Here is a 52,796-nt window from a genome sequence, read left to right as displayed (position 1 = left end):
AGATTAAATTTTTGGCATCAGTGTGCAGTGTTCCACAAGTTCATGATCCACAAATTACTGGCAGCTTGGAGATTCTTTGGGGCACATATGGCCACACGCTCCCTCGGTTTTACACTTTTCCTCCTGTCGGTAACAGCCAGAGCCAGTATACAAGTCTGAGCAAGTTGTTTGACACAGCCTTTCTATGCTTTTCTTGTGGGGCTTGGGGGTTTTTAAATGACATTAATTTGGTGTGCCTGTATTGAGAGTTCTGTCTAAATCAAGATCAGACTTGTTGGCAACTTATGCAAACATTTCTTTTCTTTTAGTCTTATCAGCAGACCAGCTCAAACCTGAGACAATACCCTGAGTGTCTGAGCAGAGAGAGCTGTTCTCTACCTGGACTTCTGACACATGTAACCATTATGCAGCTGGTAGGCTCCAGCTCAAGAAAACATGTAGGATAACCACTCCTCCCAGGACAGTGCTCTAGGGCATTTTTCACTTAAAAAATTAAGGAGTGTCCTGAAAGGAAGAAAGTTTCCATGAGTTGGGGCCAAATAAAAACAACCAGGTTTTGAAACAGAACAGCCAGGTCCAAACAGATGAGAGTGTTGATGATGGGTGTAGACGACGGGTGTTAAAATAGCCTTAGGACATTCGTCCAATATATTTAATTTCCAAGTAATTAAAGCAATATGCTGATACTCAAATTTGTGCAAAGCAGTATTACAAATGCTCATGAAATTTCCTCAAAACCTAGCAAGTTGGCAGAGGAGTCTCTTTTGAGGATTAGAATATGAAATCCTAGTCAAGCTCATATATGGAAAAGACTGGGTTTATTGTTTAATGTAGCTCTCCTAATTAATGAGGGAAAGGAGTGGCATTCCTAGTACTGGCTCAAGGTTTGTTGTCTACACATAAATGTTCTTTAGTTCTGAATAATAAAGGACTTCTAGTGCAAGTGGGCGGCTGGGCCCCTAATTCCACAGTTACACAATCCCTTTAAGGTAATGTAAATACAGACTGCTGCTGGAGGGGATAATCTACTCTTTTTAGCACCCTAGATATGTACTTCCAGCCAGCATGGCAACCAGACCAGGGAGCTGTTCTATATATAATTAAATGGGATCATATAAAAAGTGGAGATAGACTTGTCCTTTGTGCTGGCAACCCACACACCTTGACTTAGACTTAGAAAGGAATTACACATTTTAAAAGGAGGCTAATATGAAATAAAATCCAGTTTAGAACAGTCAGTTTTCCTATATAAAAATATTTGGTGTGAAATAAGTAGAATCTCACCAGAACACGCTAACAACTATATGTAGTGCAGACATAACACTACTGAAGTGGCTTCCCAAACGAAATGCCCTCTGAACACAAGCAGAAGGTAGACTGATGCACAAGCAAATAAGTTCATAGGTTGTTACCCATAAACTTCGGGAAGAGGGGCACAGGTACTGAACAGGTATCATTTTCTCATCTACATATTACTGAAACTGTTTCTAGAGGCCCACAAAAAACCACTGATAACATTACAGTGCTGGAAGAATGCTCCAAAGAGCCTGTTCATATATTAGTGATGATCAAAAAATTGCTTCCTTACAGAATTACTCTCAACCACAAGCTATTTAAGTCAAGAAAGGAAACTGCTTACCCTCCAAATCCAGCTGCTAACAGGGACTGTTTTCCTCCTTCATTGAGACCACTTGCATCTGAGATAGCCTTTACAGACACCATGAACAACCTGAATAAAAGAACATGATCTCCTCCAAAAACTGGGAAACTTAACAACAGGATGTTGTGATGAAAACACAAGCTGCTAGGAGCAGCTCTGACCCAAGCCTTTTGTGCTCAGTGGGTAAGAAAAGCAATGCTGGAAACTATGTATGAATAAAAGAGGTAGGAAGGTAACGCAGAGCTGACTGCAGATTTCTGCCTTTCTAAAATCACTGTCTGAAAATGATTACTATAAAATCAAGATTATCTTGGCAGGAAGTTTTTCAAAGAACTGTTGTATCCATGTAAAGTCACAGAAGACATCCGTATTGCAGTCATTAAAGCAACCTTACTGACTCTTTTGAGATTTATTCTGTTACCTTAATTTACGTGATCATCAAAATAATGCTGTACCTTCACCTTCTGAACCTGTGATTGGCACATTCATTACCCTGGACTCAGTTACTGTGGTTTTTTTATAGTAAAACTAGTTTGGTGCCAGAACTGCATAGACAGAAAATGCCACTGTGTTGATCGCCAGTGTGAAGAGTGATCCTGCAGAAACATGCAAATGAAACCTACTAAAAATGGAGCCTTGGAGGAAAAGGAAGTCTCTTTGAAAAGCCCATAGCCCAGGAATCTGACCACAGAACATTTTAAAAGAATCTTGAAATTTACCTTCTTCAGGATAAAAGAGCACAGCTTACTTATATTGATGCTGGGAGAAATCACTTTATGATACATCTTCATTTTACGTGAAAGACATATTAAAGTAATAAATATGGGATAACATTTTTAAGCAAGTATGGATTAATCAATCCCCATAGCTCTCTGCCACTGGTTCTGTTCATTCTACTTTAGAAATTAGAAACCTGATATAGGATTGAAAAAAATTACTTTGCAAAAGTCTTTTTCTCTTGCTGCTGATAACATTATCTCTCACATGCTTTGATCAATAGAGCATTTAGCTAAAGAAGGAGTTTAGAAGTCCTTTCCATACTATCAGAAATAGGAATAATATCACAATATAAAAATTAGCGGGTAGAGAACATGAATGACACCCAATGGAGGTGTCAGATATAAGCTGTCTCTGTGCCAATTTTTAGCATAATCCTGCCTGTAGCACTGAGATTTTGCTTTTGTGCCATATTCAGAAGCTCAATGCTTTATTCTTCCAATTGCATTAAACTGTAACAATGAGAGATATACAGATTTATTTTTTAATAGGATCCAGCCTGCCTAGCAGTCACTTAGCTGGGAACGACATTGCTTTAAGGTAGAGCTTCCTGACTTAGTTTGTACAGGCCCTGTCACCATGGCAGTATCAGCGGTGGCAGTAGCAGCTGCTGGCTGTGTGCAAGGCAGCACATGCACTGTAGATGTGATTCTACCCCTAGTAAGACCTCTGCTGGCCTTTGTACACAAGGTGGGTGAGGAAGTGGTATTTCAGGTAGTACCCATCTCCTGTGGAATTGTTTTGAAATTGCTTCTACCCCGTGCACCTTACCTGCAGAGTACCTGCTTCAGGATTGAAATCACACACAGATTTTTAATGCTTGCCATCCATAGCTTTCCAAGCAAAAGCCAGTGAAAGCACCATTGCATACTTAACGTCTGTTTTTCTGCAGATCAGGAAGAAGAGAGACACAGAAAAGTGAAGGCCAGTGTCTTCAAAAGCATGAGTGCCTAAGTCTCAGTGATATCAATCTGAGCCTGCAGTCTAACAAGCTATGGACATCTGTGCTCTTGTGACTTAAATGGAAATTCTCCCACTCAGTCTGAGCTCTGTCCTGCTTTGTGAAACCATACCTGTCCCTCCAGCACACAGTGACTGTTGTTCATACAAACAATGTATAGGAATGCATGACATACTTCTTTGAACTTTCACCACACTGAAAACATTTTTAATGTTCAGAAATGTTTCAATTTCCTAGAGGGAACCACTAGATGATTGTCAATGACAGAGTCTCATAAGGTTTTGAAAAGCAGACTTTATTTAATAGGCACATCATTGCTTTAATAGCACTGGGCTGCACAGCTCACTTCACCATTTGTAAATGGTTTTGTTTGATTACATTGCATTTCCTCAGTGTCAGTAGGATTCAAGTAAAAAAGTTACTGCTTTTACTTCTCTGTCATTTCTCAAGTTGGACAAAAAACAGTGAACAACTAGCACACAGGAGCAGAATACAGACAGAACTGCCTGTGATCCCAGAGAAGTCAAGACAAACTGAATTTTGAGCACTGAACAGTTAAAGCTGCAAGACAAGCACATGACATTTGCTCAGATGAGAGTTTGCATTATGCAGGATAGAGATGAATGTTGCCCACTAATACATATAATAATGCATTCTTATACTGAGGAACAAAGACTGTCCAACAAAGACAAGAAAGGTTTCAAAACAAAATAACTTACATGAAATTAGCTTCCTTATTGTTTCTGATTATAAAAGTTGCACTCCCTTTGCTGTAAAAGTTAAAGGCCTAAAAGTACTGCTTACAGAACTCTAAACAGGCAATTTAATCAGCTTTTTCCTCCTATATTACAACTCTTTCTGATAACAGAAAACCATCTTTAAGAGACAAAAGCGCAGCATGCTGGATTATTTTTGTAATTAAGTAGTTTACCTGGTTGTTATATTTATTCCCTGAAAAACTGCATTTTAATATTTTACTAAGTTCCACCAGTAGAAGCATACAAAATCAGAAATCATGAGAGGAAAATAATATTGCTCTATGAAAGAAAAAAGCATGACTTCTAACTTAGTATTATGAACATTGTAAAAGAAACGCACGTGGCATTGAAACATTTTGAAAATGGAGAAATATTTGGTGAGTTTCGATGTTCTCATGTTTTATATTCTATTTTCTGATTGGATATTTTCAAAGTTATTATTTTAGGATTTATTTTAAAATATATTTTCTAGCATTGTATAGGACAGACAACCTAAAAGCAACGAGGCAGATATCTAGCGTGCTGCACACTCGAATATACACCATTTACTTTAGTTACTAGCGCTTTACACTGACAGTACCTACTGCATTTGTAAAACTTATTTTTAAATCAGCTTGTCAAAGCTTTTGAGAAGCAATCTGGGCAATAAGGTGGGTATTTTTAGTGTCTACCATGAATACGGCCAGTTAAAGACTCAGAGGTCGCTCTCTCCATACAGTGCTGATGAGAAGGAGGTGTAATCCAGAGCCCCAGGAACAGAACCTGGGCCGGTGTACGGAGGCATTCTCTTGATGCAGTACTGAGCCTGCTCAGGAGGCAGCTCGCGGCGCAACTCATCTGCCAGGATGTAAGGCTGGGAGGGGGAAAAGGATTGACAGGTTCAGTATGCATTCTCTATTTCTGTAGCTGTGACTAATAAATTCAGACATCCTGCCTATTTTCCTGAGACCAAGTATTTTCCTTGGTGAATTCCATCCCTCATTATGAATTGAATGGGACAATTCCAGCAACACACTGATTAGGTCGAAATGCAGTCTCAGGATATGTGACTGTGTACATTAGCTACCAAACACTGTGCAGCACTGTGCAAAGGTAGACTGCTATTGATACAGCTCAGCCCTGGATACTCAGTACCTCTGAAGTGCACCACTGCCTCTTCTGCAGTGACAGGACAGACACAGGTGGTTCCTGTTCATTTCAAGGTCCTAATATATGTGTAATGAAAGATGCATTATTGTTCTTAATGGTTTGCATTTATGATGTGAGGGGTGACCTTTGTTAACAGACTTGGCATTGCGTAAAATAGCAATGTAATGAAAACCATTTTCTCCTGAGACCATCTTCCACATGAATTGCTCCTGAGAACATGTCTGGAATTCAAAATGTGGTCCACATTAAGTGAGATCACAAAATCAATACAAACAGCCAGAATGAGAAAATCAATAGAGCAACTTTGAGCAAATAGACCTGTACTTCTGTGATCTACCCTTTCTCCACAGCACAGGATTGGTTTCCTGTTCACACTGTTTATGGCCTGACTCCTCCAGAAGCTCTTGTGTTGCCATTATACTCTCCTTCATCATCATACACAACTCACTCACCAGTTTATCTGGAAGCTGGGAGGAAAATATGCCAAATTCAGGAGCTTTCTCCACAAACCCAGTAACTAGAGGAGGCCCCTTGCTAGGACAGGGGTACAAGCACATTGCATCACCCTGTTGAATGAGCTGTCCAGTCACAACATGGCTCACAATTAGGTGTCATCTTTAGGCAACTGACTCAAGCTATGTCCCAGAGGGTCAAACTCTACATTGAAACATTGGGACAACAGCATGAAAGGCAGAACAAGTTCCCCTGTAATCAAGGCTGTTGTGCGGAAATAACCTGACGTACAATATATCCATCATACAGACCAACTGTTGAAGTCTTGTCTAAGATGTCTAATTTTATGTTGGCTCTCTGTGATATGAGGGTATATGAAATAAACCTTGAATTCTTCACCCATTTCAGCTAGGAGTCTTGGTTCCAAACAGAAGAGGCAAGTGCTTTCTCTGAAGTCTTAAAAACTGAAAACAGATCTTCACTATTACTAAAAGGCTTGTATAAGAAGGGCTAAATGGGAGAGCTATTGAATCCTTACAGCCAGCAGCATGATGACTGACCTTATCTGAAGCCAGGATTCTGAAGGAAGCTATCACTTGCTCAGCCGTGTCTGTGTCTGCTGTTTCTCTGGTCATGAAGTCAATGAAGGACTGGAAAGTGACGGTTCCTTGCCCATTGGGGTCAACCAGAGACATGATTCGGGCAAACTCAGCTTCACCCTTTCACAGAATCCAAAATAAAAAAATGGTCACCGTAATATCAATCTCCAACAGCCTGAGCCTCTCATGAACCAGTCAGACCACTGGTTACAGAGCCTTTAAAGCGTCTTTCTGACTTAGGGACATCAACCTCAGAGCCGATGAAATCTGGGATCTTAAATGCCCACCCCTCTTTTGCACAAAGGACTGTGCTTCTGAAAAATCTATCCTTTGCCCTAAATATGTATGTACCTTATAATTAGCCTTCTCCAGCTTCTCCCCCTTCCACCCACCCTCAGTGCCTATTCAACTTGTTTTAACTTAACACTTCATTTTCCACCCCATCCTAAAACCATTGTAATTTAGGTACCACATAGGGAGGTGAAACAATAGCCCAAGAAACAGTCTATTTGCAGACCCACTGGACTAAGAAGGGAAACAATTCTGAAAATTTCATGCCAAATACAAGACAGTTCAATTAAGGTTAATAACTTTTTTCCTTTGAAAAGGGTGAATTGGAGGGGGGGGGAGATTTTTAAAGTAATTGAAGGAAAGAAAATGCAAGCCCTGAAAGACAGTTTATGAGAATTAACCAGTAGCAAACACATTCTTTCTCATGCAGATAGAAAAGGTGAAATTAAAAAAAAATAATTAATTTAATAACTGCTAATCTTAACTTTTAAAGTTTCATTAATTCAAAGAGCAATGCAGTGGACCATAAATAAGGATTTCACATGTCTAGTTTTAGTTTTAACTTCCTTTTTAAGCATTTGAAAATAGAGAAAAAGCAAAGAAATAAGAAGCTAGTATCTACTGTAAATTATATTATTAGTATCCTCTCAATTTAAATAAGCTATAGTGTTGCTGTGGTTAATGTTATAGGTTGTAAGCAGAATCAGCTGACATTATTTCTTAAAACTCATACCAAATCATAACCCATTGAAATTAAGCAAGCTCTGAAATCATCATGGTCCATCAATCCATTCTTCCTCTATTGACCAAAACAACGTAAGGAATATAGAAGGGGAGGTTTGAAGATTCCAAGGTCATTTCCAGAGAGATGACAAGTTTAGACCATTGGCATATTGGATCCGGTGCATGAACAGTATTCATTGATGGTGCCCAATCAGGTGACCAGAATCATCATCAGTTTTAAAGAAGGAAGAAGTAACTAACATATTACACACAAGAAACAAACATTTTCAGCACAAAAATCAACATCAGGAAAGGTCAGGGAAGAGATAAGGGAGAAGAGGAGATGATTGAGACAAGAATACAGAGGACACAACCAGAGAAGACAAAGAGAAAGGCAAGGAGACAAGTTTGTTACTAAACTAGTCGAACTCAGGATATGCTCAAGCTGCCTCCCTGATATGAAATGTCTTTGAAAGGATTTGCATGGAACCTGTAGTGGCTAAAAGTATAGTTAAAAACAGACAAATACTTCACTCCAAGGCCGAAGTAAGGTACACTATGAGAGGTGTCTGCTGACATATGGGAAATAAGTACAAGGATTTTCCTTCTGACTGCAGGCTGTCAAGACCTGGACTACAGCAAAGATGTGCATACTGTCTTAAAGGATGAGACTTGCAAGATTTATAAGGAGGTCAGTTGAAGATCTTTTAAATAGTGAGGTTGCTCATTTTCCAGGCAATAACAGATCTGTGACATTCCAGTCTCAAAACTGAGTAAACATTAAAAGTCATGATAGAATGTAAATAAACGTTTCCTCTGTGCTGTGATATAATGCAATGGTTTGGAGATAATTGTGTCATCCTAAATCAGGCGAGCTGTGATATAATGCAATGGTTTGGAGAGAATTGTGTCATCCTAAATCAGGTGCGAGCAGAAGAGAATTTGTACTGAGTCTGAGGAAAGGAAAATTAGCAAAAATCTGAGTGAAGGAGCATAGAACTCTCCTAGGTATCTAGTAGTGTCCAAATAAAACATCTCAAACCAAGTAAAAGAAACAATCTGAAAAATCTTTGAAAAATGCTTAGAAAAATATGGCTCAAAGTGATGCTGACAATCCATCTAAATCAGTTGTCTTCTCACAGGCAGGATCTTTTCAAAGCATTATGACCAATAGACTGGAGTTTAAACACCCAATCTCTTTGGCTATTATTATATTGGCCCATCTGAAAACAGAACAATACCAGTTTCCTCTACCTGCAAGTCATTTCCAACCTGACCTAGACTGATGAGGCAGGCTTTAAATTCATCAGACTGCAGATTGTCAGATTCGTCCTAGCATCCCATCACAGGCCATGCATTTGGGAAGGTGAAAGGAAAGAAAGAAAAATCACAGAACAGGTTAGTTGGTTAGTAAACATTCTACTGTTGTATTAATAATCATATTTTTACAAAATTTCATGGAAATGTAATGTCAACATGTTGAAATGAATTGGCAAAAAAAAAAAAAAAAGGAGAGTTTTTGCAGTTTCATGCTGTAGTTATTTTTTTCTTAGTGGAAGAATGTCCTTACTTCAACTACAGAGTTAAATCTGCTTCCTCCATAGGTTTTTTTTTGAAACATTTTAGCTGAGAAGGCAGTTTTCATTCTATTGAACTGCCATTTGCTTCTTCATTTTCTATTGTCATGCAGCATATGTGAGGTGAAGTAAAAAGATCACTGAACCTGGGCAAAATGTATTTTCCCCACTCGGTTACTTCACTCTTGATCTGATAACATTACTTAACATAATATGCATATCTCAAAAGAGGGAAGTATAAAATAAGTGTATATCTGACAACTTCTTTTCAGTTGTCTTTTTTAATAATCTGTACAATCAGGTTTTGCTTTGAAAATTGACTTTAAGGTTAAATGCCTCTAAGTAACATCACATCAAACTGGCACATTGTTTTGAACCAATATTCTTTTTCTATTTGGCAGGTTAAGAAATTCCCACTAACTTCTTAAAAATAGAGTGGTGTGTCCTTTTCTTCCTATTCATACAAACTGTGTCTTATCAGAGGGGTATTTCAGATTGAGTTAACCTGAGTACAATTAAAGAGATGTTCTAGGATGAAAAATTATTACCCTTATTGATTTTACAGACAGTTTGAAGATCCAAGTTTTGCTGTCTGCTACATATTTGCCTGCTAGATGAATAATTTAGTTTTGAAAATTTCTATATAGCTATGCATAAGTAAAATTATAGGAGTTTTAACAAATGCACTGGGCTTATTTAATATACTAAGAGGATGAAGTGGCACTTTAGGAAGTTAATAACACCATGCATTTTTGAAATATCATGCTGTTATTACTCCCTCTGCATCAACATCCACCAGCTCCATAAAGGGAAGATGAAAAATAACAGTAGGAAGTCAATGAAGAGAAAAAAACCAAAGCTACAAATCTGGACTAGAATACAGTTAAAAGCCATAATCACAGTAAAGTTTTTATCCCTTAATATTTCCATTTTATAGGACAATTCCTGCTATAAAGCATTCCAAATGGCTTATTTTATCATTCTGAAAATGTTAGTCTAGGCTGGCTTGAAACTCTCAAGAACTATCCTGGAGACAGGTTATGGCAGGTCACACCGGGGGTGAAGTCAATTCATTTCACCTTATTTCCAAAGCCAAATATACTACTCTGTGACTGCAAATAAAATGATATAAAAATGGGAGCTAAGAGCCAAATCCTCTCCCAGAATCTCCTCTAGCAGGTGTTGGGAGAGGACTCTTAGCTACCAGGGGTGAGTGGTCAGTGTGTGCATGAGCTCCCTAACCAGGCACATACAGCAGAAGTAGTGAAGGGCAGACTGGAGTGGAAGGGCAGCACATCTACCCAGAAACCATTTTCTTTAAGAGAGGACTGCAGGGGTTGTGCTGCTCACAACCATCATCTGATTAAGTGGGGCTCTCTAGGGAGGGTCCAAGTAGCTGTGCCAAGTGCTTCTGCAGGTTCTCACATTCTTGTAGTGAATTTTTCTAATCTCGAATATATGGGGCCTAAAAAGGCATCTTTGCCTTTGCACTATATCAGAGTTTCATGGGATTCAATGGTATTTTTGCAATTAATGCATAGATCAAGCCCAGGCAAAGGCTTTCTCATTTGGAAATGGTTCTTGGTATTTACTGTTTGCAGACCAACATTAGGCACTGAAATTAATTTTTAAATCAAATAAACAGCTTTGCCTTGTTCACCTTTTCCTGCCAAAGTAAAACAGTGAATTCCCCCTCCATGTTTCATTATTAGTCCCCAGAAATCTTTTTCCTCCTCTTTGTGATTTATATGTGGCCTTATAAAACAAGTGAACCTCTGAGTCAAACTAATCCATTCCTTAATATGCCTTTCAGTTTCCTGAATGCTAATTGACCTGCATAAGCCTGAACATGTGGTTCCTTTAATAGAGAGCTGTTGTTTTTCTGTTAGTAAAATATAGGGTGGCATGATGTTATTGTTCTGCATGCAGAGCTCCTACTTGAAATCTGTAGTTTGCACAAAAATTAATAGTAGAATATGTTAGCAGCCATTAGGATATTACATGCAGAGCAGCTGCAGCTATTTTATCACATACTTCACGGTCTTATTTAGAGTTTACTAAATATACTGAATCTGAAAAAGGAATCCCTGCATAAAAAGACATCAAAACCAGTGACTGACAATGTTATCTGTGTGGTGTCCCAACTTTGCTGCATACCATTATTCAGCTATGCACCACTTTGAACACTTCTAAACTGTTTCAGTGATTCAGACATTGTGTCCCACTTTCTCTTTTTTTTTCTCTATGCAATCATATTAAGGAAGGAAACATAGCATAGCCTTTTAGCATTGCTAAAGATTTATATTTATACCTACAACTGAATGTGCCTTCTGGCACAGCCCCCAGCAAGGAGTAGTGGGTAAGCAGCAGCATCCTCAGGAACAACCTCTGAGGTACCAGTGTGCATACATGTCTGTTGGGAACACAAGAGCCTAGAGGGCTGCCCCCTTGACCCAAGGATAAGGGCATATTTGCCATTTGCCTTTTCAAGGATGTCTTGTAAAGCTTTCTGTGTCAGCACATCTCTGCTGGTGGATGCACTGAGAGAAACACAACTCTTCCTACCCCTGTGATTCTTACATGCATGGTGCACACTTAGTCACAGCAGTGTGAGAATTAGGGGCGTGTAGTGCCCCCCCCCCGAAAGTTGTTAAATGCTGAATAGTTTTCTTTCCAATATTTGATATGTAGAAGCCATTTAAAACTTATTCACCAATTACTTAGCTCTCTTTCAAAGGATTAACAACTGCAGAATTAAGGCATGTAATGGATTATGAGCTGTAAGATTTTAATTTTTTTATATCTCCTTCCTGGGGAGGAAGATAGGGGTTCCTTCCTGAGATTTATGAGCAAAGGAAGTTGTTTCTAGAGGCACTCTATAAAAAGTTATTAGACTTATGTATACCAAAATACATTCTTTAAAATGGGGACGGGAGCTACTCTGCATATTAGTACTTTGCTGACATCCTCAACACACACTGAGAGTCAGACATTAAGATATGTCTTAAATTGGAGAAGTGCCACAGAAGTCAGAGCTACAGCATGCAGAAATGATTCTGTTGTGCTTAGGTATTTAAAGCCTCCTTGTCAGTGACAGTATTAATTTTTGGGATCCTTTCTGACTATTCATCATTGCAAATAGCAGTCTAATTCTTTCAGTGTATTTTTAAAACTATGACAGGCATTCAGAAATGCTGCTAAGTGCAGCAAAATTTGTACATATACTGCTAATTCTGTCTGACATGGAGAAGTCAGTATTTTTCATGTTAGTGCTTACACTCAGATAATCCAGTTTCATCTTCATTTCTTTTTAAGGAAATCAAGACCATAAAAGAATCCATTACTGCCTTCTCTACCTAAATTCCAAGTTTAGAGCCCTCATTATTTTGTGTACACTGAAGTAAGTTCAAAGCACCCTGGGTTTCCTTTATTCACCAACATTACATATGTGTGTGTACAAAGACATAGGAAAGACAAAAATGAAAATAAAGTCTGCCTTTCTCAAATGTGTTTGTTCAATGTCTCCTTCTAGCCTGTGTAGATTGAGTTGTATCTGCCCATTAGGTAACAGTGTAATTTAATCTGCATAAGCTTCTCTTTTATCAGTTTCTACTATCTGTTCCCTGCAGAAAGCCTGGCTTGATTGCTCAGTGGCTGTAGATCTTAGCTTCTTCTTTTCTTTAACTTGCATTATGCTACTAAGAACATAATTGTCAGTGCAAAAGTCCTCCTAGATCAATTTCCTTTGGCTTATGCTGAGGAAAGGAGCACACTAACAGGAGCATTTGCAAAATGGACATCCCCTTATGTGATCCTTCCAGACCTCTTTTTAAGGCAGTTAGATTACATCTGTCATGGGGGAAGGTATGGTCTGCAGCTAAACTTTCAGTCTGGGCCCAGGTTGTTGAGGCCATAGAAAAAGAGGATATGATAGATCAATCTTCTGTTTGCTTATGCTTCTGACCTGGCCACTCAGGCTTCCTGAAACAGAAGCCAGAGCAGAAGGGGCACAGGCAGAAGCCATGACTCATTGTAGCCTGAAGGAAGGAGTCAAGGATAGCTAAGAGTACAGGAGCTGGGAAGCAATTTTGTGTGCACATTATAGTCATAGCCCATCTCCAGTGTGCTGGCAGCTGTGTGACAGGAGCACCCTCTTCCAGGTCATACAGCCTTTCCTAAGGTATGTGGTATCCTTTGATATCTCAGAGTCTTATTGGATCTGCAAAGCCTAAATATTCATAACAGTAGGGATGACTGGTGTAGAATTTGGCTTCTCCCTTCAAGACATTCTGAAGCACCAACAGATGACCATAATATCTCCTCAGACACTGAATAGCCTTGCTGTGAGCATGGCAGAGAACTCAGCTATGAGCCACAAAGGTACAGGGATGCTAGAAATGGCCATATGGGGTAAGATATACTAGGATTCAGTCATCTTGATTCTTATCTTTAGAGAGCTATCAAACTTCTGTGCAAAGTCCCTGGTTTCCCTTAATGGTGTCTTTCAAATACTGACATGTAGTTTATCCAGGCCTGGTACTGTGTCTGCTTTTAATAGCTCTAATTGCTCAGTTATCTGCTCCAGTGCATTGGGAAAGCCATTTAGCATGCTACTTCCTTCCACCCCAGGAAATTTATCTCTGCTTCTCTGGTGTTATCTTCTGCTTCTCTAGAAAATACAGAAAAGAATCATGGTGCACTAGAATCACATTAAGATTTTTCCATGAAATCTGTTCCTGGTTCCTGTGTAGCTAAACTTTCCTATGCTATGTTTCTTCAGAAAGCAGAAGTTTGGCAATTCTGGGTTTTTTTCTAAACAGTTAAGGGTATTCTAAAGGATATTTATCAAACTATGACTGTCAGCATCCAACGCATATCAAGTGCAAGTGCAGGGATGGATAATCAGTTTGAGTAGACCTGGACAAACAGGATGTCAGTGAAAAGAAAGTGGCATTTTGCTATAGCCTGAAATGATCTGAAGGAGCTGACTCGCAATAGCAGATTATAAATCAAAAGTTAAGCACAGAATGCTAACTGCAGCAATCTGTACTGTAAAAAGGCAACAGCCTGGTGCTGCATTTTTTCAGTACTTGAACTGTGAACTTGGTTTTGGAGATGGGTTCATGTGAGCACAGAGCCAGCAGAGCCAACTCATGTACAGATTGTTTTCCAACTGGGAATGTCAGATCTCTGTCTGCACGTATTTTGTTATTGTGTCTATTAATAGTTATCTTTTTGACACTCTGTCCATAAATACTGCATAACTCACAGAAGTGAGCTAAGTTTCTTTACAGTAGTGTTTTCCTTCCTACTATTACTTCTTGTTTAGATAACTGAAAAAATTAACAGCCTCTTATTTCCCACATACAGCCACAAAAATAAGGGATATTCTTGGAGAGCTATCAGTGCCCCAATTATATTCCCTACAAATATATTTCTAGGTAGACAAGTTGTGATTTAAAGGAAAAAAACCTGTAATCCAGATTACAGCTAAATTTAATTAGATGGAAGCTGCAGCAAGTGCATAGAACATGCTGTACTGTCTTAAAATAAAGGGGCACATTATTTTCCAAAACACACAGATTTATCCAGCTCTGCCTGTCACTTGAACAAATACTCAACCATATTAGCAGAACTATAATTCTGCATTACTTTCAAGAGTAAAAACTAATCTTTAATTTATCTGTACAATGCTATTAGATTGGGTGGCATCACTGCCCTTGGAGAGGGGCGTGGAATTACATGATCTTTAAGGTCCCTTCCAACCCAATCCATTCTATGACTTTATAACACTGTAAATTCTTTCTTAACTCATCTTTTTTTGCTGTTTTAAAAAGTGCCCATTGCTACTGCATTTGCAGTACTTTAAAAGCCTTACATTTGGAATGAAAAGAAACTAGCTTTTGAGAACAATAAATATTGCTAGTGGAGAGAAAGCATGAGTACTGTACCCTGTCAAAGTGATTGAATGATGCTCTGAAGTCATTCATTTGTTCCTGGGTGATACCCTTAGCATCTCTTGTGAGGATCTGAGTCTCAACCTCATTGATAGTTCGAGCAATGGTGGTAAGTAGGAGCTCCCATCCAACACGGATGTGCTACGAGAGATAAAATACTGATTTATTAAAGAATCAAATATATTGTTCTAAGAGTATAAAAAGCATATTAAGAAAAAAATCAAAATATTTATGGAACAATTTTTCCATGCCAGAAACTGTATTATGACTGAGGATCATTAAAAATAAAAATGGCCTTCAGAAAAATATGGAACTGTTTTCTAAATGGGTAATTCCTCATTAAAAGTGAAAATAAATGAACATAAAACAAGTTTTATGAGATTATCAGAAACTCTGCCAAATTCCATCCTTTGTGGCAGTCTCTTCAGATCAGGGAAGAAGTTACATGGCAGAAGAGGGCAGAATAAGCTAACAAGTACAAAAGGGAGTAAATGGCTACCTCCATAGTATAGTTGGTGTGCTTGTTGTCAAACACCAGGGCTTCTTGTATAAGCTGATGATCTCCTTCCAATTTGTCAATGTTGTGTTTATAGTTAATGATATTGTGCTCATATTGCTTCAGCTGATTCATCTGGTCCTCCAAAGGCCCTGTCATTTCAATAGAACTGCGGGCAATTTCCTGCCAAAAGAAACAATGTCATCCCCCAGTCCTCAAAATTCAAGCTTCAGATTTGCTAATTTGACCAACATTTACTTAAATATGTTTTAATTTCATACTAAGAAGCAATAGTAATAAAACCTTCATACAGTGGAAATAAGAAATTTTACTGTAGAAAACACATTTCAAAAGAAATGTGGCACATTTGTATCTGGAATTAGTATCGAGACCCCAGTGATCCTGGTATCTTCTCTACAAAAAGCAGAAGCTAAACAGTAATTGTCTAGTGATTGATTTTACAAAGCTGAACCTCCTGCTCACCATCAAGGTACCACTTGTATAAGCTCCCACAGTTTTAAAAATCATCTTAACAGCTGCTAAATAGTTCAGGATCAAACAGCTGGTGAATTATCATGGACTTTGCTGTTTCCCTGTATATAAAGTAGAGATAAAAAATTATAAACCATTTCATTTGTCAGTTCTGCATGAAGGTCTGACACTCACCTCCATCTTGGTCTGGATCCATGGCCCAATGACATTGGCCTGAGCAGCAAACTGGCGACGCAGGCGCTCGTTGGCATGCTGGCGGGCTAACTCCTCTTGCAAGGATTGATCCCTCTGAGGCACCAGCTGCTTCACCTGTTACAGTGGGAAAACACTAAGTGTAAGTAGGCACAACTGAATAGTTTAAAAACAAATGGATCAAGTAAGTCTACAGTTATTATTTTTTGTTATTGGTCTGAAGGTTGATAACAGATGTACAAGCCAGAAACATGATCACTATTCTATTTACAAACTCTGTGCTAGCCTAAGAAATTGGTAACATGGTCTTGGGCAGCCTGACCAGAGACACTGACAGGGAGAGAGAAGAAATTCTCACCTGTGGCTAGATTTGACTTTGAGACAATTATTTAACTTGAACTGTTGTTAAAGCAGTTACTGCTTTTTGTCTGAAGCACAGGTGATTTTTCAATCTCTAAGTAACTGTTCTAAGAACAGTTGGCACAAAACATTTTATTTGAGCACAGCCATTACAACAGGATAACATGAGACATGTTCTGTTCATCATGAATATTTGAAGGTCTCTGATACATTGTGAATGCTTTTGTTTGGCTTACCCTTCTGAATTGCCCAGGGAGATTCTGACTGTAGTCCTTCTTGGTTTTTATGACCCATTGAGGGTGCATTCTTGTTCATCTAAGTTTATGTAATTCTACATTCATTTACTTTCAGCATATTACTTGTCTTGGTCCCTAATGAAAGTTTGTGTGATTGCTCTAGGAGCCCCTCTGTAATTCCTCCCCAGTAGTTTTCAATTGCCAATGCCAATTTCAGTCTAATAGGACAGAAAAGCTAGCTCTGAACTAGCCCCAACACATGCTTCTCTTGCCCTGCCAAAAAGCCAAAGAGGACATAGGTAATATTGAATGATAGGAGCAAGGGGTATTGTGAAACAAGCCTGGCAAACATAAGGGAGAGCATAAGGTACTGTAGAAAGTGAATAAGTGAATTCTGGCATTTGATAATCTAGAATAATTTACTGATTTATTGTAAAGTTCTCTAAATATTCTTAGTATTCCTAAACTAGAATACTATGTTCAATGTGCTTTATGTATTTAGCATACATTACCTTTTCCCACTTGCTACGAATCTCTTCCACAGTAACAGTGCTGTAAGGATTGGTAGCACTTATTCTCATGCTGTAACTCTGGATAACTTTTTCAACTTCATTCTGGATCGACAGTATGGCCTGTCTTTCACCATCTGCCTCTGGCAAAGTAGCTTTAAATTGATCATGTGCAGAGATTAAACTCTAAAATCAGAAACAGAGAGGGAAATCATGAAAACTTGCAAGTTTCTTCCATTATCTGGAAGATCTACCATAAGTAAGCACAGCTCCTCTCTCAGCCTCTCAAACACTCTGTCTGCACGTATCTGTAGATACAGGAAATAAAACATTTAGATATCTTCATGGTATGGCTCTCATTGACTTTATGAGGACCATCACCTCTTCCATGATCTCTGGAATATGCTTTCATACCACTGAAGAACCCCATTTACAACAGAGCAGATATGGTGTATCGCAAAGGAAACATCAAGACAGATATGCAGGTTTTTTCTTACCTGTGTTGTCTCCTGGAAGGAAAATCTTCCTTTCTTGATTTCCCTATGACTTTAAACCACAAAATAGACAACTATTTACCTGAATTTCCTCTATGCTGTGAACAATAAACATGTCCTGTAGGTCCTCCATAGCACCTTCCATCCAGTTGTTGAAAGGAGCAGCTCGTTTGGCAAACTCCAGGTGAAGCTGATCAATTGTTTCAAGCAATTTCTCCGTCCTCTGTATAGGTTGGGAAAGGTACATTCCCCTGTTACTAGGGCAAGATCTAGCTCTGTACACATACCCACCCATGCACAAAGCCATGCCTCATCTTTTCAAAAGCTATTAATTCACCAACAGGTTAAAAGGGGTGGATGTATACCTTCAAAGCATAACAAGTGAAATTACTTTCTCACTCTTGATATTTTAAGTATTTTTGTTATTGGAATCTATCTGCAAATGGATTTAAACTGGCTAATATTGATATCTTGTAAGTATGAAAAGGAAGTTAGACATGTTTTCCACCTTGGCATACATGTGTGTGACTTCCTCTTTTCTTAAGGAACAAGGTTTTGGAAAGTATCTCAGTGCTTTGGAATACTCGTTACCAAAAAATTAACATACTGCTCAACAGACAAGTGTGGAAGACTGCAAATTCAGATAAGTATGAAAAGCTAAGTAACCAATGGCTTTTGTTAGCCGTGCTGGAGATCAGATTCCCACAGAGTGGTGCTACAAACCACATGACATTTGTTGCTCCTTTAGAACTGTCCCTGGCAGCTGAGTACTGTCAAGTCTGCTCTGAGCAATCCAATGTGTTTGCAAATGAACCCACACCAAAATGAAATGGTGATGTGAGGACAGGATTTATTGCTGTTTGGATTCCTGCTCAATGGCACCATTTCCAGGTCTGAAATAAATGGTTCATTCCCCTCTCCTTGTCTCAGCTGAGCTGCTGATTGTTGTTATAAGGTTTACCTCCAATGCCTCTCTCCTTTTCTGAGTAAGTGTTCCCAGGCTGTCCCATTGGTCACATATCTTTTGGCATCTATCATTGACACTTGCAGCATCATGGTAGTCCAGTTCACTAAGAAAGAGTGAAGACAAAAGTCTGTGTGACTTTCTGAAAGACAGGAGCAGTTGCACTGTCCATAGTAATGCCCTCAGTAATTCCTCCCCTCTTTTTTGCAATATTTCTCCTCAAAGTAAGCAAGTGTTACAGTATAGGCATGTGTGATCTAGGCATCAGCATTTCAAGAAGCACAGCACAGGAACAGGATCAGTGTCCTCTGTTGTGAGAAAAATCAAGTATCTATCTGACACATCCAGGTATTAAAGACAATTAAAGTGTCCAAGTGTCTTTGTCTTGGCTATTCCTGTGGCACAAGCAATTTGTCCTCCTGAAGACCAGAATGCCTAGGTCTGGGTCTTTATCAAGTTTCTGAAGATTGGTAGAGTTTTAAATTAATATTGTTTTAAATAATCCAATGATCCTTTCTAGCCTTATATGCTCTGAAATTATTTTACTGAGAAACATACCTCAGATTGCATTCAAAGCATAATCTCTCTCACAGGCCTGACAAGACTAAAATGGGCTGCCCAGATCTGGGGCATAGAGAACAATTTTCATCTTCCTTTCCAGAAACTCCTCACAGATCTACACCCCAGAATTGGCTGGTTCAGAGAACAGGGATCTCCAGACCCACATATGCCACCAGCATGAATCAGTGCACCCACAAAGGATGCGTAAGTGGGTTTTCACCTGCTTGATAGGCTTATATGATCCTGAAAGAAAGCAATTTACTATTCCGCCTGAGATTAGAATAACTTTTTAAGGCTCTGTCCTGAAACCCTGCACTGAGTCTGCTTCAAAGTGAATTTTTGATCTCTGTGGCAGATGATACCCATCCATAAAACACTACATGTGTTTGACACTTTGGAAGTACACTTTTATTGGTGTATCACCGTCCACTGAATTTAGCTCTTGGCTGCTCCTTGAGGACACTTTGCCCAGTACTAAACATTGTGATGATGTGACACATGGCAATATGAAGCTAAGATTTACTTTGAGGCTTGAACAAGACAGTGAATGCAGGTAAAATTTGTTCCCTTTTTTTCAGTATTCTTCTCTAGGCAATTGGCAAGAGGAATGTACAGATCAGTCTGCCAGTAACACAGAGAATCACAGAAGACAAAATGAGAACAGAGGCAGCTTGCCTCTGTGAAGCCACAGGCCAGAAGCTAGAAGCTCTGTAGGACAGGAGCAGTGTTCTTGCTTCCTCTTCTAAACCCAGTCAGAGCAATCTGGTTTGGGATAAAGCTGAGAAGTATGTGAAGCATTCTGTTTAAAAGAGGCTTCAGATATGCTGCAATCAATTGACTATTGAAAATGAAGAATGATAAAACAGGTAAAAATAAAATGCCATAACAGAATGGGTCAGGTTGGAAGGGACCACAGTGGGTCATCTGGTCCAACCTCCCTGCTCAAGCAGGGCCATCCTAGACCACATGGCACAGGATTGCAAACAGATGGTTCTTGAGTATCTCCAGTGAGGGAGAATCCACAACCTCTCCAGGCAACTTGTTCCAGTGCTCCGTCACCTGCACAGTAAAGAAGCTCATCCTCATATTCAGATGGAACTACCTGTGCATCAGTTCCTGCCTGTTGTCTCTTGTCTTGCCATTGACACCACTGAGAAATGCCTGACTCCATCATATTGACACTCTCCCTTCAGATACTTATTGATGAGGCTCACTCTCAGTCATTTTTCTTGAGGCTGAACAGGACCATCTCCATCAGCCTAAGATTGATGCTCCAGCCCCTTAATCATCTCTGTTTCCCTCTGCTGGACCTGCTCCAGAAGCTCCATGTCCCTCTTGTATTGAGGAGCCTAGAACTGGATACAACACTCCAGCTACAGCCTCTCTAGGGCTGAGTAAAGAGGCAGCATCAGCTCCCTCAACCTGCTGGTAATGCTCTTCCATTGGTCTTCTTGGGCACAAGGGCACACTGCTGACTCAAGGACAGCTTGTTGTCCACCAGGATCCCCAGGTCCTTCTCTGCAGAGCTCCTTTCCAGCAGGTCATCCCCCAGCCTGTACTAGTCCTTGGGGTTACTCTTTTCCAGGTGCAGGACTCTGCATGTGCCTTTGTTGACTTTTAGAAGACTCCTTTCTGCTCATCAGGCATGTCTGCCTGTCAAGGCCCTTCTGAAGGGCTGCACAGCACTCTGGGATATCAGCCACTCCTCCCAGCTTTGTGTCATCAGCAAACTTGCACTCCACCCCTTCATCCAAGTCACTGATGAATAAAGTAAACAATACTGGGCCCAGTATTGAACCCTGGGGGACATCACTAGTGACAGGCATTCAAATGGACCCTGTGCCACTGATTACAACCTTCTGGCATCTGCCATTAAGCCAGTTCTCAATCCACCTCACTGTCCACTCATCCAGTTCACACCTCCTGAGTTTGCTTATGAGGATATTGTGAGAGGCAGTGTCAAAGGCCTTGCGGCAGTTGACGAAGACAATATCTACTGCTCTCCCTTCATCCATCCAGGTAGTTGTCCCATCATAGAAGGCAATCAGGTTGGTCAAGCATGATTTACCTTTAGTGAATCCATGCTGACTACTCCTGATCACCTTGTCTTCCATGTGGATGGAGATGGCCACCAGAATGAGGTGCTCCATCACCTTTCCTTCTTGCTCTTTTTGAAGACTGGGGTGGCATTTGCTTTCTTAGGGTCCTCTGACACCTCTCCTGATTGCCATGACCTTTCAAAGATGATCATGAGCAGCCCCCACTATGCTTTCCACCAGCACCCTCAGCGCTCATGGTGGCATCCTGTCAGGGCCCGTGGACTGGTGGATGTGAAGTTTGCCCAGCTGTTCTCTAACCCAATCCTCCTAAAAGTCTTAAAAAACCCAAAACCAACTCAAAATGGTGAAAGTAAATTGTTATATGTAAGGGGAAAGCTGCCAGCAAGTCATGCTATACAATGACTCCTTTAACTGGGAAACTCGCTTCCTCCTTTGGAGCAAGCCTTGTCATTAGTCTTCAAGGGAAAAACAAAAGCCATCTATCTGTTAAGAAATCTTAAGTCAGGAGCATGGAGTTTTGGATAAAAAAGGCTGAGATTTATTTTGCTGCTATGAATTTTTGGCTGAAAGTTGGCATTTTTTCATTATAGCTAATTGAGATTATTAGATGATGTTCCTGAGTGAGCAAATTTTGGTTTTGCTTCAGTGGATCACTTATCTCCTTTTACCAATTATTTTAAGGGCAGGTGCCCTTCCATGAAAGTGTGGGAGTGATTGTACTAGCTCTGGCCAAAGTCCTGGAAGGTAATGTGCCATGTTTCTCCACCAGCTCTGCCAGGGAGGTTCAATCATTCCCCATAAGATCTCTGTTATCCTATTTCTTTCAGGGTTATGGTCTGCAAAATATGTAGGATAATAATATTATCTTAACAACTTTTAAAAAGTGCACCCATGGGTCAAAAATCATAAGTTAGATTACCAAGTGGTATTATACAGTGTAGCTCCACTGCCTTTCTGGGCCTGCTGGTTTTATTTCAGGTAAGTGTATTATATGTATCAAAGACCATTTTCCTGCTCAAAGCAGGAGTAGAGGAAGAAATAACTCATAGGAGATTCATTACTTGGAAATAAAACACAGGCTTACATTCCTTGTCCTATTAATTTTTGTCTCACTCAACATTGAAGAGACTAGATTTCACATTTTGTAAAAGATTTTGCTTTGCAGTACACGAAGTGCTGCTGCACGTGTGTTACAGGCCTTCTAAGAGATCAGTTATTTCTATTTGTTTGGTCATTTGAAGTCTACAGCCATTGAAATTTAAAAATCATTAAGCTGTTCTGATAGATCTTACAAGTAATTCAATATTATCTGTCAAAAATTTAAAATTCAGTCAAATTTTGACCTGATCCAGAGAAGCACTTAAGTACAAGCTCACTTTAGGAGTAGTGATAGTGTCACAAAAATAACCTTCTGAGCAACATGCTTCAGCACTGCTTCAGAACAAGGCTCATGTTAACCATGCACGTAAGCACAATTTGAGCCCAGGTCTCCAGAAGCAAAAAGACTCTCCAAATCAGTGTTACAGACAGTGGTCTGCTTGGCTGAAAATAAGTTGCCATACTAGAAGTGATGGATATGCAAGAAACTGCATTCCAAAAATTTTACCCTGATGAGGGAAAACATTGAAATGACCCCACAAGATCATAAATTAATATGGCTTTTCATAGTACAGCTCACTCAAGTGAGCATTTGCTATGTCCTAAATGGCAAATCTCATTTTAGAAATGCCTGGCTTCTTTCAGATTTGTATTTAGCCCTATCCAAGCCCTGTCATGCCTCTTTGTCAAGGAGTACCTAAGTCTATACAGGCTGCAAACGTGACAATCTTACAGCAGCATCCTGGCCAGAAACACCTGTTTGCATTCATGCATAAATCCTTCATCTAAGCAGCACCAATCAACAAGCTTGTAGCAAATTTGACCTTAAGTACACAGTGGACTGAGCTGCTGCAGCGGAAAATACCAGAACAGACAGGAAACCGTAACTAGTAGAGTTCAAGGTCATATAGCAATTTTTCTTCTTTGAAATAGCAACATTAGGCAGCCAAGAGATTGACTAAAACAAAACATGGAGGTGTACAGACTTGGAAGTTAGACACAGATGGTGATGATTTCTGTAAGGTCCTGACCAGTGATTTTTTTAAAAACCACCACCACCACCAAAATAACAAAACAAAAACAAGAGAAAAATATCCACATCAAATGCAACGGGCCAATGTGCTTGCTCCCATCAGGTGCCATTGCACATTTCTTAGCATTCAGACATTCATACATTAAAAATATGAATGAATAAATTAGCATTTTGCTCCATAATTTCATTGTGTGAGGAATTACGTATAAATAATGAAAATCAATACTTAAATAGAAGCTGCCCATTTGCTTGCAGTCAATAATAAAACTTGATCTTTACGGCCTTTCATTCAATGTTCTCCAAGGCCATAAATCCAAACTGTACTACTGAGTCACAGTGAAAAATCAGGCACTGATAGCCCCATTGTATGGAGAAGCAGAGAAGTCAAGTTAGAGCATCTCAGAATGCAGTCCCTTTTCAGCACCTTTGCAGCCCAGGCCACAAATAACTTGTTTAACTTCACACAGCAAATTACTGAAACAACTGAGAAGAGACAATCCCAAAATAGCCAGGATACAGTGTTCACTGGCGTCACCAGAGGTAAAGGACAGAGGGTGCAAAACAGTGGTAAGCAGATGCTGTGCTATGTATACCACATTCCCAAAGTTTTTCATCACTTGTAAAGCTGAAGGTGAATTAACAATGATTAGGTGTTACAGAAACTTTCTTTAGTATAAAGAGAAACATATCTTGGGGCAATCCCAAGCCCAAATACAGGCTGGGCAGAGAAGGACTTGCGGGTGTTGGTTGACAAGCTCAACATGAGCCAGCAATGTGTGCTGGCAGCCCAGAAAGCCAACTGCATCCTGGGCTTCTTCAAAAGAAGTGTGGCCAGCAGGTCAAGGGAGGTGATTCTCCTCCTCTACCCCTCCTGGAGTATTGCATCCAGCACTGACGCCCGCAACATAAGGACATGAACCTGCTGGAGTGGGTCTGGGAGGAGGGCCACAAAGACAATCAGAGGGTTGGAGCATCTCTCCTATGAAGACAGTCTGAGAGAGGTTGGGGGCTATTCATCCTGGAGAAGAGAAGGTTCTGAGGAGACCTTATAGCAACTGTCCAGTACCTAAAGGAGACCTACAAGAGAGCTGGAGGGGATCTTTTTACAAGGACAAGGAGGAATGACTTTAAATAGAAAGAGAGTAGGTTTAGGTTGGATATTAGGCAGAAATTCTTTACTGCTAGGGTGGTGAGAGCACTGGAACTGGTTGTCCAGAGAAGCTGTGGATGCTCCATCCCTGGAAGTGTTCAAGACTCTAAGCAACACGGTCTAATGAAAGATGTCATTGCCCATGGCCAGGGGTGTGAGAACTAGATGATCTTTAAGGCCCTTTCCAACCCAAACATGATTCTATGAAATAACTCCACAACAGATACCAAGGTGTGCCGAAGGTTTCATGAGCTCACATAGTGAAATCTCCATTTTCTGTGTTTTTTAGATTTATTTCATATTAAAAAACACTGCTTAATCTGTCACTGTGCTTTTTCTCCTTTAAATATCTTGAAGACAGGATTTTTCTTCTAAATCCATTTGAATTAGACAGTTACTCTAAGTGCTGCTGCTATCAGGTATGAGCTACAATTTTAGACAAGACTCTGATTTTTAAATTGTTAATGAATATGGAGCTGTTTATCAGTCATGGTCCTTCTCAAAGTGAAAAGAGGGCGTGTTTTTAACACTTGTCTGATATGTATCTATTTTGCCCGCTCAAGGTGAGAAACTGAAACTTGGAGAGCTGAAGCCAAGGGCAGGAATCTGAGAATTTTGATCTTGGCTCCTGTTTCTACCACTACTGCACATTTGTTCCTGTTGGCTTTACAGATTTATACTGTGGGTAAAAAAGGAATTTACGTTAGTGCCACATTGCCAAGACCAGGAGTAACACCGATTTACCGTTCAAAACAACTGCACTTCATGGCAGAAGACGATAAAATCAAATATACTTAGCTTGGTGTACACACCAAGACAACTTTACCAGAATAAGGACTTCAGTATCTAACACTGCAGTCCTGTCAGTGTGGGCAGAGCTTTGCTTCACACAGGTGAATTAACAACCTCCCCACAAACCAAAGCAAGCTCTGCCAACAAGGACAGAGTTTAGCTCAACTAACTCGAACAACACTCAGGACTTTGCTACCCTAAAATGTCAGTCAGAAGCCTTGACTTTTCCCATCCCTGACCTATGTAGCTGATGTCAACAATATAGATGTAGCCTAAATATGATTCAAAATTGTTCTCAGCTTTGATTGTGCTTTCCATGGGCACAGTATGCTGGATGCTTGTTGGTCCTGTGGCTAAGTTGATGGAACTGCGGGTGAAAACTCTAGCTCTCCCATAGGAGAGCCTTATGTGTGCTTGATTTCTTGTGTGACCCTGATTAAGTTATTTAAGTTCCATATGCCCCACTGTTCTTTCTGCAAAATGGAGGCAATGGCACTTCCAAATATAATGCAAAGAGATTGTGAAAATAAGCATACTGGAGACAATTAAATCTTCAGGAAAGTCAGTGCATTACTCACTACTATAGAGATAATTTAGGGATGTGAAATCTTTTAAAGGACAAATATACCCGTGAAAACACTTGATCTGTAATTTGTGTAAGTGAAATTATTTTCTAAGTTAAACAACTCATAGCCAGTCCCTCTCAGTAGACCATATGAACTGAGAAATAAACACCTCCAGGATTCCCATCAACACAACAGACTCATTGGTAGAGCTAATGCTAAAAGATTACTGTTAAGTCAAGTTGAAAATGCTTGTTTTCAAATAATTTTGGTCAGTTGAATATCTATATTTGGTTGGGGGTAAGGGGGAGATGAGGGAAAGGTCTCAGTGACCAGCTCAGATAATATACTTATGAAGCTATCTCTGGAATTCTTACGTTGGTACCTATGACACTATCAAATTCATTGGAAAGAGTTTATCACAAAGTTAAATGTCAGCAGCTGCAAGCCTTTAAATGGAACATACTTCAGCTCCTGGGCAATGGCAGCGATCTGTTCCACCCTGTCCTGGTGAGCAGCCAAATCGCTCTCAAAAGCTTCATGTTTCCTTAACATGGCACGGACTTCTGTCAGAGTAGCAGATTCATAATCCTTCTGAAGTAAGGACTGCTCTTTGCCTGAAAGAGGAAATTTAAATATTATTCATTTTTACTAAATTATTTGTTAGAAAAATTCAAAACTAAATCAACTTTTTAAACTGAGGCATGGTAAAAATGGTGAGGTATGTGATGAAATCCCACCCCCAGTGAAAACAGCAGCAATTGTCAGCCCAACAATGTTAATTAGAAACACATATTTTTAAAGATCACTCGGTAATTTCTTGATTTTTGCATAGGCTGTTTAGATTGGTCTAAAATAGTGAGTCTAAAATAGTGAGCATTACACTGCTTGAAAAACTGGCATCAAAATGGTATTTTGGCAAAAACTGGATCTCTAAACCATTGTGATAAGTCTTTTGTAGAATAGACTTAGGAAAGCAGATATCACACTGCTATGCTCAGCTTCAGTCTTACTAATATCTGTTATTCTTTTCTGTGTTCTGCCTTCAGTACTTATTGACTTCAGCACTTTAAAAAGCCCAAACAAACCCACACCCTGAGATGTGTGACTGCCTTCTGTGACAAACACTGAATTTTAAGTGGAAAATGCCAACTTATTTACAAAAGGCTAGAGAAGCAAAGAGTAAATAGAAACTGAAATACTGCTCCTGAGTAGTTCCTGTGTTGGACCTGGGACAATCCATACAGACAGGCCCTACAGCTGCAGCTCATCACATGGCATTACACAGCTTTGAGTTCTAGAACCACAAGCAACTATTATTTCACTTGCTATGTGCCAGTCTATGTGAAGTTTTCTCTGCACATCAGCTATAACGTGTCACTATGAGTAGTTTATGCTCAGAAAATAGGCTCTCAGGGCTGATAAACACTGTAGTTTCCCTTCTAGTATATGCTTGGCAGCCATTTACAGCCTTGTATGCTTCCATCAACTCTGTTAGAGGGTGGACTCTGGTTCACTTTCACAGTGTGGAAAGAATCTAACTGGAAAAAGCCAGAAGCATGGCAGCAGCAGGAAGAGTTATCAGGGCAAACAATAGGACAAGAGAGCAGATTTCTATTTAATAGAAACTGAATGCCACTGTATGGTCCTATAGCTGTTACAATTATGTGTAAGGCTAGGTTACCATTAAAAACCAGGGCTACAAATGAGGTGTAATCCAGGGTTTGGAGCAAACCAGAAATGAGTCCATTACCATGTATTTTATGTGGACTACCCAAAACATCATGATGACCAAATAATAATCAGTTCAGGATAATTCTGTTAATAATTTCACCGTTAACCAACCAGTAGTGTCTCTGTGTTCCTGGTTGGATTGCTGGTGTACCAATATATAGAAGTACATTAGCAGTAGTGGCCTCTATTCAAATTCTGAATATTCCCATTAAGTTTGAGTCACTACCTCAAATATGGTTTTTACAGTTATTCCATTAGCAACATGCCAACAAGTTGGGATCGTGACTACTGTCAACAAAACCTGACATTTTATCTGTTATTATTTGAGGTTTCTAAAATTGTCCAAACTGCTTATGAGTAAGATCCTGGTTGGCAAATACTCAGCACTGACAGTTCAACTTTGAACATGAAAACATTAAAAATGTTAAAAGCCATCTCTGCTCACCATATGCCCACTGTTCATGAGTGGAAGCCTTCTGCCTAAATTTCTCAGCCAAGTGTTCAAGTCTTTCCAGTCGTCGTATTTCATTCAGCAGCCACTCTTCATAGCCTTTCTCAGCTTGTTCAAGTCTCTGCCAAGCGCCGGCAATATCCTGCAAAGAGAGAGGGGAGAGAGGGGATGAAACTGTAATCTCTTTTTACCTAAATTTACGGGTTTTTGATTCATTCACAATTTGGCTTCAAAATGAGATGTTTTTATGTCCAGATTTTGTAAAATCACAGAATCATAGAAAATGTTGTCAGGCAGCTCAGGAAGCCTTTCAGTTCGCACGCCTGCTCCTAATAGTGCCTCATATTCAGGTGGGTTCATGAAAGGAGCCCCTATCCACATCCAAGCATAGCTACATATTCAAGTCTTCACAACATATTGCCTTTGTCTCCCAGTTTACAATGTGTGTGTTCTTTTATGACATACCTATCTGTGATCAAATTAAAGTGCTTTGCTTTCACAATTTGACAATAGCAAAATAATCAGTATCAACAGGATTTGATGAATATTTTATCTGGAATACGTATTCATTTCACTTTCTGTGGTGCACAAAGTTTTGTGAGTTTCCTCAAAAACTCAAAGGCATAAGTAGGAGATAGAGGTAACAGGGCCCTTGTTTTCTGCATATGGGGAGTGGACAATGGCCCTTTTCAGCTAGTATAGTCATTTGTTCATGAAATCTGAGCAACTAAAACACAACAGTAGAATAAAGTACAGAAATGGGTTTGCTATATTCTACAGGAAATGTTTTGACCTGCAGTCAAATCACAGTATTTATCAGCATATACGAATTCACGGTACTGACTATTCTTATCTTCACAGACGAAAGAAAACAACAGAACAGAATTTTTGAAAGTTGAAAAAAGCAGGAGCATATATTGAGCCATGTCTGTTTCTGTAAGCCTGATGACTAAAATGTCAGTGAAACCACTGTGAGTTTTGCTTAAATAAACAATATTTGCTCAGAGAGAAGTATTGATAACACTCCCAGAGGAAGCTCTGTCTCATCTTGCATCTCAAGACAATTTGCTACAGGGGAAAGCCTTCAAAGAGGCAGGAGCATGCTTAAGAGAAAGCAAGATTCTAGAATTAAAGGGAATGTGTAAAAAGAGTGGTTTAGTATTGAAAAAGTGCAACAAAATGATGTTTCTGAGGATTACGTAAAATGGCCCTTCAGTCCTTCACACTGATATTTTTGGGAGATCGTTGATGAAGCGAACAGAATATTGATGCCTCCTGTACTTACTGAAACCATTTTCCCCTCTGATGGCATGAAAGCTGGTCGATTGCTGATTCTCAGTTTTGTCTGCAGGGTGTTGAAATTGATCTCCAGCTGGCATTTCTCTTGGACTTTGGGAGGTTTGTGTTTGCGGCGGTAGTCCCGGAAATCCTCTAATTTCTTCTGCATAGCCTGCATTGTTTTTTCTGGGGTCCTGTTTTCCAGCCAAGGAATTGTCCGGCGAATCCACTCTAAAAGCTTTCAAACCAACACAAACAATTCAAACAAAGTCAATGGAAAAGCAACCAAACCAAAAGATTATATTGAATGCACAATTCTTAATTCAGTTTTTTCCATTTTAATATTGATTTGTTGGTACCAAAGCCTTAATGGCAAGTAAGCACAAGATTTTCAAAGCTGAATAGTACTTTTAATGACTAATTTGCTCAGATATTCTGGGTATTTCTAGAAATACCCTCATTTTCAGAAAGATGAACACACATGTAAGGTGTCTCTAGATAATTACTCAAAATCTGAGTAGCCCAAAACCACTTGCCACTTTCAAAGGCCTTGGTCTTGATGCCTCAGATAGTCAATGTTATGGGATCAGGACAGAAATCAGCCAAGTAACTCAGGCCATATAAGAATCTTCACTCAGAAGTACATTAGTGCCAATGTAGACACAGAGAATAGCACTATGGTCTCAGTATGCTTTTGCAAGTTATGCATAAAGAACAAGAGAGCTCTCACTTGTGCACTATACATCTGTAGTCCTGACTCAACAGATTTGCCATTTGCCAAGAAAGAACAGGAGGAGCACAGTGTGCCCCCTTCTTCATTTATCTGCTGTTTGTGTTCACTGGTGAATTGTGAGACTGAGTGACTTGATGAAGGTCATACAGGAAGTCTATGGCAAAGGAGTAACCTGAACCTTGGCAGCTTCGGCAACTGTGCCTTTTAGCCTGGCACTGTGAGATTTACCCTCATAGTGTCTCCTCTTTGCTGTCTTGCAGGGAGTGCTTGAATCTTTCAGCTTTCAGTATTTCATGAACATAATTATCACCACAGTACAGATACAGGGTCTTTACCTCACTTGCTAGTCTCTCATACTCTTCCATCAACCTCTCATTTTCCTGATTCACAGCAAGCACCTTACAGATCCGGTTAGCTGCAGTCTCAGCCTGTAACACACAGTAAATAAACAGGACATATTCATAAACACGTTCTGAGAAAGGTGCAGGCTTGGAGAAAGAGAGAGAACACAGCTGCTGCAAATAAAAAATCACATTGCTTTATAGTTGACGATTTATGCTCTCAGTTTACTTAGATATTCATTTCCCCTCTTTCTGCAGTCATGGATTCCAATGGCCTGAATAAGGCACAGACCAGCACAGAAGTCACCTTGTTGTACAATGAAGCCTTATCATACAAGGGGGAATTTCACACAGCCTTTATAGTTGTCTACTAAATCTTTTCTTTTCCATGATGACTTAGGCAATTCTTAAAGATATCCTATTATTTCTTTTCAATCACACCAAAAAAGTATTACATTTGTTAGCCACACTGGAAAGACACCATTTGTGGTTCAGGAGTCTCAGACCACTCTATATCTGCACATTATATGTGCATATACCCTTGAGCATATATGCAGCTGAACCACTGACAGCAAATCTTTTCATGCCTCTTGACAAATTTATACGTGAAGGCATAGTGTAGCTCTGCCATATTTAAAATTCACATTAGTAGTTTGACATCACAGAGCTATCCTTCCATACAAATGTGACTCTGGAGTATAACTAATCAAATAAATATCTGTGTAGACTCCTGTGTTACAGAGTATTTGGAATTCCCCTTTGCATGAATAGCAAAACCTTCTTACCCAGAAGTGAGAGGATGCAACAGCATAGTTGTGCTGTGATAGGTGACCTACCAGACAGGAAAGGAAATTAAATCCTGAGGCTGGAGGAAAAATATCAACTACTATAAGGGTTCATTATTATTTTTTTTTCCACATAAGTTGGGTTGTAGGCTAGAAATGTACGAAGCAGAAGACTGGGAAATGACACACTTATAAGTGAGAATCCCATCCTGTATGACAGGTCTGCTGCTGATGTTCATGCCTTTTGTACTAGTACTTTGATCCACAAATAATTCTGTGGGCTTCAGTGGGAACAAGGGACAAATACTGTGTTGGATGTCTTCTGTGCCCTTCTGCATCTTTAGACATCTTTGAAAATCTAGCCCTAAATTACTACTCAACATGAGTAAGTCAAGAATAGTCCCAAATCTCCAAAAGTGAAACATTCTTTTATGCAGCAAATGTATAAGATGCTGTAGCAACAAGCAACAACTCCATTTCACAGTATCTTCAAATACAGTTTTTCTGAAAGAGTCTTTATAATCATCAAATAAAGACTCAAAATCACAAACAGGAATGTCCACTGGAATTAAAGAAGTTAACTTGCTACACAACATATAACTAAAACAAGTTCAAGAGTTGGTTAAAATCAAGTATTAGTGCTCAAGTAATACTTGCAACTGTTAATAAAAACCACATGGGACTAAATTAGTTTGGTTTTTTAATAAACTAGTGGAAATGTGAAACAACCAGTCAAAACCACAGCAACCTGAAGGGACAGTTGATTAATACCTGCTCTGCTCCAGCAAAAGCATGGTAGAAGCAGGACACATATGTCATGATAGCTCTCTCATCGGGTTTGGGAGTGTTCACAATATCTACAAGAGGGGGGAGAAATTGAAACAAAACAAAACAAAAAAAGAATCGAGGAGTAGAAAACAGGGTGAATAAATAAATGCACAATATCGTGTCATTCTGACTGTTTTCCTGTCCATAGCTCTGTATTCTAGAAACTCTACAAAGCTGTAACAAATTTAGTGTTAGATTGACAGGTGCTGACAGAATCAAATGTGTACTAAAAATTCAATGTAAGCTCTTAAAAAGAGAAATACTGTTTTTTTAATAGGCCTGATCCTGAAGTATTGTCACAGGGGGAATGACCTTAATTTTACCAGGTCTGTTTGCTTAAGAACTGGCATACACATGTCTAGTGACTTAGAATGTGGGGGGTTTTTCGACCAAGACGTAGGAAAGACAGACTACCTCTCAATCCGGAGAGATGTTCTCTGGAAGTTGCATGTGGATTAGTTATAACCTTAGCACTATGTATCAGTATTCTTTATATTACTAATACCTGAAGTATGTCCAACTCTGAACTGCCTTGCCTTTTAAAATTTTCCTTCTTTTCTTTAGGACATGATTCCAGATCTTGTCTGAGATGTCTGTGTATGTTTCTGTCTCTGTTTTGCATGGTAGCATCATTTTATCTTGCTCTTTGTACTTACCATTAATCATTTAACAATTTAAAAACAATCCTGAAAGCATAAGAGAAGGGTTTATTGTCTGAGCATGTGTTATGATGATTTTGACATCTGTGGCAGAAATAATATCCAGCAGAGAAGAAAGGTGGCATTCTGCTATTAAAATTGTATCTTCACTATGAGCTCATTTTCACCTTGCATTTTTAATGGTGCTTCAAATGAATGCACACGAGTTCAGATAAAGAGAATATTGTCCTCTATCCCATTCAGTAACCAGCTGTCAAAAGCCTACTGGATATTATTAGTAAATATACAGAAAGATGAGACAGAAAGGTTTGTTTCTATGGAACAAATGGATAGACTACTACTTGTTCTACTAAGACAGTGGCTCACAGAGAAAATCAGGCAGCAGGAAATGAGCTCATCTCTAAGATGCTGTTCTAGTAACTAGTGAGGAAAAGATCAGAAAAGGAAAAAATTGCTGAAAGAAACAAGACAGAAGGTGAAGGATGAGATCTGATCCATCTACAATCTCACCTTCTGAGCACCAGCAAATGCATGGTAGTAACAGGAAACATAAGTCATAATGGCTCTTTCATCAGGTCTGGCAGTGTTTACTACATCTGTGTAGAGAGAAGAGGGTTAACTGCTCAGAAATCCCCACAAGGTACTTCCACCTGATTATGCTGATGGTGCCACCTCAGTGCTGTAAGGATTCCAAATAAATACACCATTATTCAGGTTGCATCTGTTTACTGTTATCAGTGCAAAGCCACATAAGCTTTAGGAATCAGTAAATGTAAAAGATATAACTCTCCCTGAAATGGCAAAACATCTGAAGGCTGAGACTGTACAGAAGGGTATTGCTACCTTCTGGTTTGTGGAAGCTTCCAAGCAGATGGCATGGCTGGCAGATCTACTGGGTTCAGCTTCACTGCCACTCCAAAGCAACTTCATCTAAATCACTGGAATTATTCTAAGCACAGCCACTGACTGTCACAAAACAGAAATGCATAGTGTGTATCAGCACAGGGTCCCTATGGCTGACAGGGTATTGACATATATTGGAAACCCATAGAACTCCTACAGTCCAGAAATACATTTTGTGCTAAAAAATAGCTTGGACAGTAACAGTTTTGCAATCCTTGTGCCGGCCTGTCTTTTAGTTAATAGCATTTATCACAGGAGAGTTTGGCTTGACTGGCTGATAGCTTTGTCCCTATTATTGCAAGAAAGAGTGAAAATATGAAGTGGGTGCAATCAAAGTATGGGTACATGGATAAAAATGGACCTTTTCATTTCTTAACAGAGAAAAGGAGAAAAAGGTATGTTTACACCAATTATGGCTGAGTAATGACTGTTAGTGCAAGCTGCAAGGATTCCTGTCAGTGTAAGGAGTGGGACAATAATGACATGAAAAGACCCAGGAATGAGGTGGCAATTTCTAATGTTAACAGTGAGATTGCTAAATTCAGGAGCAATGTATTTACTGATTTTACATCTACATTACACAGCTGTGAACAAAACTTCACAAAGCTTCCACTGAGAGCACAGTGGAAGTAAAAAGAGTAAAAAGTGACAGCGAATATTTAGAGGGTATTAGAAGAAATATTATTTCATTTCCTCCTCCCCTGCCAAGAGGAGAATAGTAAGATAAGGGCTAGAATGTGCAGAAAATCTGGTGAAGAAAATAAAAGTTTTTTTACATTGACTATAAAGAGAAAAAAATGAAGAATGGAGAATGATAGTAAGAGGTCCTCAGTGGTAAGGAGGTAGAACTTCTCTGTTTATTCCTTGCACAATATTTCAGAGCAAATTAAGTGGTGCTTAAAACAGGAATTGCAATTCAAAAGATGAAAACAATTTGTTTTGCAGCATGAAAGTGAAACCAAGAACCCTCTTCAATGAAGAGGTTACAACCTAGATTTTCCAAAACATCCTGCCTAACTTTCCTACCAAAGACTTCAAGAGGAGTAGACACAGTCAGTTTGAGTGCTCTGGATAATTCCCAGGTCATCACTGCTCTACAGACAAGCCGCCAGAGCAGTCTCCATTCTTGGTGGAGAATGGTTTGAACTACTCTAGGCAAATGCCAGTATTTTGGCAGCATTTTTTTGCCTGGAGTACATAAGTTATGCTGAAGAAATTCAGGAAACTCTAAAGGTTATTGTAGACACACAAGCTCTTTGTTAAAACTATCACTGCAAAAAGTTTACAACTAAAATAAACCAAAAAATATGCTTCCCTCATCCTACCTCTCTTTCAGAGGAGGCATGGGTTAGTATATTTTGAAAGTTTTGTACTTCTATTTCTATTTCTGGCCATCTCACTTAAACATTTAAAAAAGTGAATATGCTTTATGCTGCTAACAGTTGTATTTCCCTTTATTAGAATTATATTTTCATTTTGTAAAGGCAAGGATTAACTTTTGATCCTGCATTTTACCTCAACTCTCATCACAGTGGGGCCATGTGCTGAGGTTAGGGTCCAATGTACTATTATAAATGCAAACAATAACAAACAGTAAGTAATGAGGCAAAAAGTGAGTGAAAGTATCTGATCATGGGGGGAACACGAAGGAAAATATTGTTTGAAATCAGTGCAGGTTGCTACAATATGATTCATGTGGAAGGAATGTTGACAACTTGCCAAATTAAAAAAAAAGAACAAAAGAAATCTTACTGTGTCCTTCTTATGAGAACAAAAACTTCAGTAAGATATAACTCACCTTCTGCATCCAGCATCTTTGGGATATCCAAGTGCTTTTCAGCAATTTCCATGGCAAGGTTGATATTTCCTATGGGGTCATCCTGCATTAAAGAAGAAAATACAATAAGTCAAAGGTAGAAGTTTTTCTCTGAAGCAAGACTACAGTAGGTACACTAAAACTTATTTGGTTTTTCCACACGGTAAATTAGAGTCATAACTATTGTTCTTCAAAAAGCAGAGTCTCGGTATAAGAACTTTTGGTCTATCTGTTGCTATACTTTCAAAAGCAAACTTTAATAAGCTGTTATCTACCACTAGGACTCTTCTGCAAATATATTCTGGAGGGGAACATAGATAACATATGTGGTGTACACTCATAATTCTGAATTAAGTACAGCAGCAATACATACAATAAAGGCCAGTAAAGCTCCAGCAGGCTAAACTAAACAATTCACCACAAAGTTAGTCCTGCCACTTTTATACCCACTACAGTGTATTACAGGGATATGAGTTCTACTGACTTCTCTTGGTCAAGTGCATGCATGAGAAGAAGCAAGCACAGACAGAATAGTTCTTCAGAAGGAGCAAAACTTGCCAGTTTTGGCTTGCACACAAAAGTCTGTAATGCCTCTAGAAACTGAATTTTAGAGCTGTGGAAATTCAAGCACTTTTTTTTTTTTTTTGAGATTTTGGGTTTTAAAGGAAAGAGAAAGGAAACAGAGAGCACAGTTCAGATAGACAGCACACATTTCATGTCTTCCACTACAGACAGTTGCTGACAATGGAAGAGTATGTCAGACTAGGGCTGCCATTAAGGTAGCTCTCCCATATCAGCTTGGAGGGGAAACACCCTATGTGAAACAGCAGTTCATGCCATTAATGTTATTATTATTTTCACATATTTGCAAACTGCTAAATGATCATAGCCGTTCTGAACAAAGCCTATGTCTACAGAGAGAAGCTGGGAAAACAGGACACAGAAAAGCAAAGTGAAAAATATAGTAAATCTAAGTGAGACCTATTGACTAGGTTAAAACACCTGGATTATGAATGAGTGATGAGTAGCTCCTATTTGTGGGCTAAGTCCATGAGTAAATAGTGCTCCACTGGTAAAGGATTTCTTTAAAATCACAGCAGCTTCTGAATAATTGGAGATCTCCATCACCCATCCTTTTAAACAAAACTACAAGCCACAGTAACTAAAAATCTCTGCTACAGCTAAAGAAATACCTGATCTAACTTGTCATAGTCAAGAAGACCAGGCCTGTGTCTATGGATAAGGGCGTTGAAAGCAAGGCCATCTTTCCAGCTACAAGTTCACACAAAACACATCGGTGAGAAAAGGAAAGGACAGCATGCAGGAGATAAGAAATCAAGAAACAAGACACCAAGACAGCTGTTAATGTAACCAAAATGAGCAGTCAATCAAACACAGCCAAGTCAGAAAAGCAAGATCTATTTTAGGATTTTTTTTCTGCATGTGCTTTACATGCCACAGCTCAGCCTCAGTTTGAAACCTGACCTGTTCTTATTTTGGAAACCTCAAAGAGAGAAAAAGTAATGTTGAAGCAGACTGCTTATGTTCTGTTCCTTTTTCTCAGCACTCATCTATGGGGTGGTTATACTGTGAAGTTCTTTAGTACTGTGTACCACTTTTCAAAGCACAAATTCAATCAAACTAACTTCTGTTTCTGTCCTGCATAATAAGCACATGTTCACAGAGACAGGTATCTTAGTCATTCCATTAGTCTGTTTATCTGTAGGAAAGGTTGCATATAGAATTTGAGAACAAGCTGGTATAGATGGATTATACTTTGCCCTGCAGTTCAGGTCTGCAGTTATCTTAACAGCTGCCTAAATTAAAACCTTATGTATTGAGTACTAAGTTCATTTAATTTTCAGCACTGCATGCCTTGGGGACGCTGGCATAAATTGAACCTATATAGAAAGCAGACTAAGTTTTAAAATAATTTCCCTTAATTCATTTATCTTTTCCTTCATAAAAGACTTGCTAATTACAGCTGATTCCACTAGTAAAATCGATTTGTAATGAAAGGGCATGGAATGGGAAATACAGCTGATGATTTACCAGTCTCTCTCATCAATGTAAAGTTGTACTCAACAGATTAAAACCATGATTAAGTTTTCTGTTGCACTGGTGTTTACACGAGACCTCGAGATGCATTCATTCCAGAGAGCAGAAAATGGTATGTATATCTTGAGAGCCAACATGAAACAGCAACATTCCACTTTCTTTCTAGGTTTTAGTCTTCAGCAGTAATACCAAAAAATTCTGACATTATTTCTTGTTCCTCATTCCTCTCTCTCAATCCTAAAGTGGCTGCTATCCTTCAGAAAACATGCATTTTGCCATGAGTAGCACAATATAATAAAATAGTTTTGCAATCCCCATGAGGTACTACCTAAGGAAATTAGGATATTACTTTTGTTTCCACTTGTCTGGAAGTATAGGTAAAAGTATAATATAAGAATCGGTGAATATTTTCTATATAAGACTAATAACTTACTGCATACTTCTAATTACCATGAGTAGTATTTGTTCTAGGGAATCTTATGATTAATCACCCTGTCATTGTTTACCGCTCTGCAACGTACAGTCATTTATACCAGACACAAAACAGGATAGACTGTACAATACAACCAGTGGTAAATGTATAATTCCAATGTATTTGATTTAACATCCACACTGGGCTGTGTAAAAGACCTCATCAACTGCCCAGCAGCTGAGGACCAGATTATTTGCAAGCAAATGCTGAAGTCATTGTAATGGGAAGAAAAAAAGGACACAAGCCAGTCAGGAGGTCCTCTCCCCCATGTCACTGGATTTTTTTGGAAGGACCTTAGAAAGTCAGTCAGAATTAGTATGCACTTCTCAGCCTGTCTTTTAGAAAACATGCTAAGCAAACCAGAAGCAAGCCAAATCACTGCAGGACAGCATGCTGTACCACCCAGACTGATGACCTTATTTAGCTTGGAGTAGTCAATAAGATCAGGTCGGTGTCTGTGGATAAGTGCACATAATCCAAGGCCATCTTTCCAGCTTTACAACAAAAAAATAAAATGGAAAAGCATTAGTTAATAACGTCATTTTACAGTTTGATCCTTGCTCAAGGCTTAAAATCAAGCAGGAATTCTGTCAAATCCTGACACTTATGTTCTGTCAACGCTCATCCCTCTGAGCTGGTCTGTACTCCTCTTACTGTAGTACACATCTTACTCTACAATTCATACACACTTAAGGACTCCATCTACTTTCTAGGCAGTGCCTATTTTTTGCAATAGTCCCTGACTTCAATTCCTTAACTCATATAGTGTTCTAGGATAGCTCAAGTGTTTAGCTCATTCATCAATGAAAGTGCATCATCTCTCATTACAATTACAGTGTATTTGTGAAAAAAATAAAAGAGCAAACCAGCAATTACTTGAGTCTGCTGAAGCAATTGGCTTCTTCGGTGTCAGTTATTTCTGAGAATTTTAATGGCACAACCATGTTGTGCTCATAGAAGTAAAAAGTCATAAATCAGCTTAGTTTATTTAAAACACTTCACAGGTATGAGAGCTTTGATCTGAGTTCTTACACTTCATCATGACTTCAGGCCTGCTACTTTTTGAGGCAAGAATAGGCAATGAATGGAGCTACACATAACATCTGTTTGGAAAGATTATGAGAGGTTCCTTTCAGCCAGAGGCAATTGTTCTGAAAGGCACTTTATGTAAACATTTTATGCAATCACAGGGACTGTGGGTTTGAGGTCTTGTTCTGTGCAGTAATTGTGTGTTCCCAAACACTTAAGACTGTTAAAATCCCTGTCACTGAAAAGCCTTGGTAGGCCCTTCAAATAACAGAACCATTTCCAACAAAAATATAAGACAATCAAATAGAATATACCTACATTGTATAATATATAATCATCCAGAAGGTAAAACTGAATCAAACTGAACACCAAGCTAAGAAATCTACTTTTTTTTTCTCAAAAGGCATAGGCTAAAATGATCTGGACATCCCACTGGAAAGTAGTCCTCTATGAGCTGATCCACCCAAACATTAATCAAGGTAGTTTTGTTCAAGATGTTTTCCCCATACCATGTATCAGAGCAGTATATGTACATATACACACTAGGATTCTGATACTGTAATGTACAGTACAGCCTGGGTCCATATAAAGCTCTACTGAAATATACCACTGTATATTCTAGGAAAGTAACACATAACAAATTTCAGATCTCTGAAAGGCAATACAGGGACTCTAAATCAAACAGATTCTTTTTATCTGGGAATGCATGCAGGAACTGTATCTTCTCTGTCACTGCACATGCTTTAGGTACTGCACATTAAGTATTAATTCAAAACACCAAAACACTAATACAGAACTCTTGTTTTGAATACTCTAAGGATTTTGTGGAAGGAAAGATCACATGGATAAACAGTGCAAATGGCAAGTCATGTAGTTTAATGAGGTAGGTCACTGGCACAGCTTTAGGAACCAGCCCAGTGAAATCCCCAAACCAGGCAGCCTGTACATGGCCTGGAACTCCCATTCCAGCCCTTAATGAAAACACAGAAACAAAAAGCTGGAGCTTCACTAAATTTTCCAGCTTAGATAATGATCCTATTCTGAAAATGAATGTGTTTAAAGTGCTGCTGTTGTGTATGTACTAAGTGCATTTTTTGCATTACAAAATAATAAAGACTGATTCATCATAATGAAATATTTGCATGCTCAGCAATACATTTAGAATGTATTTTTGCCAGAACAGTGTCTCTGTGGCTCTCTACAGTGGCTCTCATTTGAAAGCAGTCAGCTGCCACTATGCTGCAGTACTCAGCAATTCCCCTAGACTAAGGACCTCTAGTAATGTAATATGGTCATTCTGTATGTAGCAGGAATTTTCATCTTTTAAATAGCAACTATGGAAGTCATAGTGAATAATGCCAAAGGCTAACCAAAATAAGACTCTGAAGACAGAGCATGAGAATTTGAAAAAAGTATAGTTAACAGCAAAAAGCAAAATTTTCCTGACAAATATATAACTGTGGGAAAAATTTGACGTAAAATTTTTTATATTGCTTCTACCTTTGAAATAATGGAAGTTTACCTAAGATGGAAGTTCTGAATGTTCACATTTCTGTAAGGAGCAGTTTTTCTTTGACACCACAGCAGCAGCCCTTCTTTGGCAGAGGTCTCTGTAAAAGACACAAGGGAGTGAAAAAAAAAGAAAAATGTAAAAAGTGCTCAAGCAATTAATTTCTTGTCATCTTAAATGCAGTCAGTCACCTGAAACTGATTGGATAAACCAACATTCAATCCTAAAGGATACTCATATAAACAGACCTCTGGGGCTCCATTAGAACATTAGCTCAGACCAGAGCCTCAGCCTGCACAAAAATTCTGGGATATTAGAAGCCTAAGGAATTAGATTGGTTGGACAGCAGCTGTATATTTGGAATATACAGAAATACCCAATACAAATATAATACAACTAGACATAATTGGTGTCTACATGAAATATGCCTGTAGTCTCAGTCCATTTGCTTGCAGGGAGGTATAAGTGCTGAAGAAATACCTCATTATCTGAACCCTATGGGCATCAGAATGCATTAAAAAAGGCCAGAAATTATTAAATAGACCATTAGGTCCTCATTTAATGACTCACAAATTATGGGCAGGACAGTATGCAGAGCTTGCATTGATTCTGCTTTTGTTGAAAATTGAGATTAGTTTCTACAGCTCTAGACTTTTCACAGCATAGACTTGATTTAAAAAGTACTGTAACTACAAAATCCTTTTTGGAGCCAGTTACCAAGTGAAAAAAAGTTCTGAAGCAGTGTAGGGGGGGAAGTGATAGAAGATGTATATAATCATAAAACGTTTCTTTGTAAAGAATGTGAGAAATGGACAGGACTACAAAAGTATGTTGAAAATAGGACCGACCGCAAACAGTACTGCACAGTTTCAGGCCACTGAAGCTCAGAAACATAGGCATGTTTCAATCTCTGTAACTGAGAAACATGATCAGACATTCTTCATTTAGAAAGCTGCTTTGAGGTCTCTGTCAGGATGAGAAGAGTAATTAATTTTTCCCTCCAGAAATTATTTTTGCCACCAGGTAGAGCACTTGCAGTATCATATTCTGTGAAAAAAAAAACTTTTAAAACACTCCCCTCACTTGTGCACAATTCATATAAAAATGTCTTTAAAAGAAATTCCTTCATTGTGTAAGATGATTTCATTACTATTACCTTCCACTGAAATATCCTGAATAGCAAAGCGAAGGATGATAGTCCAGATCATACCCAGTGTCATTTTCACATTGCCGTCCACGATTTCTAAGGTGGAAAATAGATATAGTAGTAGTATTTAGAATGTATTTTCAATTTTGTCTTATTTTAATCATATATTTCTACAAATAATATATTGTATCTAATAAATTAATAATATTTCTACCACAATTTGTTATCTACACAGAGTTCAACTGGGTTCATTTTTCAACAAGCTTGTGCTTGTGCTACACTGGCAATAGGACTGAAGATTACTGAGGTTAAGGTCACTTCAGCCCTTCCAGGCTTCTCTTCAGGTAGTTGTAACAGGCTGACTTTTTATAGAGAGCATGAGGGGAAATATGGAAAGTTTGAACAATATCAGCCTTTCTGTTTTCAAAGACAAAGAAACTGAAAAATACGGTCTTACCCCAAATTCTAAGAAACTACAGGACATTGTAAAAAAATCCAGTGCTATTTTTATAATAAAATGGTACTCAGAAATTCCCCTCTACTACTTAGATATGTTTGAGAATTTCCTATAGTGCCAGCACAGACTAGGTATGGAGAATAGCTCAAGAGACACAGCACCTCCTGAGACTAAGCAGATTCCTGCCAAGCTGTTCAGAAACACAAGGTTGTAATGTCTTTCAGCTCTGATGCATACACACATTTATGTAGCTTTAATATAAATGGGATTGTTTACCTCTGGTGTCTCAATTAGTTTTAAAACTGCTTGAGACTCTCTGTAACACAGGGCACTCAGAAGGTGCATTCTCCAACCCTTCTCACCTGTACAAGGGAATCCCTGCCACCAGCCAGGTCAGAATCCAGTGCTCCTACATTGTAAGTGATATCACTTAAACTTCTCAATGCCAAAAAATGTACTGCCAGACCACTTGAGTGCAGTGGTAATGTTAAATCAGTCTGGAAAGCAACTCAGGAGACTCAGAAAAACATAGTGAGACTATAAGGATGGTCCAGCACTAGAGAGGGAGGAGGTAGGACAATGAGAGGTGGGAACTGCAGACTGACTTTCCAGTCACACCTCACACCAAAAGAGCAGTGGAGCAGGGAAGGCACCAGCTGCTCCCCTACTTGACAGTCACCTCCAGCCTTTCTTAAAAAGTGGAACAGCTGTGGCTGCCTGAGGGCCCACTGGTGTTCTGGGGAAGGAGCAGGAAGAACTTGCAGCAGGAGGAATTTAACATCAAATGCCAATAGAAGTACCAGCAGAAAATGCAGACGCTCTGCTACTTAAAAGTTGCCTGAATCCAGAGGCAACTTTTACAGAACAAAGCAGCTGCTGTCTCCAAGACTTGAGACACATGTTAAATTGCAGCAGGACGTGGTACAAGCTGTCATTTGAACCTATGGAATTAACAGATGTGATAGGAGATATGTCACCCATGACTAGTCTATGCTTACATTGTTAGTGTGATAATTCAAGTTTATATACGAATTGCAATTATCCGCTTGCCCCTTTGGATCCTACACTAATATTGCAGAATTCTTGCCTCACTCTGCCTGCTGTCTATGCATTATGATTACATTATTGCCCTGAAAGACCTCAGGTCTCTTCATATCTCAAAACTAAACTCTTTCAGACAAAAAAACCCAACCCAAATGGCAATGAGGGCATGTAGCTACTTCTCCTTCCTCCCTCCTCCTTGGCCAAGTACTTCACTATATTTTGATCAGATGTGTGATATGTAAAGACAAATTTCTTCACATGTAAAATAAATGAATTTAAATACTCAGGAGACATTGCTGATTGTCAGGCAATCAATTTCTGGATTTGCATAATCACTACATCGTTGTTTTGATTTACATATCTCTATGTACACACTGGCAGAATGAAAGAGCAAGAGAGAGAATTTTCTATGTTGTGCCTCAGGAGAATTTTCAAGTGATTTGCCAGCTTTGGTTTCTCATTATCTATGCAGGCATAAAATACAAAACAGACTCCCGTAAAAGACAAGGAAGAAAACCAAAGTTGCTAAAAAGTTGAAAGCATCAATGATAAAAAAGTACTGATTCATTCCTATCATTTTGTTCTACACGTCAACAGAAGTCTTCATTCACTCCTTCACACTGCCTGTTTGCCCTGGGAGGAATATAGTTCCTACACCTCACAAAAACAAAGTTACAACTTTCCGGGGATGAAGACAGGAAAGGAGAAAAAGGAAAGGGAATGGGAAACAATAAAAACTGTCTAGGGGAAAAGTTAAGCAAAGCAGTATGGCAGTCCTGGAGGAAAGGGATACTATCTAGAGAGACCCTGACACACTTGAGAGGTGGGCTGATGACAACCTCATGAAGGTCAACAACTGGGTTGTGGCAATCCCAGGCACAGCTACAGGTTGGGTGGAGAAGTAATTGAGACCAGCAATGAGGAGAGAGACTTGGGCGTGATGATGGATAAGGAGCTCACCATGAGCCAGCAGTGTGTGCTTGCAGTCCAGAAAGCCAACTGAACTCTGGGCTGCATCAAAAGGAGTGTGGCCAGCAAGGTGATTCTCCCCTTCTACTCTGCTCTTATGACACCCTACCTTGAATACTGCATGTAGTTCTGGTGCCCTCAGCATAAGAAGGACGTGGAACTGTTGGAGCAAGTCCAGAGGAGGCCACAAGGCTGATAAGAGGACTGGAGCACCTCCCCTATGAAGACAGGATGAGGAAGTTGGGGCTGTTCAGCCTGAAGAAGAGAAGGTTGCATGGAGACCTCGTAACAGCCTTCTAGTATCTTAAGGGGCTACAGGGGAGCCGAAGAGGGACTCATTGTCAAGAACTGCAGTGATAGGACAAGGGATAATGGATTCAAATTAGAGGGGAAATTTAGGTTAGATACTAGGAAAAAGTTTTTTATTGTGAGAGTGGTTAGACACTGGCACAAGTTGCCCAGGGAGGTAGTGGATGCCCCAACCCTGGCAGTGTTCAAAGTCAGGTTGGATACAGCCTTGAGCAACCTGGTGTAGCGGGAGGTGTCCCTGCCCATGGCACAGGGGGTTGGGACAAGATGATCTATAAGGTCCATTCCAACCCCTTAACATTCTATGATTCTATAATAATTTCTCAAAGATTTCATTTTCCTTTTTTTTCAAATTCTGCTATGGGTTTTTGGTTTTTTTAGGATTTTTTTATTCAACCTTCTTGTAGCAGATTCACAGATCATTTTGTCTTTTAACATTTTTCACACTCCCCAGAAAAGCAATACAGATGCGTTTCCAATTAACAGGATACTTATCTTTTTGTTGTTCTCAATATCTAGTTGATTTCATTCAGGATGCAATTACCTTGCAAATGGAATTCTACGCTTTTCTAAAACTCAAGGGAAAACTTCTAACTACTGGACTTTGAATGGCTCATAAGGACTATTTGCACAGTTTTTCTTTACCTTCTTGACTCTCTAGTCTCATTTCATGACCAGTGGAGAGAAAAACTCTTCTACAAGACAGATTGGAGTAGGTAAATTTGGCTTCTGCTCAGAATCACAGTTAAAGGTGATCAGCTTTCTCTTCTCCAAAGACTGGCCAAAGAAGTCAAGCTCAGACTAATAATGATGACTTTAAAGAATATTCCTGTCCCCTTAAAATACTAAGTTTATCTTTGTACTGATGTCCCACAGGAATCACAGTTTAGTCTTTGTTTTGAGACTCCATTTTAAATGCCAGTTGTTCCCCTTGGGCCTACATGCTCTTCACCATCCAGCATGTCAGATAATAGAACATGATCTTCAGCAGATTTAAATACAAAACTTTCATGCTTTGGAAATTAAAAAGTATTCCAAGCATCCATGTAACTCAAAGAATGCCAAAACAGATGGGTGCAGGCAAGCCCACATGCCCCATGCTCACACAGTGGCAGTGAGTTAAGGGGTTATGGACTTTGATAACAATACAAGGCTAAGGAGACTGTGCTGTGCCTCTTTGCTGGCATTCACTCCTACCAACTATAACTACTGCCCTGTTGAAAAATGAAAAATAAAATAAAATTAAAGAGGTGAAGTATGTTTTAAAACCAGATCAGATTGCTGATCCAGTCTCCAGCATAGCTACAGCAACAGTTGTCAGCCCAAGTGACAGGGCAGGGCTGTGCAGTGTGGGAGCAAGTATGCAGGACCAGAGGGCACAGGGGCTCTTTAAAAACATACTGGTGCCAGAGGTCCCACACTGTGAAACCATACCCTGTCAGATGTGATATTGCATGCTGCATCAGCACCACACTGTGCCTGCGATAACAAATTTAGTAGAAGGCATGTAGCAAACTTAACTGGGCACTAAGCAGAGTGTCAGAGCTGGCTTTCTGTTCAGCCTGTTTAGAGTAGGAGTGGAAGGCACATGAATCTATCTGCTCCCACCCACATGGATGTAATCTAACGTGGGCATCAAGCCATACTTGACATAGTGCAATGTCTTACAATGACAGGTTCCTCTCCGCATCTAAGCCATGACAGTTGCAGTGGATTTTTGTCCCATGCTTCCATTCAGGAATTTAAAATGTTTTGGTTTGGTTTTTGGTTTTTTAATGCTAACAAATTAATTTTTGCTTCTAATCCCTCCATTTTACAGATTGAGAATTCCAGAAACAGGGAATAAAAGCCAAAAAACATCACCTTAATCTCTTGGGTTACTAGCTATGGCCTGCTGTTACATGCAGGAATAAATACTGAGTGCATGGACAGTCACCTTGCAGCAAGTCTCTGAAAAGTTAGAAGAGGCTACTGCCCCTTGTTCCTGCCTCTCTCCCAAAGGGAATTATCACATAGCACCTAAATAACAGAGCATCTAAATTCATGCCAGTTGCTGCCAAGGAGAACAGTAAGGTTGGTTTAAATGTTCTCAATGTCTGATCTGAGCTATCCCAGATGCTTTGCCTTAAGGTGATACAGAAAGTGCTCAAGTGCTGCTCCCTGGCCTGAGCACCCTGGTAGTAATGAGCAGCAATAAGCAGGGCAAAGTGAGGGAGATGGGAATGCAGATGACTGGCTTGCTCCTTTCAAGAGCAAATATAAGCTGATCTATTTTGTTTAAAATATTCCAGCCTTGTGCAAACTGTGATCAGAGAGAACAAGCATCCTGTCAGCAAGATACTCCTTTTGCTACACTCTTGGTATTGGTCAGGAAGCCTCAGAGTCCCCAGCCTGACATGACAGAAATTATCATTCATTTGCTTCATGCTCTGTACTCTCAGTATTTCTGCACCAGCTATCAAACAGGCTTCTGTATTCTTCATTTTCAGTTCACACATAAATTGTCTCTTCAGTACCCTCTGCTGTCTATTCAATGCCATGTCACTCTCAGAAGAACCTTAACTGCAGAGGTTTAAGGTAGCAGCAAATTTTTCCAGCCCATTTCATTTAGCTGAGCAAAGGGCCCAGTGCCCCAACTGTCTGTACAGTCACAGAGGGACATGCCTGTATGTGGAGGGAGCCAGGCACCTCTGAAATGCAGTAGAGATCCTCTGAGCTATGAAGTGCCTTTGGGAATTTCCCATTTCTCTCCACTGATGATATATTCCCCCAAAGAGGCCTCTGTTATGTGCCTAAAGACAGACAGTAAGGACTTGGACTCAGGTCACCCAGTTCATCTCAAATAAATAAGGGTGAGTTCACATAAATGCTTTGCCCAGAGAACCCATTTTTTTGTATTTTTGAGTTCTAGATCTAGAAATTGAACACATTTGATGAAAAATACTTGAGGAACCAAGTGGGCTAGGTCAAACCATTGTGGAATCAATGGATACTGACAGATCTCTCCATTACGTCTACAGATACCTCTATCCCACATAATGAATCTTCTGTTCCAGCCACAATTACACTAAACTCCCTGAGATCAAGATTTGGAAGCCAGAATAAGGATATCTATCAGCCTGGAGAAATCAAGAAACAGGAAGAAGAGGCTCATAAATCAATCTAGAAAGACCTAGCAACATGGATAGAATACAGAAGAGTTTCTCATCATGATACTGAGGTTACAGCCAAAATTTTGCTCTAAGGATATGTTAGAGGCTGTCCTCAGAAAGAACATCATTGAGCCTATGGAATCAAAAATAGTTGGATATCATGCTAGACACATCATTCTTTGTATGGTATTGGCTATGTAAAGCATTCAAGTATCTCCAAGGATCATCTAGTTCTGGACAGACCTTTGTCCCTGTTAAAAAATCTGTTGAATCTCTAGGGAAGCAGAGGTTTACCTGCAGTGAGAACCTGCCTTCTTTAGCTTAGTCGACATATATCAGCATCTAGCTAGCCAACCACATGTTTGTATTTTGCTATCTGAACAACAGAACAATAAAAAAGTAATAACTTTAGTAAATAGCATCCTGCTCCACTTTCTTCATATGTTCATTCTCTCCCCAGCTACCATAGTTTCTTTTGATCACTCCCTTAACTCTACATCTAAATTCTAGAAACACAGCTGCAGTCTCATAATAAAATGGGAGTAGGTCCCAGTCACTCGGTAGTGATGTCAGCCTTTGTCTTGTCTGAATAACACTTCCTAAAGGTAAAAAATTATCCCAGATTAGATAGAGCACACCCTAGAATCCAACCTGATTTCTAAAGGAGTTCCTTATTTTTATTAATGTATAGGAAAAACATTGTATAGGAATGTCCTAATGTATAGGAAAGTTCTGAAGGAAAAAAACCATTATCTGAACACCTACTGAAACACAGACAATCCAATTTTACCTTGGAGATAAACTAATCTTAGAGCCCATTTTTACCCCTATCCCTCTCCTGTTGTCCACAAATTGCCACCTCTTGTCCTTTCACAGGTATAGGTCAGTAATCAACATTAAGGGATTATTGAGGCACCCATGTATAGAGAACAGTCCACGTAATGTGGCCAAGAGTCTCCGTCAGACTTCTTTGCAATGTGAGAGCCTAGGATCTATGTAAGGTGGACTGTCAAGCTCTGTCACATACCTTCTGCACCAATTGACACAAGTTTCACTCCTTTGCTGGCAATATAATCCAGAGCTTTGTTGACATTAGCAATTTTATGGAAGCGCATCTTCCCTCGGTCTGGTTTCGGTAGTCTCTCTCCTGCAGAACAATAAATTTAATGTGTTTATTGTTATAGACACCTTGCTACAGACACACAAGTGATTAGAAATCAAGACTGAATGCGCCCTGAATGCTGTCTAAAAGTTTGCAGCTATTTTAACGGGTATATTTCTGTAAAAATGTCAAATGTATGTCAAAATGTCAAATTTTCAGGGTTTGAACAAACCCTGAAAATTTAAAGGTTGAAGCATCTGTCTTAGGACTTTCTGACATAGTAGCAAAATTAGAGCAGCATTTCTATGCTTGCCCTAAATATGTGCATGCTTCCTACTACTCAACTTCTGGTTCATTGCTACTGTCTGTGTTAGAGTAGTCAAATATTAAGAAGGCAGAATGTTCTCAGGGCTCATCATCCTTACCTGCCTGACTACCAAGAGAGGCTGGACTCTATCCAGGAGACCAGCAATAGCATCCTTCCACATCTGGCCAAGAACAATGGCTTTTAAAAACCTCACCCAGCACAGCAGAGCAGCTCATTTCAGAGCACAGGCTGATGTGTTTGAACAAACTTATCTATTCAAATGATCACACAGAAGAAAAATTTCTGATAATTTGACCTCCTTTACATGAAGAGGGATCATTTGAAAATCTTCTTTCTGCACTGAATCTCCAGCAAAAATGTAAACTATCTTTTCCATAAAGACATGTTAAAAATCTTTTGCCCTTTTTCACCTTTACTGTGTGTCTAACTTGAGCTATTTGCTTCCCATTCAGGGGCATTCTGTACCGTGGGGACTGCCTCTCTGAATAACACATAACAAAGGTGACATAGTGAGTTTACATCAGCCAAAAAAAGTTCTTGGATGTTCCACTCCTCTGAAAAATGTGACCTTATATTGTGACTAAATACTGATGTAGTTTTGCTTTCAGCACTCGCTTTTGAAAGCATTGGTCTATTCAAAACAGTCATTAAAAGCAAAGCAAGATTTTTATACTAAAAGCAGAATAAAATGAATTTGTAACTGAAGTGTAAAGGCTTTTCAATTGTTAGGGGCTAAGACAAGGTACTCATTGTTTTCAGTTTGTCCAACAACATTGTGATGTCAATGATACCCCAATATACCGTGATAGCCACAAACACAAAACAGAACATTTTGGAGACAGGGGACAAGCAGAGCTTATTTTACCTCCCTTTTGCTTTACAATGTGTTTGATTTCTCACTTTTCAGTCTGTTTAGAGTTTGTGTTCACTGCTTTGAATTGTTAAAAATTTTTGTTCTTTTAAGAGCGTTTCAGTTAACATACGGTAAATACATAGAAAACTTCATTTTAGCCAACCTGAGATAACTTCCAAGAGGAGCATCAGTTTGAGGCCATTTCTGAAGTCCTCCTCAATGTTCTCAATCTGTGTGCCTGCTTTCCTGAGGTGGGAATTGCACCAGGCTGTAAACGTCTGTAACAGTAATTAAAAAAGCAACTTATCAACAAGGCATTTTCCCAGAAAGCTGCTAAGCCATCAGAGTAAATACTGCATCTGAGATTTCCACTACTGGCTCAGAAATTTGTATGTGCAACTCCCATTCATTTTATACATATCACTGAGTTGAAATTTGTTATTCCAGATATTATGAAGATTCAAAGAATTTCGTGATTAGAAGCAATTTTGTGCTAGATTCTGCTCATAAATGCCTCCCTAGGTAAAAGATCTACACATAAAGGCAAAATTTGTCTCTTAATTATTACTACACTATGAGCACATAATTATATGTTGGGACTTATCTCTTACACATTGTTTCTGAAAAGAAAGATTGATAAGGTATAAAGGAAGTTGTGTGGCAGTAAAATGTAGGCAATACCAAGCAAAGATGCACAAATTTCTTCTGCCTGAATTCATGCCACAATAGACAGTTCTTATACTGTTTATTTTATACAGATTGTCTATGCCAGGGACAAGTAACGTGTTTCTCATAGGCAGGAAGTGGTGAGAACACTCTTCAGGCTGAAGTAACTGAACAGAGACTTTATACAGCAAGGATACCAGCAAAACTGCATCTGCTCCTACTTGTAACTACAGTGAGAAACAGAATGCTTTTTGAAAACACAGACAATGAGAATGGATTTTAAAAGTTTAGAACAATTTGAGTACAGAAGTTCTACATTCAGACCCTACACATATGCCCTACTTTACTGAGAGGCTTATTTTTAAAACTGTATTATATTGGTTTCAGAAAACTACCACAAGAAGAACACAAATGCAGATACTTAAGTTTGAAGGGTAAAAGTGATCACGAAAGCAACCATGAATTCTTCTGTCCATGGATAATAATCAAGTCTGCTTTTACTTGCGAAGATGAAAAGCAGAACTAACTCCATTGATCTGCAGAGGTCATATACATGTTATCTTTGGTATGAATGAAATCAAAAGATGGGCTACTATAAAATTTAGTAGTTCAGATTAGTCTGTGTTCAAGTATCCCTTGCCTCTTAGCCTTCTGACAAAATCTCCTTGTTTTTCAGTGTCTGTTAAGATACACAAAGCAAGTTAGTATTTACTAGGTACATTACCAGGTATTTAACTCTAGGTATATGACAAGGCCACATATTTTGATAAGTTAGACTTCAGCTACCTAAAGTTGCCAAATATTTGGAATTCCCTTTCTTTTGCTATTTCAAATTACAGTAGTTTTAAAAACATTTAATGTAAATAGTTTATAAAAATAAAATACATCCAAAATCCCAATTGCCAATGTGAAATTTCCTTTGGCCTTCTTTATTCTTGCCTGTTTCTTTAGACTATTTCATTTTTGATCTCTCAAAAAAAGAATAAAAAAGGTCAGTAGATGAAGACAAAAATTTTGCCTGGAACTGAGTCTTGAAAATTCTAGACAGATTCCATACATTAAGAAGACATGCACTTAATTTTTCCAAATGGTCGATTCTTAAAAATCTAACTTTTTGTTAAAGAATAACATTTTGGCTATTGTTGGGTTTGACTCAATTTATGTGAAGACTTGATGTGCAGCTTGCTGGGGCTCTTAGTGCTCCTACAGTGACAAGGAACAGCTTGCTAAACCCTAGTTTTATCAACTTCTCCTATTGAATTGAAAGGAAGCAAGAAGTGCTACTGATACAGCAGAGCTGTGCTGTGAAAACCTAATTCTAGGCCCAGAGAAAGGAGGAAAGTATTGGAAGTGGTTTTGGGCAGGGGGCCTGTAGACCTGCAGAGGATGAATTGCAGGTAGAGACATAAGATGGACATTCTGTGTGCAGATGGGAATAAGTATGGCTGCAGCTGAAGCATCTCTGCAAAATTCATAAAGGGGTGTTAGCTTGAAAAATAGTCATTCACAAAGGTAAAACTTCCTCATTTGAAGGTAACTAGTTTTTCTGAGTACATGAGAGACCTGACACCAGAGTGTACCAATAATCACAACAGAGATACGAGGCACCTCTACCCTGAGGCCACGACATGTTGGAGCATTAGGATGGCATTCAGTTTGGAAAGTTATAGGGTTAGGATCTAGTTTATAAGACTAATTTGTCTGCCTCAAGCAGAATCTTGTTCTAGTGATACGTATCTAAAAAGGCTTAGCACCACATTAAGTCATTTGCAAACACTAAAAATTGTTACAAGCATCTTGGAAGGAATAATGTTATGGTAATACAGAAAAAACAGCTGAAAGCACTCAAGGGTAAATGCACATGAACTCTGCATGGCAATTTGGCAATATTAGAAAGCTGAACCAGTAAATGAATGAGGCTTTCACGAATTAAGCTTAAGTGAAGGACATGTGCTTATCTGCAGATGCTATTGCAGTTTGTAGAAGTGTTCCAAGCACACCATACTAAACTCAGAGAGGAACTTGGAGAAAAGCCTTAGCCATTTCCATCTCTTCTTTGAGACATTTATGGTGAATGTTCTGACCTTGTACCACTCAAGTCAATGAGTTTTCCTTATTTTTAATTTAATCAACAGTTTAATAGCAAAAAACCACCAGTTGATAAGTCTTAATATACTAATCTGATTCCTACTGTAAAGACAGCTACTTCTCAGTTTCTTAAGAAAGGGAACCTGGCACTTTTTAGCTCTTATAAATAAGTACATATA

General features: G+C 39.2%; 1 protein-coding gene across 1 annotated transcript; it reads right to left on the bottom strand.

The window, feature by feature from the left end:
* Window positions 1-4,538: 4,538 nt before the first annotated feature.
* On the bottom strand, window positions 4,539-50,051 carry ACTN2 (actinin, alpha 2). Its single transcript, XM_009084667.1, has 22 exons — window positions 50,027-50,051; window positions 48,608-48,727; window positions 41,659-41,745; window positions 40,515-40,602; window positions 38,379-38,457; window positions 35,416-35,497; window positions 33,225-33,310; window positions 33,056-33,134; window positions 31,999-32,084; window positions 30,437-30,529; window positions 29,376-29,606; window positions 28,085-28,232; window positions 26,372-26,522; window positions 18,646-18,754; window positions 17,767-17,907; window positions 17,194-17,376; window positions 16,068-16,202; window positions 15,405-15,584; window positions 14,900-15,046; window positions 7,382-7,447; window positions 6,319-6,477; window positions 4,539-5,009 (listed from the first exon to the last, which is right to left on the bottom strand). Exons 1-22 carry the CDS (start codon window positions 50,049-50,051, stop codon window positions 4,851-4,853), a joined length of 2,634 nt encoding a protein of 877 aa, XP_009082915.1. The 3' UTR covers window positions 4,539-4,850.
* Window positions 50,052-52,796: the final 2,745 nt, after the last annotated feature.

This window comes from Acanthisitta chloris, unplaced genomic scaffold (assembly GCF_000695815.1).
Source record: "Acanthisitta chloris isolate BGI_N310 unplaced genomic scaffold, ASM69581v1 scaffold321, whole genome shotgun sequence".
NCBI classification, from domain to species: Eukaryota; Metazoa; Chordata; class Aves; order Passeriformes; family Acanthisittidae; genus Acanthisitta; species Acanthisitta chloris.
Note: the sequence above shows the minus strand (reverse complement) of the source record. Positions and strands in the feature narration are given on the sequence as shown.

Coding starts and splice junctions, on each gene's coding strand:
- ACTN2 (XM_009084667.1), bottom strand. CDS start 50,051: ATGCTCCTCTTGGAAGTTATCTCAG. Junction 40,603..41,658: donor TCAGGATATTTCAGTGGAAG/GTAATAGTAATG, acceptor TGTCTTTTACAG/AGACCTCTGCCAAAGAAGGG. Junction 35,498..38,378: donor ACTACTCCAAGCTAAATAAG/GTCATCAGTCTG, acceptor TCTTTAATGCAG/GATGACCCCATAGGAAATAT.